Source organism: Phyllobates terribilis, unplaced genomic scaffold (genome assembly GCF_046119375.1).
Source record: "Phyllobates terribilis strain yellow unplaced genomic scaffold, ASM4611937v1 Scaffold_12__6_contigs__length_324123572, whole genome shotgun sequence".
Classification (NCBI taxonomy): Eukaryota; Metazoa; Chordata; class Amphibia; order Anura; family Dendrobatidae; genus Phyllobates; species Phyllobates terribilis.
The window spans coordinates 40,548,159-40,620,247 of record NW_027362772.1 but is presented as its reverse complement, the minus strand read 5'-3'; positions in this window follow the sequence as shown (position 1 = coordinate 40,620,247).

Genomic DNA, 72,089 nt, shown 5'->3' with positions numbered 1-72,089 from the left:
CAGTGTACCGTTTGTGGGTTGTAGAAGTACCCAAGTACCCCTGCCCGCTGGAACCGTTTTCGATTCATGTATGCGTAGACGTATTGCATTATTGGCTATGACTACGTCCTGGTGTAATAAGCCTCCACTGGTGTTAATTTTGGATTGAGGGACTAATTTGATTATACATAGCGCCCCGAAGAAGGCGATCACAAATGCAGTAGACATTAGTGTTGCTTCAAATTGTGAGTGTCATGTTAATGGTGTTAGGGATATGATGTGAGAAATCAGTTTTAGTGACACGGGACGGGACGTCTACATTCCTGACTTGGCTGACCCCTTTTCCACCCTTTTATGGATTGTCTGATGATGAATCTTTGTCACATCTCCCCAATTCAGTAGTTGGAAGAGAAATGCTACTCCGGTCAGACACCGCTGCGCTGACGCTCCTGATATGCACCTCATCATTAGCTGGTGGAGAAATTCTATGGTGACGTGTGATCTGGCTTGTTCACATTGGTCAACCCGTCTGCCTGCTACTAGTCGTGTCCACTCTTCCCATGCCTTACCGTATGCTTGCCACGTTGACGGGGCAACTGACGCTCTGATTAATGGCATCAACTATTCGCCACTAGATCCCATAGGGAGGGTGGGCAACTGTTGCCCGATGGGTGGGCGTTGTGGAAGAGCTCTGTGAAAATCTGCCAATTGAATTGTTATAAAGCGTTAGCAGCAGCTTTATACCCCTCAGCATAGTGGCTAGCGCGGACCCATACATTGTGTTTTAGGCACAGGAATGCTAGCCTGCGTAGTAGGCCTAGCACTGGGAGAGACGATGATGCCATCTTATTAATGCAGTGCGCTAGGCTGGTGTTTTGTGTTATGAAGCGTATATTTTTGTTAGCCAGGCGCGCGCCCCATATTTCTATTGCTAACACTATTGGGAAAAATTATTTTCAGGGCTAGATGCAGCTACAAATTATTATTAATTTCAAAGCTGGTGGAGCTTGGTATAGATGGCCTAATACAATGAGTCCCACACACTGCTAGAAGCCCAAATATTTTTTCAGAGCTAGATGCAGATAAAAATTATATTCAATTTGCAACCTGATGGAGGTCAGTATAGATGAACTAATAGACCCAGTCCCACATACTGCTAGAAGCCCAAATATTTTTTCAGAGCTAGATGCAGATAAAAATTATTTTTAATTTGCAGCCTGATGGAGATCAGTATAGATGGACTAATAGACCAAGTCCCACACACTGCTAGAAGCCCAAACATTTTTTCATAAGTAGATGCATTAAAAAATTACATTCAATTTGCAACCTGATGGAGGTCAGTATAGATGGACTAATAGAACAAGTCCCACACACTGCTAGAAGGCCAAATATTTTTTCAGAGGTAGATGCAGATAAAAATTATTTTCTATTTGCAGCCTGATGGAGGTCAGTATAGATGGACTAATAGAGAAAGTCCCACACACTGCTAGAAGGCCAAATATTTTTTCAGAGGTAGATGCAGATAAAAATTATTTTTAATTTGAAAACTGATGGAGGTCAGTTTAGATGGACTAATAGAGAAAGTCCCACACACTGCTAGAAGGCCAAATATTTTTGCAGAGCTAGATGCAGAAAAAAATTATATTCAATTTGCAACCTGATGGAGGTCAGTATAGATGGACTAATAGAATGATGCTATGCCCAAAAGATTTTACTTCACTAGGTGCAGTAAACAAATTGGTATTCTATACACAGGTGGTATATCTTGCAACACAGATAGGCTACTCCACTGACTAACACACTCTGCAATAGGCCAAAAAGGATTAGCTTTGCTAGATTCAGCCAAATGCTGTGACAAAAACTTGCACAGCACTGGCACAGACCTGCCTGGCAAAATCTGATAGGAACTGATGTAACCTAGTCCTGAAAAGGACTGCAATTACAATTAGTCTTTACTCCCAACCTATCTATTTAAGAGCACAGACCTGCCTGATAAAAGTCGTAGGAAATGCTGTAACCTAGTCCTTAAAAGGACTGCAATCACAACTATTACCTACTCCCAAGCTATCTGTAGATTTGTGCGAAAATTGGCTTGAAATTAACAAGGTATAGCGCACACAGCAACAGAGGTGCCGTCTAACACGCAGCTGCAGCAGTGAGAAAATGGTGGCGACAGGGAAAATGGCTGGGTCTTATAGGGCAAGGACATGTGACATACACTGCCAATGACACATGCCCTTGCTTGGTGAAAAAAAGCACTTCGCTCCGTGTGTGCGCTGCTGATAGGCTGACAGATTGCACCTCCCCACTGTAAATGCGGGAAAGAGAAAAAAAAATGGAGATCTTCATTATTCCTGCAGAGATCCATCCCCTGCCCCTCCCCCCACCCCACTGTACACTCAAACTGCGTATTAACATTAATTTTCATCATTACTGAGAAAAAATCCAGTTATGATTTTGGTGAACGAACAGTTATCGAACATAACCTCGAACAGCCGAATTTTTCTCAAATCGTTCATGTTCGCCGAACGGCTCGAACACCGCCCAAAACAGCTGGAATTTGAGATTGGCGAACAGTTCAAGTAGAACAACGCTCATCTCTACTGAATAGCCTTCAACCCCTCTGGTCGGGGCCACTTCTTGATGGCAGACAGTTTCTCAGGATCCATTCGAAGGCCGGTCTGAGAAATTATGTAGCCCAAAAACGGAAGCGAGGTCTGCTCAAAGAGGCACTTCTCATATTTAGAGTAGAGGTGGTTCTGCCTGAGCCTGAGCAGGACCTGACGAACATCCCTCCGGTGAGTCTGGAGATCCGGAGAGAAGACCAAGATGTCGTCCAGGTACACCACTATGCAGGAGTAGAGAAGGTCCCGGAAGATGTCATTGACCAACTCTTGAAAGACGGCAGGAGCGTTAGAGAGACCAAAGGGCATTACCAGATATTCATAGTGGCCGTCCCGGGTGTTGAATACCGTCTTCCATTCATCCCCCTGATGGATACGGATCAGGTTATACGCCCCACGGAGGTCCAGTTTGGTGAAGATTCTAGCCCCCCTCAGACGGTCAAATAATTCCGGAATGAGCGGAAGGGGGTATTTATTCTTCACCGTGATCTGGTTAAGGCCTCTATAGTCTATACAGGGACGGAGAGAGCCGTCCTTCTTTTTAACGAAGAAGAAGCCTGCTCCTGCCGGGGAGGTAGATTTCTGAATAAATCCCCGGGCCAGATTTTCCTCAATATATTCAGACATAGACCGGGTCTCAGCAGCGGACAATGGGTAAATACGCCCACGGGGAGGAGTAGTACCGGGTAACAGGTTGATTGGGCAGTCGTATGGTCTATGAGGGGGTAATGTTTCTGCCTCCTTTTTATTAAAGACATCAGCATATGACCAAAAAGGAATCGGAAGTCCAGGTAGATTAGCTGGGGTAGGAGAAGGACGGACGGGATGGATGGGAACCAAACAAGTCTTATGGCAGTCCTGTCCCCAGTGAAGGACTTCTCCGGTCTGCCAGTCAAGCACGGGTGCATTTTTCTGGAGCCAAGGTAGGCCTAGCAAGAGGGCGTGAGAAAGTCCAGGCAGAACATGAAAGAAGATGCTCTCAGAGTGCAGCATTCCCACCTGCAGAGTAATGGATTCGGTGATGAGTTGGATGGGATGTGGTAAGAGGCCCCCATCCACGGCAGCGACAGATAAGGGTACAGCCAGAGGTTTGGTGGGAATGTGGTATTTTTCTACTAGGGACTGAGAATTGAGATTCCCGGCAGCTCCAGAGTCAAGTTGGGCTAGTTCAAAATAACGGTTCTCCCCGCAGATGATAGAGACTGACAGCAGCAGAGATGGAGAGGGTTTATTCTTGTCTAGGACGACCTCTCTGAGTGATCCTAGACACAGGCGTTTCCAGACCTCTCCGGGCAGGTACGGATCTGGTGCTCCTTACTGCCACAGTAGAAGCAGCTCCCCTCGGCACGGCGTAAGTCCTGACGGGTTTTGACCATCTTGGTCTGGTCAACCTGCATAGGCTCAGGTGAGTGTGCCTGGGGAGTAAAGGAGGGAGTGACGGGTTTCTGGAAGGTGGGGGCTAGACGTGGAAACCTCCTCTCACGGGTGACCTCTTTGGCGCGCTCCTGGAACCGGATGTCAATCCGGGTGGCAAGGGTTATTAAGTCGTCGAGAGTGGTAGGAATGTTCCGACCGGCGAGTTCATCTTTAATACGGCCGGACAGACCCTCCCAGAAGACAGACACCAGAGCGTCGTTATCCCAGGCCAGCTCCGAAGCAAGGGTACGGAACCGTATGGCATATTGGCCCACGGTGAGATTTCCTTGATGGAGGCGTAGCAGAGACGATGCGGATGAGGTCTTCCATTCGGGTTCGTCGAAGACTTTCCAGAAAGCCGTGAGAAAGGCAAGTCGGACACCAGGGGGTCTCCTCTCTCCCATAGAGGATTTAGCCAAGCCAGAGCCTCCCCCGTGAGGTGGGACATGATAAAGGCCACTTTGGACTGGTCGGAGATAAACTGATGGGACAAGAGTTCAAAGTGCAGGGTGCAATGGTTTATGAAGCCCCGAGCTTGAGCGGAGTCACCTCCGAAGCGAGGAGGTGCATAAAGCCGGGGTCCAGGACAGGATACCATGGTATTGGTGGGCAGCGGCGCTGCTGGGTTGCGAGTCATGACACTAGCGGTGGTTGCTGGTGGAGCAGTCAGAGTGTCCAGGCGAGAGTTGACATTCCGCATGTGACCCAGGATGGACTCCTGTTGGGACCTCTGACCGGACAGTTCATGACATAGGTCCGAGAGCGAGGGAGCTTGGGTGCCACCGGGTCCAATGGCCCATGCAAACTGTAACGGGTCTGGGAGGCGGAACCTCTGAGCATCTATACAAGGGGGCGGTCCTTGTAAGGAAGCAGGTGGCGCCCAGGGAAGACGGGCAGGTGGTCACGGCAAGTGACCGGGACAGTCTCTGGGTAAATGGGCAGGAAGTCACAGCAAGTGACTGGGACAGTCTCTTGACAGGCGGGTGATCACGGCAAGCGACAGCAGAGCCTCCAGGTAGGCTAGCAGGCTGGTAGCGGGTGGACGCTCCCAGGTGAGCGAGCAAGAGTCTCTGGACAGGCAGGTGGTCACAGCACGTGACGGCGGAGCCTCCAGGTAGGCTAGCAGACAGATAGCAGATGAGCGCTCCCAGGTGAGCGGGCAAGAGTCTCTGGACAGGCAGGTGGTCACAGCACGTGACGGCGGAGCCTCCAGGTAGGCTAGCAGACAGATAGCAGATGAGTGCTCCCAGGTGAGCGGGCAAGAGTCTCTGGACAGGCAGGTGGTCACAGCACGTGACGGCGGAGCCTCCAGGTAGGCTAGCAGGCAGGGAGCAGATGTGCGCTTCCTGGTGAGCGGACAGACGGATCCATAGACAGACTGGCAGGGCTGGTAGGCAGACTGTCGGACTGCAGGAATAGTAGTAGGTAGACACGAGACAGGCAGGTATCAGACAGGAAACTGGCAGGTAACTGGCAGGTAACTGGAAACGGGACCTGATGGCTGAAGCAGAGTGATGAACTGTGCTACAACATTGCTCGGGTACCTCCATTTTGGAGGAGGTGCCTTATATATGGTGAAGTCCTCTGGCCATTGGCCGGGGACTCCTTAGGACGGCGCGCGCGGCCCCTTTAAGAGAGGTGGAGCGCGCACGCGTTCGCCCTATGCACCGTCGCCGGGAAGGAGCGCGCACTGCCAGCAGAGCGGGTGGAAGACGCCGGCCACGGAGCGGAGAGGTGAGGGGAACAGCGTCCCTGCCTAGCAGGAGGCAGGGACGCAGACGCTACACACTATTACAGTTTTTTTTATGGCAAAAAATGCCAAAACCAGGATAATACTGAGATTTGACCCATGGAAATGCAAAACCACCGTTCTATTTCTCTGTCCTACACCAGGCTCTTTTAATTAGACATATTGGTATTTGACCAGGCAGCAGATGCTATTACAGTTTTTTTTTTAAGGCAAAAAATGCCAAAAGCAGGATAATACATAGACTTGAAACGTGGATCTGCAAAATCACAGTTTTATTTATCTGGTATACACCAGATTTTTTTAAACAGATACATTGGTGACAGACCCTTCAGGGAGACACTATTACAATTTTTTTACGTCAAAAAATGCCAAAAGCAGGATAATACAGAGATTTGACCGATGGAACTGCAAAACCACAGTTCTATTTCTCTCGCCTACACCAGACTCTTTTAAACAGATACATTGGTGTCTGACCAGTCAGGGAGACACTATTAGTTTTTTTTACAGCAAAAAATGACAAAAGCAGGATAATACAGAGATTTGACACATGGAACAGCAAAATCACAATTCTATTTCTGTGGCCTACACTAGACTCTTTAAAACAGATATATTGGTGTCTCACCAGTCAGGGACTAGTGTTGAGCCACCCCCGTAGTGTTCGGGTTCGGTTCGGTTCGTCGAACACCGGGATGCTCGAGGAACTGTTCGTTGAACTGTTCGTCGAACACCTTAGAACACCGTAGAACACCGTTAAAACCAATGTCAGGCAAACAAAAACACATAGAAACAAAGAGAAAACACCTTCAAAGGTGTCCAAAAGCTGACAAACTACTCAGAAGACGCTCTCTTTAAAAAAGCCGGCCCGCAATTCAGCAGCGGCATACACCGGTACCCGACAATTTAGACAAGAAGGAATAGAGCATCACACATAGATTAGATAGATAGAAACATGTCAGTCACATATATATGAAGTACAGTGACAGTGTTGGTTACTGTACTTGTCATATAGTATTAAAATAAAGGATTTATTAAAAAAAAAAATTGGCGTGGAGTTCCCCGTAATTTTAGTCTCTAGCGGAGGTTAAGCAGACGGCTGGGGCAGATGTTTGAAGCCTGGGAAGGGGGGTAATACCCATGGTGCGTCCCAGGCTACTAATATCAGCCCCCAGCTGAATACCTAGCCTTTACTAGCTATTAAAATGGGGGGACCCCCCCAAGAAAATGACGTGGGGTCCCCCCTATTTTAATAGCTAGCAAAGGCTAGACAGACAGCTGGGGGCTGATATTAATAGCCCAGGAAGCGTACCATGAATATTGGCCCCCTCCCAAGATAGAAACACCAGCCATCAGCTGTCCCAGAAATGGCGCATCCATAGGATGCGCCAATTCTGGCACTTAGACTCGCTCTTCCCACTGCCCTGTAGCGGTGGCAGTGGAGTAATAGGGCTGGGGTTGATGTCAGCTTATAATGCCAGCTGACATCAAGCCCAGGTTAGTAATGGAGAGGCGTCTATAAGACACCCCCATTACTAACCACATAGTCAAAGTTAAAAGAAAACACAAACACCCAGAATAAAGTCCATTAATTGAAATAAAGACACAATTCTTTATGGTTCTAATTTAAACCATACTTACCATCACGCCCATTCCAGCTGAAGCCAACGATCTCCTGTAATAAAAGAAAAATAATAAAGCAACATCATCCTTACCTTTCCATGGTTCCCACGACAGCTTCAGCTCTGCTACATCGAGATGACTGGCTGGACCGCAGCAGAACGCTGCCATCCAGCCTGTCATCCCGCAGACACTGAGAAGCGCAGGCTTGCTTGCGCTCCTCAGTGTCAGGCTGTGACGGCATCCAGATGAGCCGAATTCATGTCCAATGAACTCGGCGCACCTCATGCACGTCACTGACAGTGTGGGAAAATTCTCAAGCTGAAGCGCTGAGTGCAGGAGAATTTTCCCACGCTGTCAGTGACGTGCATGAGGCTGATAATTAAATTTGCCTCACAAATCGGAGATTGGTCGCGGGCAGCGTCCGCGACCAATCAGCACAGTAGTGTTTAACTTTGGCGGCAAGATCAGTGATTGGTCGCGGTCAATACGGCGACCAATCACCGATTTGTGCGGCACATTTAAATAGCGGCCGCGACCGATTGGATGTCAGCGCCGCTCCCCGGTCCTCCCTTCACACCCTAGCCGCTGATGTCCCCACATTATCCGCATGATGTTACAAAGGTCTGGACATTTGTGTAAAAAATCGCTGATTGGTCGCTGGCGCTGCCCGTGACCAATCACCGATTTGGGTGACAAATTTAAAAATCGGCCGCGACCAATCACCCATCTTGGCTCCACATTTAAACACCGCTGTACTGATTGGTCGCGGACGCAATTTAAATGTGGCGCCAAAATCGGTGATTGGTTGCAGCCGATATTTAAATTTGGCACCCAAATCGGTGATTAGTCGCGGGCAGCATCAGCGACCAATCAGCGATTTTTAACACAAATGTCCGGATCTTTGTAACACCATGCGGATACTGTGGGGACATCAGAGGCTAGGGTGTCAAGGGAGGACCGGGGAGCGGCGCTGCGGGTCGGGATACTTCTGCTGCGAGCAGTCGCTCATCTCCCGGCTTCTCGCAGCGGAAGTATCCGACCAGGCAGCGGCGCTCCCCGGTCCTCACCAATACGATTCGCTGATTGGTCGCGTGCGGAGAGCGCGACCAATCAGCGATCTTGGCGCCAAATTTAAACAATGCTCTGCTGAATGGTCGCGGTCGTGACCAATCACCATTATTGGCACCAAATTTAAACACCGCTTTGCTGATTGGTCGCGACCGCAACCAATCAGCATTATTGTCGCAAAATTTAAACACCGCTTTGCTGATTGGTCGCGGTCGCGAACAATCAGCATTATTGGCGAAAAATTGAAACCCGCTCTGCTGATTAGTCGCAACCGCCGGCCGTGACCAATCAGCGGTATAGTCGCCAAATTTCAACACCGCTTTGCTGATTGGTCGCGGTTGCTGGCCGCGACCATTCAGCAATTTTGGCGCCAAATTTAAACACCGCTCTGCTGATAGCGCCGGGTCTGGCGCATACATATTCTAGAATACCCGATGCGCTAGAATCGGGCCACCATCTAGTTTCATGAAATAATTAAAAAAAAAATAATGACGTAGGGCTTCACACTATATTTGTGTCCAGCCAGGTACAGCAGGCAGGAACGGCTGCCCCCAACCACCAGCTGCCTATTTGTACCTGGCCGGACACAACAATATAGGAAAGCCCTTTTTTTCTTAATTATTTCATGAATTTCATGAAATATTTAAAAAAAAAAATACGTTGGGCTTCGCCCTATTTTTGTGTCCAGCCAGGTACAACTAGGCAGCTGGGGGCTGGAATGTGCAGCGCAGGGAGGCCCAAGCTTTCTGGGTCCCCCCCGCTGCAAATTGCAGTCCGCAGCCACCCCGGAAAATGGCGCGGTCATAGAAGCGCCATCTTCTGACGCTGTACCCAACTCATCCAGGGCCCTGGTGCGGTGGCTCACTGGGTAATAAAGGGGTTAGGGCCAGATAGGGCCAGCTGATAATGCCAAAGCCCGAAATTCATGGGGTCACGCCAATATTAGACATGACTGCCATGAATTTCTAGTAAAGTATTTAAAAAAAACACAACACCCAGAAAAATGTCCTTTAATTGAAATAAACACACAATTCTTTATTGTTCAAAATTAAACCATACTTACCGTCACGCCCATTCCAGCTGAAGCCAATGTCTTCTGCAATAAAAGTAAAATAATAAAGCAACCTCATCCTCACCTTTCCATGGTTCCCACGACAGCTTCAGCTCTGCTACATTCACATGACAGGCTGGACGGCAGCAGAAAGCTGCCATCCAGCCTGTCATCCCGCAGACACTGAGAAGCGCAGGCATGCTTGCGCTCCTCAGTGTCTCGCTGTGATGGCATAAAGATGAGACGAGTTCAAGTCCAATGAACTCGGCGCACCTCATACACGTCACTGACAGTGTGGGAAAATTCTCCTGCACTCAGCTCTCCAGCGTGAGAATTCTCCCACGCTGTCAGTGACGTGCATGAGGTGAGCTTAGTTCATTGTCGGCTCATCTGGATGCCGTCACAGCGAGACACTGAGGAGCGCAAGCAAGCCTGCGCTTCTCAGTGTCCGCGGAATGGCAAGCTGGATGGCAGCGTTCTGCTGCAGTCCAACCTGTCATCTCGATGTAGCAGAGCTGAAGCTGTCGTGGGAACCACGGAAAGGTAAGGATGATGTTGCTTTATTATTTTATTTTTATTGCAGGAGATCGTTGGCTTCAGCTGGAATGGGCGTGGTGGTAAGTATGGTTTAATTTAGAACAATAAAGGAATGTGTCTTTATTTCAATTAAAGGACTTTATTCTGGGTGTTTGTGTTTTTTTTAACTTTGACTATGGGGTTAGTAATGGGGGTGTCTTATAGACGCCTCTCCATTACTAACCTGGGCTTGATGTCAGCTGGCATTATAAGCTGACATCAACCCCAACCCTATTACCCCACTGCCACCGCTACAGGGCAGTGGGAAGAGCGAGGCTAAGTGCCGGAATTAGCGCATCCTATGGATGCGCCATTTCTGGGGCGGCTGACGGCTGGTGTTTCTAGCCTGGGAGGGGGCCAATATTCATGGCGCCCTTCCTGGGCTATTAATATCAGCCCCCAGCTGTCTGCCTAGCCTTTGCTAGCTATTAAAAGAGGGGGGACCCCACGTCATTTTTTTTGGGGGGTCCACCATTTTAATAGCTAGTAAAGGATAGGTATTCCGCTAGGGGCTGATATTAGTAGCCTGGGAAGCTCCATGGGTTTTACCCCCTTCCCAGGCTTCAAACATCTGCCCCAGCTGTCTGCTTACCCTCCGCTAGAGCCTAAAATCCTTTATTTTAACATTAAATTAAAAGTACAGTAATCAACACTGTCACTGTACTTCATATATGTGACTGACATGTTTCTATCTATCTAATCTGTGTGTGATTCTCTATTCTTTCTGTTCTAAATTGTCAGGTACCGCTGCTGAATTGCCAGACGGCTTTTTTAAAGAGACGGTGCTTGAAAACACTATTATTTTTTTTGATAAATCCTTTACACTAAATGACAATGTAACGGGTCTGGGAGGCGGAACCTCTGAGCTACTATACAAGGGGGCGGACCTTGTAAGGGAGCGGGTGGCTACCAGGGATGACGGGCAGGCAGTCACAGCAGGTGACCGGGACAGTCTCTGAGAGAACGGGCTGGAGGTCACGGCAAGTGAACGGGCAGGGGGTCACGGCAAGTGATCGGGGCAGTCTCTGGAAGAACGGGCAGGGAGTTACGGCAAGCGACCAGGGCAGTCTCTGTGTAAAGGGTAGGTACGACCTGTGATGGCAGAGCCTCCGGGTAGGCTAGCAGGCAGGTGGTAGATGTGTGCTCCCAGGTGAGCAAGCGAGAGTCTCTGGAATGGTAGGTGGTCACAACACGTGACGGCGAAGCCTCCAGGTAGGCTAGCAGGCAGGTAACAGGTGGGCGCTCCCAGGTGAGCGGGCAGGAGTCTCTGGAAAGGCAAATGGTCACAGCACGTGACGGCGGAGCCTCCAGGTAGGCAACAGGCAGGTAACTGATGTGCGCTCCCAGGTGAGCGGGCAAGCTGGTCCATAGACAGACTGACAGGAGTTGGAAGGCAGACCGTCGGACCTCAGGCTAGCAGGCAGGTAGCAGACGTGCGCTCCCGGGTGAGCGGGCAAGCTGGTCCTTAGACAGACTGACAGGAGTTGGAAGGCAGACCGTCGGACCTCAGGCTGGCAGGCAGGTGACTGGATCTCAGGCAGCACAAAGACAGCAAGCTGGCAGGAATCTGGCAGGTAACTGGCAACGGGACCTGAGGGCTGAAGCACAGGTGAGACACAGTGCAAACAACATTGCTTGGGCACCTCCATTTTGGAGGAGGTGCCTTTTATATGGGAGGTCCTCCGGCAATTGGCCGGGGACTCCTTAGGACGGCGCGCGCGGTCCCTTTAAGAGAGGGGGAGCGCGCGCGCCCCCTAAGCACACTGCCGGGGAAGGAGCGCGCGCCGGAAGCAGCGGGGAGAGCGGCGCTGGAGGACGCCGTGCCAGGAGCGGGGAGGTGAGAGGGACGGCGTCTCTGCCTAGAACGGGGCAGAGACGCCGATGCTACAGACAAGTACAGTGGTTGACATGTTTCTATCTATCTAATCTATGTGTGAAGCTCTATTCTTTCGGTTCTAAATTGTCGAGTACCGGTGTATGCCGCTGCTGAATTGCCGGCTTTTCATGTGTCACTGTTGGCACTGTTCTCATCGATTTGGGCAATCACTGTAATGCCACAACCACCATGGCTGTGGCATTACAGTGAGTGGCAGACAATCCCTACATGATTGGTGCTTAAAATAGCGCCAGACATGCAGGACACGCTTTTGGTGCACGAACAGTTATCGAACATAACCTCGAACAGCCGAATTTTTTGCAAATCGTTCGGGTGCGTCGAACAACTCGAACACCGCCCAAAACAGCTTGAATTTGAGATTGGCGAACAGTTAGAGATGAGCGGTGTTTGACTATATCAGGGACACACTATACCAGATTTTTTTATGGCAAAAAATGCCAAAAGCAGGATAATACAGAGATTTGACCCATGGAACCGCAAAACCACAGTTCTATTACACTGGCCTACAACACACTCATTTAATTAGATATATTGGTATCTGACCAGTCAGGGAGAGACTATTACAATTTTTTTCGGGCAAAAAATGCCAAAAGCAGGATAATACAGAGATTTGACCCGTGGAACTGCAAAACCACAATTCTATTTCTGTGGCCTACACCAGACTCTTTAAAACAGATATATTGGTGTCTCACCAGTCAGGGACTAGTGTTGAGCCACCCCCGTAGTGTTCGGGTTCGGTTCGGTTCGTCGAACACCGGGATGTTCGAGGAACTGTTCGTCGAACACCTTAGAACACCGTCGAACGCCGTTAAAACCAATGGCAGGCAAACAAAAACACATAGAAACACATAGAAAACACCTTAAAAGGTGTCCAAAAGCTGACAAACTGCTCAGAAGACGCGCTCTTTAAAAAAGCCGGCCGACAATTCAGCAGCGGCATACACCGGTACCCGACAATTTAGACAAGAAGGAATAGAGCATTACACATAGATTAGATAGATAGAAACATGTCAGTCACACATATAATAAGCACAGTGACAGTGTTTCTTACTGTACTTGTCATTTAGTGTAAAGGATTTATTAAAAAAAATAATTGTGTTTTCGTGCACCGTCTCTTTAAAAAAGCCGGAAGGCAATTCAGCAACGGTACCCGACAATTTAGAACAGAAAGATAGAGCATCACACATAGATTAGATAGATAGAAACATGTCAGTCACATATATATGAAGTACAGTGACAGTGTTGGTTACTGTACTTGTCATTTAGTATTAAAACAAAGGATTTATTAAAAAAAAAATTGGCGTGGGGTTCCCCGTAATTTTTGTCTCTAGCGGAGGTTAAGCAGACGGCTGGGGCAGATGTTTGTAGACTGGGAAGGGGGTAATACCCATGGAGCGTCCCAGGCTACTAATATAAGCCCCCAGCTGAAAACCTAGCCTTTACTAGCTATTAAAATGGGGTGACCACCCAAAAAAAATAACGTGGGGTCCCCCCTATTTTAATATATAGCAAAGGCTAGGCAGACAGCTGGGGGCTGATATTAATAGCCCAGGAAGGGTACCATGAATATTGGCCCCCTCCCAGGCTAGAAACACCAGCCGTCAGCCGTCCAAGAAATGGCGCATCCGTAGGATGCGCCAATTCTGGCACTTAGCCTCGATCTTCCCACTGCCCTGTAGCGGTGGCAGTGGGGTAATAGGGCTGGAGTTGATGTCAGCTTATAATGCCAGCTGACATCAAGCCCAGGTTAGTAATGGAGAGGCGTCTATAAGACACCCCCATTACTAACCACATAGTCAAAGTTAAAAGAAAACACAAACACCCAGAATAAAGTCCTTGAATTGAAATAAAGACACAATTCTTTATTGTTCTAAATTAAACCATACTTACCATCACGCCCATTCCAGCTGAAGCCAACGATCTCCTGTAATAAAAGAAAAATAATAAAGCAACATCATCCTTACCTGCAGGACACGCTTTTGGTGCACGAACAGTTATCGAACATAACCTCGAACAGCCGAATTTTTTGCAAATCGTTCGGGTTCGTCGAACAACTCGAACACCACCCAAAACAACTTGAATTTGAGATTGGCGAACAGTTATAGTCGAACACCGCTCATCTCTAATGATTAGTAATTTTAAATCTGGTAGAGCTTATTATAGATGGCCTAATAGAATCAGTGCTGCACACTGCTACAAAGCCCAAATTATTTTCTAGCCAAGATACAGATAAACATGATTAGTAATTTGAAAGCTTAAAACTGTTGGTGAGGTGATTTTCACCAATAATCAAGCTTTTACTCTCCCCAGGATGACACAGGGGTAGAAAAGTCGTTTCTTATCCACGATTTGTTCATCTTTATGAACGTGAGTCTGTCTACATTATCAGTGGAGAGCCGCGTGCGCTTATCTGTCAGCACACCACCAGCAGCGCTGAACACACGTTCAGACAGAACGCTGGCTGCAGGGCATGACAAGATCTCCAAGGCATAAGTGGCTAGCTCCGGCCATTTATCCAGATTGGAAGCCCAGAAAGAGCAAGGGTCCAATGACACAGTCATGGCTTCAATGTTTACTTGGAGATACTCCTGTACCATCGTCTCTAGGCGTTGACTATGTGTCAGACTTCTTGTCCCCTGTGGCCTTGCAAAGGATGGGCTAAAAAAGTGGTGAAATGATTCCACAAAATTGATGTTACCAGCAGATACTGTGGTTCTGTTACGGTTTGAGTGCTGAACACTCGATGGTCCCACGGTTGGCATGTTGGAACTGTGAGATTCACTACGTGCACCACTGGTGTTTTGTGGAAAAGCACATGTAAGATTCTGCAACAGTCTCTGCTGATACTCCTGCCTGCATGCATCCCTTTCTATGGCAGGAATAATTTCTGCAAATTTACTTTTTGTATCGGGGATCTAACAGTGTGGCAACCCAGTAGTCAGGATTATTTCTAATTCTCACAATTCGAGAGTCATGTTGCAGGTAGTGCAGCAAGAAGGCACTCATGTGTGTTGCACATCCAGGAGCCCCAAGTCCCTGTTGTGTTGGTGGCGAGGTAACAATCATGCTTCCTTCCTCTGTCCTCTCCCCCCAACCTCTCACAACAGAAATTTGATCAAGGTCTCCCTCATCTGATGAGTCTTCCATCAATTCGTCCTCCACCTTCCTCACTAGTTTGGCTGCTACCATGCGCCCTGGTAAAACGATCTCTCCCACCCTCACATGCCTGCCGCCTTGGTGCTGCCGACCGTCTGGACCTTGCAGATGTTAGCCCTTCCGCATACAACTCCTCCTCCTCTACTTCGTCCACCTCCTCTTGTGCCACCACCTGACTCCGAATTCTGTTTAACATGTGCTACAGCAGGTAAATCACCGGAATAGTCATGCTGATAATGGCATCGTCAGCACTAAACATCTTCATTGCCATTTCAAAACTGTGCAGAAAAGTGCATAGGTCCCTGATCTGAGACCACTCCTCCAGCGTGATTTGCCCCACCTCTGGATCTCATTGGCCGAGGCTATACGTCAGAACGTATTGCACCAGGGCTTGTCGGTGCTGCCACAGTCGCTGCAACATGTGCAGAGTTGAATTCCACCGGGTAGGCACATCGCATTTTAGCCAGTGAAGTGGCAGGCCCAACGACTTCTGTAGAGATGTAAGTCGCTGAGCTGCGGGATGCGAACGGCGGAAGTGAGCACACAGCGACCGTGCCCTCTGCAGAAGGCCATCTAGTCCGGGATAGTGGGCTAAAAATTGCTGGACAACCAGGTTCAACACGTGAGCCATACAAGGCAAGTGTGTGACATTGCCCCGGTGAAGGGCCGCACCCAGGTTTGCAGCATTGTCGCACACGGCCTTCCCTGGTTTCAGGTCCAGTGGAGACAACCATTCATGCAATTGATTCTCCAGAGTTGACCACAACTCCTCAGCTGTGTGACTCACATTTCCCAGACATTTCAAAGTAAAAACCGCCTGATGACGTTGAGCCCTACTGCCAGCATAGTAAGGAGGTGTACAGGATCCCTTCTGCGCAGTTAGAAAGCTTGTGGCATGACCAGACAGGCTTTGGGTGCAGGTGGAGGACCGAGAGGAGGTTGAGGAGGCAGAAGTAGTGGAAGAACTTTGAGATAAAGAGGATTGACGCACAACTTGTGGGGATGGCAAGACTTGGACAGCAGCCCCTTGTCCTGCTGTCACCATAGTTACCCAGTGCCCAGTCAGCGACATGTACCTCCCCTGTCCATGCCTACTCGTCCAAGTGTCTGTGGTGAAATGCACCCTGTCACACACAGAGTTTCTCAAAGAAGCGGTGATGTTGTGTGCGACATGCTGGTGGAGAGCAGGCACATCTATCTTTGAGAAGTAGTGCCGACTGGGGCTGGGGCACTGCGACGGACATAAGGTCTCGAAAATCCTCTGTGTCCACCAGGCGGAAAGGCAGCATTTCTGTAGCCAAGAGCTTGCAGATGGTGAAATTCAACCTCTTTGCTTTCTCATGGCTAGGAGCAAATGGTCTTTTACTTGTCCACATCTGAGGGACCGAGGGCTGGCTATTGTGCTTAGACGGGGTTGATAAGGGTGTCCCCGGCAAACTGCCGGTCTGTGAGGAAGATGCAGGCGGACATGTTAGGTTGCCTTGATCCAAAGGTGGTGCTATCGATGTCGGACAGTGCTCAACACCAGCTGGTGTAACCACCTCCCAAGAAAATGATGACCTGCCAATCACGCTGGCTGTTGCAGGTAAAGAGGTGGCAGGTCTGCGCCCCAAAACAGGTATGACTGCTGTCCCCCCAGTCACAGAGGATGAAGAGGCCGCGGGTGCACAAAATATGGCAGACGGTGATTGGCCCGGCCGGCTAGGCTGCATTGTAGCACAGTGAGCTTCCCACTGCAACTTATGCTTCATGTCCATGTGCCGGTTTATGCATGAAGTACTCAAACTATGTATTTTTTGGCCTCTACTTAGCTTTTGCTGACAAATGTTACAGATAACACGAGTTGGGTCATCTTTATCGATCTGAAAAAATGCCCAGGCTATGCAAGGCTTAGCACCCATGCGACCTGAAGAGCCACCACGACTTGTGGTGAGAGGCAGAGTTGTGTTTGATGATGCAGTTGTTGACGTGCTTCCAGTACTACGTCTTTGTCCAGGAAGGCGCAACCTGACCTCGTCGTCACTTGCATCCTCCTCCACCTCCTCTGCTGACCTCATCTCTTGGCTGACTGTGGGTTGACAGTAAGTGGGATCTCCAACCTCATCATCATCACGCTGTGCGTTATCACACCCGTAGTCCTCAGAGCCAATCTGTTCCTGCCCTGACAAAAAACTAAAGTTGTCGCTCCAATCAGGTATTTGAGTCTCATCATCGTCTTTCTCATTTTCTCCACCAACAGTAGTTACAGTTTGGGAATGAGGGTCTACATTATGGTCAGAACCTTCTGCGTCTGGTCCTGGATCCGACTCAAAGATTCTGTGCATCAGTGCAGATCATTTCCTCGTCTGGATTCACAGAAGCGCTGGAGTCGACCTCTGATTCACAGGCCATAGTATGAGTAAACAGCTCTGCAGACTCAACCATCTGTTCTACCTCATACTCAGACGGGCAGCTGGAGATTTGGGAGCTGTGAGGAAGCAAGTGCGATTGGGGTGACACCTTTGAGGACTGGAGTATTTGTGATGTTGAAGTTGATGTGGAGGAGAGCCCACTTAAAGGAACACTTGATATCCGTTGAAGCACCTGCTGTTTATGTGCCTCATCTGTAATTTGTAGCGATTGGCATGGCCGTAAGAAAGGGATCTTATCACATTGTCCGCTAAAAGAAGTAGACATTTTAGTTTGGCTGGAAGATGGTCTTTCTTCTGCACCTACCCCACGGACACAACCTTTTTTCCCCTTCCCAACACGCCTATTCCCCTTTCCACCAGCAGCAGGCCTTTTTCCTCTCATTTTGGTGGTTAAATAATTCACAACTCTGGAGTTGTTTGCACAAAAAAACAATGGATGTGAACCGAGCAGAGCTGAGTGGCCAAACTGTGGTATTAGGCCAAAACTATTGGCTGGGTTAGATGCAGAAAAAAAATATATTCAGTTTGCAACCTGATGGAGGTCAGTATAGATGGATTAATAGAACAAGTCCCACACACAGCTAGAAGCCCAAATATTTTTTCAGAGCTAGATACAGAAAAAATATATATTCAATTTGCAACCTGATGGAGGTCAGTATAGATGGACTAATAGAATGATGCTATGCCCAAAAGATTTTACTTCACTAGGTGCAGTAAAAAAATTGGTATTCTATACACAGGTGGTATATCATGCAACACAGATAGGCTACTCCACTGACTAACACACTCTGCAATAGGCCAAAAAGGATTAGCTTTGCTAGATTCAGCCAAATGCTGTGAAAAAAACTTGTACAGCACTGGCACAGACCTGCCTGGCAAAAACTGATAGGAACTGATGTAACCTAGTCCTGAAAAGGACTGCAATTACAATTAGTCTTTACTCCCACAACCTATCTATTTAAGAGCACAGACCTGCCTGATAAAAGTCGTAGGAAATGCTGTAACCTAGTCCTTAAAAGGACTGCAATCACAACTATTCCCTACTCCCAAGCTATCTGTAGATTTGTGCGAAAATTGGCTTGAAATTAACAAGGTATAGCGCACACAGCAACAGCGGTGCCGTCTAACACGCAGCTGCAGCAGTGAGAAAATGGTGGCGACGGGGAAAATGGCTTGGTCTTATAGGGCAAGGACATGTGACATACACTGCCAATGACACATGCCCTTGCTTGTGTGAAAAAAAGCAGTTCACTCCGTGTGTGCTCTGCTGATAGGCTGACAGATTGCACCTCCCCACTGTAAATGAGGGAAAGAGAAAAAAAAATGGAGATCTTTATTCCTGCAGAGATCCATCCCCTGCCCCTCCCCCCGCCCCGCTGTACACTCAAACTGCGTATTACATTAATTTTCATCATTACTGAGAAAAAATCCAGTTATGATTTTGGTGCACGAACAGTTATCGAACATAACCTCGAACAGCCGAATTTTTCTCAAATCGTTCGTGCTCGCCGAACGGCTCGAACACAGCCCAAAACAGCTCGAATTTGAGATTGGCAAACAGTTTGAGTCGAACAATGCTCTTCTCTAGTCAATACGCAGGACATAAACGTCCCTGACGCGTGTTTCGCCGGGGGTACCGGCTTTTTCTAAGGGCGGGATCGGCCGCCTTCTCAATTTATTTATACATCCTGCCATGACTGACAGGTATAGTAGCCAATTGAATCACAAATACGGATTTGTTAAGATCAATTGATACAAGGTGCAACAAACAAAATTGTGAACCAAATGAACATTTCATTATAGATTCTAAGCATCAAGGACCTAGAAAATTTCTTAATCAATTTAGTAGATATATAAAAATAGTTCATTTGATTGTTTGTATAGGGAAAGAATAAATAATCTCAGGGTAGATTATATATGAGGAAGAGATGTAAAAAGGGATATGTAATAGCTGTTAAATATATATCGAAGGAAAGGACAAGTTGCAGCAAAATCATGAGGTAGGCTATAAATTCTACAAGGATTCAAATGGAATTATCAGAAAATAGATTCCTAATTCAAGGGGAATATTCTCCAAAGTACATGCAATACATATCATACATATATGGTTTGATTATACTCTCAAAGTAAAACTGCCAAAATAATCACATATCAAAGAGATGGCAAATAATCTAAAGATATGTCATAAAAGAATATATCATAAAGAGATATGTGATGTATATTAATATATATTTATATAGTGGACAGATAAAATCAAAACCAGTCATATCCACAAAATACCCTGATCTCATGAACGAGATCAGAGAAAGCAACCAAAATTAAAGTTCTCATTAAGTCCGTGGGGTCGGACCGTATTCAATCTGAAAATCCATTCACTTTCCTTCTTTAGAAGGATTGAATCCAAATTGCCCACTCTGATATCCATTTTCTGTTGGAAAATAGCCCACCCTTTCAGTTCTTTCCACCATAGGGCATGTACATCCTTGAAATGTCTGGCAATCGGGGTGGGTGCAAAAACTTTCCGTTGTTCTTGATTTGTGTGTTCATCCTTATCATAATTGATGATGCTTCTAATATGTTCTCTCACCCAGGTTTTCAAGTCTCTCGTGGTTTTCCCCACATATTGTAGTCCACATGTACATTCTAAACAATAAACCACTCCAGCAGAGGAACAGTTAAGATGTTGACGAAAGGTAAAGGTTTTTCCAAAGGCATCTTTAAGAGACCTCTTGGGAACTAGAATTTGGCAAGCCTTCCATGTCTTAGAAGGAAAAAAGCCCGGATATCGAACAGTCACGGGTTTATTATTCCGTTTGGAATGACTGCTCACCAACAGACTCGAGATAGAGGTGGTTTTGCGATAACCTGCAGATGCCTGTGGTGTAAGGCAACAATTGAGATCTCGATCCGATTTCAGGATACCCCAATGTCTATTGAGAATATTGAAAAAAGAGGAAAGTAGATTCAGCTCACCTGATTGCTGTAGGCTTTGGAAGGAAGCACGGGTACGTGTGGCCTCACGTGTTTGCATGAAAAAAAAAAAGTTGAAGAAACCAGCTTCCAAAAGTGCAAATATTTATTGAAGCAAATCCACGCAGTTTAAAAATTTCCAAATTCCATCGGGGAATCTCACATGGAAAAAACGCAACGCGTTTTGAACACAGAGCTGTGTTCTTTGTCAAAGCTAACATGCATATGACACTCTATAGTATTATATCCAATAACAACCAATCAGATCGATATGCTTGGTCACATGAGAGTGTGAATAGGGTGCATAATTAGTGTGAGCCAATCACATAAAATGGAAAAAACAATAAAACCATTATGGAGAGAAAGAACAAAAAAAAGAGATAAAATTCATTTTAACATAGAATGTTACATGAAATAAATAAAATAAACTGACAGAAACATGAAGTAGAATCAATAATGAAACATGATTTCACGGCGTGCATTGAGTCCGTCTGGACAGGACTAATGAAGATAATAAATATTGTGGAATCATTTGCTTAAGGCTATATACTTAGATTTTTTGGTGCATAAAAATCAGATGGCACACTCTCAATCTGAATGCCTACGTAAGGCGGAGAGTGTTTTCTGTGGACTCTATTAACCCCTCAGATGTGAATGACATGAGCGCTTTATTTAAGCAATTGGAAAAACTCATGCTAAATGAAACCAAAGTCTGGTGGGATCAGACTACTCTGTCGAATTACATGCACAAAAATATGATCCCTAGAGGTTTAAGAATCAAAAAAATACCCACAACTATTTACTCTGAGGAATTTGTTGTGAACTGGAATCAGCTCCTTTCAGACTGCTCCTTGAATCTGATGAGGCTCATTATCAAACATGAGGAGTCAAAACTCTCTGAATTGCAAAAAGAGATTGAAGCCACACACAATAAATTGGAGCAATACAAAATTAACCCTGATTATCAGACTTATAATGATCGCATACAGCAAGCAGTTTCCAGATTAGAAACCACTATTATGACACGGAAAAAGTCTAAATTCCAAAGGGATCAAATGGATTATTCACAACAACAGGTGTATGATTGGGGTAGGTGGGCTCGCACCTCCCAATCACCTAAGTCCATTCTAAAAAAGAAAAATAATCAGTCTAATACGCGATCTGATTTCCACGTCAGTTTTAGTTCCTCTGACCAAGAGTCAATAGACAGTAATGTCACAGACACAGAAACTCGGGAGAATCTCACTTATTATCACAAGCCCAAATATTACAAGAGCCACAAACAGACAAAAAACGGAAAAGGAGGGGAGGACGCAAACACAGCAAACCCCCCAGGCATGACAACTCGCCGAAAGAAATATTTCTAACATCACATAAATCCAATGTTCTGAATTTGTCAAAACAAGTTTTAACTCAGAAACAAGATGAAGTTCTTTCACTTGGCTTGAATTTTGTACCAGACCGTAATTTCAACCTTTTCTCCACTCTATTGGATCTGAATAGATTCATACGGAATCTTACTATAAAAAAACACTTTACAACAGAGGATAATGAGCAACCTGAACTCCCTCAAATTACTGTCAATGAATACAGAGACTTGAATTTCAAGGAACAGATGTCTTTATTGCATTTGCAGGATCTTCAGAATCCTTTGGAACCGGCTTCTATTCAAACCTCGATGTCTACTTCGTTCAAAACCAGAAATCCTTCTTTTTATCCCTTACAAACACGGGTGGACTGTATGGATCGCTTCCAGGACACAATGGAAAGAGAGCTCAAATCGCTGGCACAGGATTTCAAGCATCATGGTTCCCACCATAACTTATCATCTTTACACTATCAAGCATTGCAGGAATTGAGAAATATGCCACATATTGTTATACGTATGGCTGATAAGGGGGGCTTAGTAGTTGTGCTGGACACTGACACATATAGATCCCAGGTTGCATCTTTATTGGAGGACTCATCCACATATCGTAAATTAAGGTGTGATCCGATTGTAGATATTAAAAAACAAACCTATGAAATTGTAAGTGACAGTTATATGTTGGGTGTATTATCTAAAAACCAAAGAGATTACCTTTTGGTAGATTTTCCAATCACCCCTATTATGCATGCATTGCCCAAAGTACATAAGGGAGTCAGCCCACCCCATATGAGGCCCATCATCTCGGGCATAGGATCAGTCACTGAACGATTAAGTGAGTGGGTTGACTCGCTTTTGCAACCATTATCACAACGAACAGCTGGTTTTCTCAAAGATACTGGAGATGTATTGGGACAACTTTCTAATATAGTTTGGAGACAAGATTTTGCATGGATTGCTTGTGACGTAACGGCATTATATACCTCAATCCCCCGAGAAATTGCAGTGGAAGCACTCTCATATCTAGAGATGAGCGGTGTTCGACTAGAACTGTTCGCCAATCTCAAATTCGAGCTGTTTTGGGCGGTGTTCGAGTTGTTCGACGAACCCGAACGATTTGCAAAAAATTCGGCTGTTCGAGGTTATGTTCGATAACTGTTCGTGCACCAAAAGCGTGTCCTGCATGTCTGGCGCTATTTAGAGCACCAATCATGCAGGGATTGTCTGCCACTCACTGTAATGCCACAGCCATGGTGGTTGTGGCATTACAGTGATTGCCCAAATCGATGGGAACAGTGCCAACAGTGAAACATGAAAAGCCGGCAATTCAGCAGCGGCATACACCTGTACCCGACAATTTAGAACCGAAAGAATAGAGCTTCACACATAGATTAGATAGATATAAACATGTCAGTCACATATATACGAAGTACAGTGACAGTGTTGCTTACTGTACTTGTCATTTAGCGTAAAGGATTTATCAAAAAAAATAATAGTGTTTTCATGCACCGTCTCTTTAAAAAAGCCGGCCGGCAATTCAGCATCTGTACCCGACAATTTAGAACAGACAGAATAGAGCTTCACACATAGATTAGATAGATAGAAACATGTCAGCCACATATATACGAAGTACAGTGACAGTGTTGCTTACTGTACTTGTCATTTAGCGTAAAGGATTTATCAAAAAAAATAATAGTGTTTTCATGCACCGTCTCTTTAAAAAAGCCGGCCGGCAATTCAGCAGCGGTACCCGACAATTTAGAACAGACAGAATAGAGCTTCACACATAGATTAGATAGATAGAAACATGTCAGTCACATATATATGAAGTACAGTGATAGTGTTGGTTACTGTACTTGTCATTTAGTATTAAAATAAAGGATTTATTATTAAAAAAATTGGCGTGGGGTTCCCCTTAATTTTAGGCTCTAGCGGAGGTTAAGCAGATGGCTGGGGCAGATGTTTGAGACCTGGGAAGGGGGTAATACCCACGGAGCTTCCCAGGCTACTAATATCAGCCCCCAGCTGAATACATAGCCTTTGCTAGCTATTAAAATGGGGGACCCCCCAAAAAAAATGACGTGGGGTCCCCCCTAATTTAATAGCTAGCAAAGGCTAGGCAGACAGCTGGGGGCTGATATTAATAGCCCAGGAAGGGAGCCATGAATATTGGCCCCCTCCCAGGCTAGAAACACCAGCCGTCAGCCGCCCCAGAAATGGCGCATTCATAGGATGCGCCAATTCTGGCACTTAGCCTCGCTCTTCCACGCTGCCCTGGTGCGGTGGCAGGGGGTAATAGGGTTGGGGTTGATGTCAGCTTATAATGCCAGCTGACATCAAGCCCAGGTTAGTAATGGAGAGGCGTCTATAAGACACCCCCATTACTAACCCCATAGTCAAAGTTAAAAAAAACACAAACACCCAGAATAAAGTCCTTTAATTGAAATAAAGACACAATCCTTTATTGTTCTAAATTAAACCATACTTACCGTCACGCCCATTCCAGCTGAAGCCAACGATCTCCTGCAATAAAAGAAAAATAATAAAGCAACCTCATCCTTACCTTTCCATGGTTCCCACGACAGCTTCAGCTCTGCTACATCGAGATGACAGGCTGGACCGCAGCAGAACGCTGCCATCCAGCCTCTCATCCCGCAGACACTGAGAAGCGCAGGCTTGCTTGCGCTGCTCAGCGTCTCTCTGTGACGACATCCAGATGAGCCGAGTTCATGTCCAATGAACTCGGCTCACCTCATGCACGTCACTGACAGCGTGGGAAAATTCTCACGCTGAAGCGGTGAGTGCAGGAGAATTCTCCCACGCTGTCAGTGACGTGCATAAGGTGAGCTCATGTCCAATGAACTCAGCTCACCTCCTGCACGTCACTGACAGCGTGGGAGAATTCTCCTGCACTCAGCGCTTCAGTGTGAGAATTCTCCCACGCTGAAGCGCTGAGTGCAGGAGAATTTTCCCACGCTGTCAGTAACGTGCATGAGGTGAGCCGAGTTCATTGGACATTAACTCGGCTCATCTGGATGCCCTCACAGAGAGACACTGTGGAGCGCAAGCAAGCCTGCGCTTCTCAGTGTCTGCGGGATGACAGGCTGGATGGCAGCGTTCTGCTGCGGTCCAGCCTGTCATCTCGATGTAGCAGAGCTGAAGCTGTCATGGGAACCATGGAAAGGTAAGGATGATGTTGCTTTATTATTTTTCTTTTATTTCAGGAGATCGTTGGCTTCAGCTGGAATGGGCGTGATGGTAAGTATGGTTTAATTTAGAACAATAAAGAATTGTGTGTTTATTTCAATTAAAGGACTTTTTCTGGGTGTTGTGTTTTTTTTAAATACTTTACTAGAAATTCATGGTGGTCATGTCTAATATTGGCGTGACCCCATGAATTTCGGGCTTAGGGCCAGCTGATAATGCCAAGCTGGCCCTAACCCCTTTATTACCCAGTGAGCCACCGCATCAGGGCCCTGGATGAGTTGGGTACAGCGCCAGAAGATGGCGCTTCTATGAACGCGCCATTTTCCGGGGTGACTGCGGACTGCAATTTGCAGCGGCGGTGGCCCAGAAAGCTTGGGCCTCCCTGCGCTGCGGATTCCAGCCCCCAGCTGCCTAGTTGTACCTGGCTGGACACAAAAACAGGGCGAAGCCCCACGTCAATTTTCTTTAAATTATTTCATGAAATAATTAAGAAAAAAAGGGCTTCCCTATATTGTTGTGTCCGGCCAGGTACAAATAGGTAGCTGGTGGATGGGGGCAGCCCGTTCCTGCCTGCTGTACCTGGCTGGACACAAATATAGGGCGAAGCCCCACGTCAATTTTTTTTAAATTATTTCATGAATTTCCTGAAATAATTTAAAAAAATTGAAGTGGGGCTTCGCACTATATTTGTGTCCAGCCAGGTACAGCAGGCAGGAACGGGCTGCCCCCATCCACCAGCTGCCTATTTGTACCTGGCCAGACACAACAATATAGGGAAGCCCTTTTTTTCTTAATTATTTCATGAATTTCATGAAATAATTAAAAAAAATTGAAGTGGGGCTTCGCACTATATTTGTGTCCAGCCAGGTACAGCAGGCAGGAACGGGCTGCCCCCAACCACCAGCTGCCTATTTGTACCTGGCCGGACACAACAATATAGGGAAGGCCTTTTTTTCTTAATTATTTCATGAATTTCATGAAATAATTAAAAAAAAAGTACGTGGGGCTTCGCCCTATTTTTGTGTCCAGCCAGGTACAACTAGGCAGCTGGGGGCTGGAATCTGCAGCGCAGGGAGGCCCAAGCTTTCTGGGCCCCCCCCGCTACAAATTGCAGTCCGCAGCCACCCCGGAAAATGGCGCGTTCATAGAAGCGCCATCTTCTGGCGCTGTACCCAACTCATCCAGGGCCCTGGTGCGGTGGCTCACTGGGTAATAAAGGGGTTAGGGCCAGCTTGGTATTATCAGCTGGCCCCAAGCCCAAAATTCATGGGGTCACGCCAGTATTAGACATGACCGCCATGAATTTCTAGTAAAGTATTTAAAAAAAACACAACACCCAGAATAAAGTCCTTTAATTGAAATAAAGACACAATTCTTTATTGTTCTAAATTAAACCATACTTACCATCACACCCATTCCAGCTGAAGCCAATGATCTCCTGCAATAAAAGAAAAATAATAAACCAACCTCATCCTTACCTTTCCATGGTTCCCACGACAGCTTCAGCTCTGCTACATCGAGATGACTGGCTGGACCGCAGCAGAACGCTGCCATCCAGTCTGTCATCCCGCAGACACTGAGAAGCGCAGGCATGCTTGCGCTCCTCACTGTCTCGCTGTGACGGCATCCAGATGAGCCGAGGTCATGTCCAATGAACTCGGCTCACCTCATGCACGTCACTGACAGCGTGGGAAAATTCTCACGCTGAAGTGCTGAGTGCAGGAGAATTCTCCCACGCTGTCAGTGATGTGCATGAGGTGAGCTCATGTCCAATGAACTCAGCTCACCTCCTGCACGTCACTGACAGCGTGGGAAAATTCTCCTGCAATCAGCGCTTCAGCGTGAGAATTTTCCCACGCTGTCAGTGATGTGCATGAGGTGAGCCGAGTTCATTGGACATGAACTCGGCTCATCTGGATGTCGTCACAGAGAGACGCTGAGCAGCGCAAGCAAGCCTGCGCTTCTCAGTGTCTGCGGGATGACAGGCTGGATGGCAGCGTTCTGCTGCGGTCCAGCCTGTCATCTCGATGTAGCAGAGCTGAAGCTGTCCTGGGAACCATGGAAAGGTAAGGATGAGGTTGCTTTATTATTTTTCTTTTATTGCAGGAGATCGTTGGCTTCAGCTGGAATGGGCGTGATGGTAAGTATGGTTTAATTTAGAACAATAAAGGATTGTGTCTTTATTTCAATTAAAGGACTTTATTCTGGGTGTTTGTGTTTTTTTTAACTTTGACTATGGGGTTAGTAATGGGGGTGTCTTATAGACGCCTCTCCATTACTAACCTGGGCTTGATGTCAGCTGGCATTATAAGCTGACATCAACCCCAACCCTATTACCCCCTGCCACCGCACCAGGGCAGCGTGGAAGAGCGAGGCTAAGTGCCAGAATTGGCGCATCCTATGAATGCGCCATTTCTGGGGCGGCTGACGGCTGGTGTTTCTAGCCTGGGAGGGGGCCAATATTCATGGCTCCCTTCCTGGGCTATTAATATCAGCCCCCAGCTGTCTACCTAGCCTTTGCTAGCTATTAAATTAGGGGGGACCCCACGTCATTTTTTTGGGGGGGTCCCCCATTTTAATAGCTAGTAAAGGCTATGTATTCAGCTGGGGGCTGATATTAGTAGCCTGGGAAGCTCCGTGGGTATTATCCCCTTCCCAGGCTTCAAACATCTGCCCCAGCCGTCTGCTTAACCTCCGCTAGAGCCTAAAATTAAGGGGAACCCCACGCCAATTTTTTTAATAATAAATCCTTTATTTTAATACTAAATGACAAGTACAGTAACCAACACTATCACTGTACTTCATATATATGTGACTGACATGTTTCTATCTATCTAATCTATGTGTGATGCTCTATCTTTCTGTTCTAAATTGTCGGGTACCGCTGCTGAATTGCCGGTTGGCTTTTTTAAAGAGACAGTGCATGAAAACACTATTATTTTTTTAAATAAATCCTTTACACTAAATGACAAGTATAGTAAGCAACACTATCACTGTACTTATTATATATGTGACTGACATGTTTCTATCTATCTAATCTATGTGTGAAGCTCTATTCTTTCTGTTCTAAATTGTCGGGTACAGATGCTGAATTGCCGGCCGGCTTTTTTAAAGAGACGGTGCACGAAAACACTAATATTTTTTTTAATAAATCCTTTACACTAAATGACAAGTGCAGTAACCAACACTGTCACTGTGCTTCTTATATGTGTGACTGACATGTTTCTATCTATCTAATCTATGTGTGATGCTCTATTCCTTCTTGTCTAAATTGTCGGGTACCGGTGTATGCCGCTGCTGAATTTGCCGGCCGGCTTTTTTAAAGAGAGTGTCTTCTGAGCAGTTTGTCAGCTTTTGGACACCTTTGCAGGTGTTTTCTATGTGTTTCTATGTGTTTTTGTTTACCTGCCATTGGTTTTAACGGTGTTCGACGGTGTTCTAAGGTGTTCGACGAACAGTTCGACGAACAGTTCCTCGAACATCCCGGTGTTCGACGAACCGAACCCGAACACTACGGGGGTGGCTCAACACTACTCATATCATCTGAAAAAATATAGTGATTATACGGAAGACCTATGTACATTTATTATACAAGTGGTCAATTTTCTTATGACATGTAATTATTTTTCTTTTGATGGCCAATATTATTTACAATCGAGAGGCGTGTCAATGGGTGCTAAACACTCTCCATCATTAGCCAATCTAGTTATGGCCTATTGGGAGGAAGGTTATCTTTACAGTACTGATAATCCTTTTACCAAACACCTGGTTTGGTATGGCAGGTACATAGATGACCTACTGTTCGTTTGGTCGGGCGATGTGTCTGCCATACCCGACTTTGTGCAATATTTTTAGATGTCAATCATTGCAATCTGACATTTACGCATAGGGTTGAAATTTCTGCCATTTCATTTTTGGATTTGAATTTGCGGGGCATCCCAGATCGACACATATTGACTAGTACTTACTGTAAACCACAGTCTGGAAATACTATTTTGCATGCAAGTAGTAGTCATCCGCCCCATACTATCAAAGCATTACCTGTGGGTGAATTTACACGTGTTGCAAGGAACTGCAATGATGAAAACACTCTATCTACAGAACTTACACATACATGGTCCAAACTTTCAGAAAGGGGGTATCCTAAATGGACTCTGAGTAGAGCCAAACATATAATAAAACACAAGAGACACCAAAATTTGGGACCACGTATTGTTCACAATAATTCTAATAGACTAGTCCTGTCATTGCAGTATAGCCCTCAGTTTAATATAATCAAATCTATTTTTTTCAAACACATATCCATTTTGTATGAGGATGCAACTTTATCTAAAACTTTACAATCCAATTGCTCTGTAGTAGCAAGGAGAGGTGTCACTATTGGCAACATCGTTTCACCGTCTTTTTTCTCCTCTAATAATTTAAAAAGTAATACTTGGCTAAATTACTCTGGTTTCTATAAGTGCGGCCAAAATAGATGTCGGACATGCAAATATACATCAGCTACTAAAGAATTTTTCAATTATAACCACACAGAAACTTTCAAAATCAAAGGACACATAAATTGTAACAGCACGAATGTGGTTTACATAATTCTATGCAAAATTTGTGATCTCATATATGTTGGTTGCACAACAAGAAATCTTAAAGTTCGCATTTCAGAACATTTAACTGATATATCTTCTCTTTCTAGTACCAACCGTAATATTTCACATGCCTCTAGGCATTTTATTCAATTTCACCAGAGATCGTGCAGTTCTCTACAGGTCATTGGTAGTGTTGAGCCACCCCCGTAGTGTTCGAGTTCGGTTCGGTTCGTCGAACACCCGTGTGTTCGCCGAACTGTTCGTCGAACTGTTCGTCGAACACCTTTAAAACCAATGGCAGGCAAACAAAAACACATAGAAACACATAGAAAACACCTTCAAAGGTGTCCAAAAGCTGACAAACTGCTCAGAAGACATAACTAACACATGGAAAAGTGACAAGTACATATAGTCATGCGAAAATAAAAGAGGTGGAGGAGTAAAAGGAGGGGGAGACACAGATATAGGCATGTCATGCCCTTCTAAAATCCAAAAAGTGAGAAGCTGACACGGCCAGACCGCTCCTGCCCGTGCCACCTCCGTGTCGCCAGGTTTGTGCCAGAGCCGCGGTGAACCCCGACGGCCAGCCTCCCTCTCCCAATACTGGTGTCTGTCCGCTGGTGGGTCGAGCGAGCCCCCCTGTGGTGGAGGCAGCTCTAAGCTTTTTAATTTAAATTGTCTCTCTAATTTGAATGAATACACTTTAAATCCATTTACAAGGATCTATTGGAGGGCAAGTCTCATGCCAGCAGCCGCGGTAATTCCAGCTCCAGTAGCGTCCACTAAAGCTGCTGCAGTTAAAAAGCTTTTATAAGGATCAAGCTCGGCTGTCCACCGCAAGGCATCCTACTGCCAGTCCCAGCCCCTATGCCTTGGGGTGCCTCCTGATGCTCTTCACTAAGTATCCCATGGTCCCGAAGCATTTCCTTTGAAAAAATTAAGTGTCTAAACTACAGGTGGTGTAGCATGCTTAACAGCCGGGATAATCCGCTGACTAGCAGACACTGCTACTAGGCACAAAGTATTTCCTGGGCTAGATGCAGTTTAAAATTTGTAAGTAGATACTCTCGTTGGATGCTGAGAAAGCATTCCATAGAGTCTCCTGGCACGCCATATATGATTCTCTTAAAAAGCTTGGGGTAGGGGTCTAGGGGACCCTTTTATAGCCAAAATCATGGCCCTGTATCGCAATACGTCACCTAGGCTGAAGATAAATGGAACTGTAGCACCCTGAGGGCTCGGTTGCTACAGACGTATTGCACCTCACCCAGAGGTGTGATATCTCACTCTCAGGTAAGGATGGAGTGTGGATCAGGACCCGACACCTGCATGCATTACACCACATTGCCGTGGGGCAGGGCGACCAATATGCCTCTGAGATGGGCACGACAGTCCCTGTCCCTGGCTGGAGTGGGGGGAGGGAACACTGAGGAAGGGGAACCCTGTAGTGCAGGAGCAGGGAGGAAGCAGTTCCTGGGTGCATTGAGAAGGGAGTATAAAAGGTGGGCACCATCTTCGTTCAGTGCAGAGAAGTCTGAGCAGAAGTGGCAGGGAGCAGGGGCTCTGCATGAGTTCTGCTCCGGAGGCGGTCCTAGTAACGGAGGCCCAGGCCTGCAAGAGGGAGAAGGAAGGAAGAGGAGCGGAGAAGGCTCCAGGAACGAGGAATGAAGGGATCCCAGGGGTGCGGACGGGCGAGTCGCCACTGCAAGCCCGAATCCACCTGCGTGGAGGGGTCAGGCCAAAGGGGGAGACCGGTCCCCGAACTAGTGGAGGCAGGAAACGACCCTCAGCTAGAAACTGGAGGCTCTGACATTTTATGTGGCGCAGCCCCTCGCTACACCCGCTAGGAAGGCACCACATAGGGTCAGGGAAACTGGCGCCAAGTTTACCAAGAGGAGGCCCGAGGCAGCCGGACAGAAGTGTTGGTAAGAAAGGCCAGTCAAAGGACACACAAAGGGGGTCCTGTGAAGTGCTCCAAAGTTATCTGGGAGTTGTCTGAGCCCCTCACCTGGTGAGCACAGTACGACGTGGGCAGCCGTTACCTGCAGACGTGGTCTGGATAATAAGAACTGTGAGTAAAGGCCCTGGACTGCATCACTGACTCCGTGTCGTTACTGCTGCTGCCATGCACCATCACCCCCATCCTCCGCATACACTGCCCTGAGGCTATACTCCTCCCGTGGGGAGTTATGCTACGCTCTGCTGCACCCACAACACCAGCCTCAGCGGTCTGCCCTGTAGCGGCGGTTCACTCTGACCGCAATCCACGGGTGGCGTAGTCGGATATTTAAACATCAAAACCACAAATAGTTCCGCCACTGGTTTGACCGCCCTGAGCCACGGAACCGGGTCGCCGCCACGAAGACTACAACCACCAGCATCCACCAAAAAGGGTCCGGCTCCGGGTGTCCCAAGGCCCAGGGGGTGCGTCAGAACATTTTCATCACCTTTCACAATCACCAATGGGACAAGGCAGGGATGTCCTCTGTCCCCTCTCTTATACATCCTAGTGACGGAGCACCTGCTCTCATCAATTCGCCATAACCCCAATATTAGGTGGATTGAGGTGGGAGGCACCGAGTACAAGTGCTCTCTATTTGCTGATGATGTCCTAGTATATATCACTCAATCACATATATCCATCCCTGCTGTTATGGCTGAAATAGATCACTTTGTTACATGGTAAAATTTTAAAAACAATGCAGCGAAGTCTGAGGCCCTCGATGTCTCCCTCCCCAAATCCATATAGGATTCCATCCAGTCCAACTTTCCCTTTGCCTGGCCCTCACAGGGTATCAAATACTTAGGAATTCCTATTCATAGAGACCTCTCCCATCTATGTTATCTTAATTTTGGGCCCTTTATTGAACAATTCCATACAGTCCACGGTTGGCAAATTAGAACTGTAAGATTCACTACGTGAACCACTGGTGTTTTGTGGAAAAGCACATGTACACTGCGTTCCAAATTATTATGCAAAAAGTGTTTAGGAGTGATAAGGGAAGAATTTGTTTGTTAGTTAAACTCATTGATGGTGATGTGTGTCAGGGCTCTTTATATCACTGTAAGCAATTGCAGACACCTGTGCTAATTAGTTTGGCAGGTGTGTCCAATGAAAGGCAAGACTACTTAAGAAGGCTCTCTCACATTATTAAGCAGCCTACATTTTCTGCCAAAATGGGAAAGAAAAAGGATGTGTCGGCTGCTGAGAAGCAACAAATTGTGGAGTGTTTAGGTCAAGGCATGACTACAATCAACATTGTGCGATGATCAGGATGAAGTGTCTTGGCAATCAAGAAGTATGTAGCTGATTCACAGTACACACGTGTGCGTGCTGATAAGGGCAAATTGAGGACTCTTTCCTACAGGCAATTACGTCAGGTTGAAAGAGCAGCGGCAAAAAAGCCTTGTCATAGCAGCAGACAAGTTTTTGAAGCTGCTTGTGCCTCCAACGTCCCCCGAACAACAAGATGCAGGGTCCTTCAGAGGTTTGCAGCTGTGCATGCGCCATCCTGTCGACCTCCTCTATCCACTTCACACAAGCAGAAACGGCTCCAGTGGGCCAAACATTACATGAAGACTGATTTCAAAACTGTTTTGTTCACGGATGAGTGCCGTGCAGTGCTCGATGGTCCAGATGGATGGAGTGGAGGATGGCTGGTTGATGGACACCCCACGCAAACACGGCTACAGCGCCAACAAGGAGGAGGTGGAGTAATGTTTTGGGCTGGAATCATGGGGAGAGAGATTGTCGGCCCCTTTAGGATCCCTGAAGGCGCTAAAGATGAACTCCATAATGTATGTGGATTTTCTCAAACAGCACTTCCTGCCATGGTTCAAGAAGAAGAACCGTGTATTTCACAGCAAGATCATTTTTCTGCATGATAATGCACCATCTCATGCTGCACATAAAACATCTGCATCTCTGGCTGATATGGGCATAAAAGGGGACAAACTTATGGTGTGACCCCCATGCTCCACTGACCTCTACCCCATTCAGAACCTTTGGAGCATCATTAAAACGAGTGTCTATGATGGCGGGAGGCAGTTCACATCTAAGCAACAGCTCTGGGAGGGTATTCTGTCCTCATGCAAAACAATTGAAGCAGAAACCATCCAAAACCTGACAAATTCAATGGACGAGAGAGTTCAGAAGCTCCTTTCGAACAAGGGGTCCTATGTGAAAATGTAACATCACCTAGAATAAAGTTTTGAGTTGAAAACTGTTTGATTTCAGTTTCTAACAACCTGCTAATGCTTATAATTTCAAAAATGACCATTTTTTTGGTCTTTATTAAAATGAAAAGGTTGATCGAAAAGTTTGGAGGATCTAAGAGTGTGGCAACCCAGTAGTCATGATTACTTCGAATTCTGACAATATGAGGGTCATGCTGCAGGTAGTGCAGCAAGAAGGCACTTATGTGCCTTGCGCATCTCGGAGGCCCAAAATTATTTTCCGGGCTAGATGCAGCTAAAAATTATTTTTAATTTTAAATCTGGTGAAGCTTTAGTATAGATGACCTAATAGGATCAGTGCTGCACACTGCTACAAAGCCCAAATTATTTTCCAGTCAAGATACAGATAAACATGATTAGTAATTTGAAAGCTTAAAACGGTTGGTAGGGTGATTTTAACCAATCATCAAGCTTTTACTCTCCCCAGGATGACACAGGGGTAGAAAAGTCGTTTCGGATCCATGATTTGTTCATCTTTATGAACGTGAGTCTGTCTACATTATCAGTGGAGAGCCGCGTGCGCTTATCTGTCAGCACACCACCAGCAGCGCTGAACACACGTTCAGACAGAACGCTGGCTGCGGAGCATGACAAGATCTCCAAGGCGTAAGTGGCTAGCTCCGGCCATTTATCCAGATTGGAAGCCCAAAAAGAGCAAGGGTCCAGTGACACAGTCGTGGCTTCAATGTTTACTTGGAGATACTCCTGTACCATCGTCTCTAGGCGTTGACTATGTGTCAGACTTCTTGTCTCCTGTGGCCTTGCAAAGGATGGGCTAAAAAAGTGGTGAAATGATTCCGCAAAATTGATGTTACCAGCAGATACTGTGGTTCTGTTACGGTTTGAGTGCTGAACACTTGACGGTCCCACGGTTGGCAAGTTGGAACTGTGAGATTCACTACGTGCACCACTGGTATTTTGTGGAAAAGCACATGTAAGATTCTGCAACAGTCTCTGCTGATACTCCTGCATGCGTGCATCCCTTTCTATGGCAGGAATAATTTCTGCAAATTTACTTTTGTACCGGGGATCTAACAGTGTGGCAACCCAGTAGTCAGGATTATTTCTAATTCTCACAATTCGAGGGTCATGTTGCAGGTAGTGCAGCAAGAAGGCACTCATGTGTGTTGCGCATCCAGGAGCACCAAGTCCCTGTTGTGTTGGTGGCGAGGTAACAATCATGCTTCCTTCCTCTGTCCTCTCCCCCCAACCTCGCACAACAGAAATGTGATCAAGGTCTCCCTCATCTGATGAGTCTTCCATCAGTTCGTCCTCCACTTCTTCTTGGGCTCCTGCACCTTCCTCACTAGTTTGGCTGCTACCATGCGCCCTGGTAAAACCATCTCCCCCACCCTCACATGCCTGCCGCCTTGGTGCTGCCGACCGTCTGGACCTTGCAGATGTTAGCCCTTCCGCATACAACTCCTCCTCCTCTACTTCCTCCACCTCCTCTTGTGCCACCACCTGACTCCGAATTCTGTTTAACATGTGCTCCAGCATGTAAATCACCGGATAGTCATGCTGATAATGGCATCATCAGCACTAAACATCTTCGTCGCCATTTCAAAACTGTGCAGAAGGGTGCATAGGTCCCTGATCTGAGACCACTCCTCCAGCGTGATTTGCCCCACCTCTGGATCTCGTTGGCCCAGGCTATACGTCAGAACGTATTGCACCAGGGCTTGTCGGTGCTGCCACAGTCGCTGCAACATGTGCAGAGTTGAATTCCACCGGGTAGGCACATCGCATTTTAGCCGGTGAAGTGGCAGGCCCAACGACTTCTGTAGAGATGTAAGTCGCTGAGCTGCGGGATGCGAACGGCGGAAGTGAGCACACAGCGACCGTGCCCTCTGCAGAAGGCCATCTAGTCTGGGATAGTGGGCTAAAAATTGCTGGACAACCAGGTTCAACACGTGAGCCATACAAGGCACGTGTGTGACATTGCCCCGGCGAAGGGCCGCACCCAGGTTTGCAGCATTGTCGCACACGGCCTTCCCTGGTTTCAGGTCCAGTGGAGACAACCATTCATGAAATTGGTTCTCCAGAGCTGACCACAACTCCTCAGCTGTGTGACTCACATTTCCCAGACATTTCAAAGTAAAAACCGCCTGATGACGTTGAGCCCTACTGCCAGCATAGTAAGGAGGTGTGCAGGATCCCTTCTGCACAGTTAGAAAGCTTGTGGCATGACCAGACAGGCTTTGGGTGCAGGTGGAAGACCGAGAGGAGGTTGAGGAGGCAGAAGCAGTGGAGGAACTTTGACATAAAGAGGATTGACGCACAACTCGTGGGGACGGCAAGACTTGGACAGCAGCCCCTTGTCCTGCTATCACCATAGTTACCCAGTGCCCAGTCAGCGACATGTAACTAGAGATGAGCGTTGTTCTACTCGAACTGTTCGCCAATCTCAAATTCGAGCTGTTTTGGGCGGTGTTCGAGCCGGTCGGCGAACACGAACAATTTGAGAAAAATTCGGCTGTTCGAGGTTATGTTCGATAACTGTTCGTGCACCAAAATCATAACTGGATTTTTTCTCAGTAATGATGAAAATTAATGTTAATACGCAGTTTGAGTGTACAGCGGGGCGGGGGGAGGGGCAGGGGATGGATCTCTGCAGGAACAATGAAGATCTCCATTTTTTTTTCTCTTTCCCGCATTTACAGTGGGGAGGTGCAATCTGTCAGCCTATCAGCAGCGCACACACGGAGCGAAGTGCTTTTTTTCACACAAGCAAGGGCATGTGTGATTGGCAGTGTATGTCACATGTCCTTGCCCTATAAGACCAAGCCATTTTCCCCGTCGCCACCATTTTCTCACTGCTGCAGCTGCGTGTTAGACGGCACCGCTGTTGCTGTGTGCGCTATACCTTGTTAATTTCAAGCCAATTTTCGCACAAATATACAGATAGCTTGGGAGTAGGGAATAGTTGTGATTGCAGTCCTTTTAAGGACTAGGTTACAGCATTTCCTACGACTTTTATCAGGCAGGTCTGTGCTCTTAAATAGATAGATTGTGGGAGTAAAGACTAATTGTAATTGGAGTCCTTTTCAGGACTAGGTTACATCAGTTCCTATCAGTTTTTGCCAGGCAGGTCTGTGCCAGTGCTGTGCAAGTTTTTTTCACAGCATTTGGCTGAATCTAGCAAAGCTAATCCTTTTTGGCCTATTGCAGAGTGTGTTAGTCAGTGGAGTAGCCTATCTGTGTTGCAAGATATACCACCTGTGTATAGAATACCAATTTTTTTACTGCACCTAGTGAAGTAAAATCTTTTGGGCATAGCATCATTCTATTAGTCCATCTATACTGACCTCCATCAGGTTGCAAACTGAATATAATTTTTTTCTGCATCTAGCTCTGAAAAAATATTTGGGCTTCTAGCAGTGTGTGGGACTTGGTCTATTAGTCCATCTATACTGACCTCCATCAGGTTGCAAATTAAAAATATTTTTTTTCTGCATCTAGCTCTGAAAAAATATTTGGGCTTCTAGCAGTGTGTGGGACTTGGTCTATTAGTCCATCTATACTGACCTCCATCAGGTTGCAAATTGAATAAAAAAATTTTCTGCATCTAGCTCTGAAAAAATATTTGGGCTTCTAGCGGTGTGTGGGACTTGGTCTATTAGTCCATCTATACTGACCTCCATCAGGTTGCAAATTAAAAATAATTTTTTTCTGCATCTAGCTCTGAAAAAATATTTGGGCTTCTAGCGGTGTGTGGGACTTGGTCTATTAGTCCATCTATACTGACCTCCATCAGGTTGCAAATTAAAAATAACTTTTTTCTGCATCTAACCCAGCCAATAGTTTTGGCCTAATACCACAGTTTGGCCACTCAGCTCTGCTCGGTTACCATCCATTGTTTTTTTGTGCAAACAACTCCAGAGTTGTGAATTAGTTAACCACCAAAATGAGTGGAAAAAGGCCTGCTGCTGGTGGAAAGGGGAATAGGCGTGTTGGGAAGGGGAAAAAAGGTTGTGTCCGTGGGGTAGGTGCATCTTCCAGCCAAACTAAAATGTCTACTTCTTTTAGCGGACAATGTGATAAGATCCCTTTCTTACGGCCACGCCAATCGCTACAAATTCCAGATGAGGCACAAAAACAGCAGGTGCTTCAACGGATATCAAGTGCTCCTTTAAGTGGGCTCTCCTCCACATCAACTTCAACATCACAAATACTCCAGTCCTCAAAGTTGTCACCCAAATCGCACTTGCTTCCTCACAGCTCCCAAATCTCCAGCTGCCCGTCTGAGTATGAGGTAGAACAGATGGTTGAGTCTGCAGAGCTGTTTACTCATACTATAGCCTGGGAATCAGAGGTCGACTCCAGCGCTTCTGTGAATCCAGACGAGGAAATGATCTGCACTGATGCCCAGAATCTTTATGAGTCGGATCCAGGACCAGACGCAGAAGGTTCTGACCATAATGTAGACCCTCATTCCCAAACTGTAACTCCTGTTGGTGGAGACAATGAGGTAGACGATGATGAGACTCAAATACCTGATTGGAGCGACAACTTTAGTTTTTTGTCAGGGCAGGAACAGGTTGGCTCTGAGGACGACGGGTGTGATAACGCACAGGGTGATGATGATGAGGTCGGAGATCCCACTTACTGTCAACCCACAGTCAGCCAAGAGATGAGGTCAGCAGAGGTGGTGGAGGAAGATGCTAGTGACGACGAGGTCAGGTTGCGCCTTCCTGGACAGAGACGTAGTACTGGAAGCACGTCAACAACTGCATCCTCAAACACAACTCTGCCTCTCACCACAAGTCGTGGTGGCTCTTCAGGTCGCATGGGTGCTAAGCCTTGCATAGCCTGGGCATTTTTTCAGATCGATAAAGATGACCCAACTCGTGTTATCTGTAACATTTGTCAGCAAAAGCTAAGTAGAGGCCAAAAAATACATAGTTTGAGTACTTCATGCATGAACCGGCACATGGACATGAAGCATAAGTTGCAGTGGGAAGCTCAGTGTGCTACAATGCGGTCTAGCCGGCCGGGCCAACCACCGTCTGCCATATCTTGTGCATCCGCGGCCTCTTCATCCTCTGTGACTGGGGGGACAGCAGTCACACCTGTTTTGGGGCGCAGACCTGCCACCTCTTTACCCGCAACAGCCAGCGTGATTGGCAGGTCATCATTTTCTTTGGAGGTGGTAACACCAGCTGGTCTTGAGCGCTGTCCGACATCGATAGCACCACCTTTGGATCAAGGCAACCTAACATGTCCGCCTGCATCTTCCTCACAGACCGGCAGTTTGCCGGGGACACCCTTATCAACCCCGTCTAAGCACAATAGCCAGCCCTCAGTCCCTCAGATGTGGACAAGTAAAAAACCATTTCCTCCTAGCCATGAGAAAGCTAAGAGGTTGAATTTCACCATCTGCAAGCTCTTGGCTACAGAAATGCTGCCTTTCCGCCTGGTGGACACAGAGGATTTTCGAGACCTTATGTCCGTCGCAGTGCCCCAGTACCAGATGCCCAGTCGGCACTACTTCTCAAAGAAAGGTGTGCCTGCGCTCCACCAGCATGTCGCACACAACATCACCGCTTCTTTGAGAAACTCTGTGTGTGACAGGGTGCATTTCACCACAGACACTTGGACGAGTAGGCATGGACAGGGGCGTTACATGTCGCTGACTGGGCACTGGGTAACTATGGTGACAGCAGGACAAGGGGCTGCTGTCCAAGTCTTGCCGTCCCCACGAGTTGTGCGTCAATCCTCTTTATGTCATTTTTCCTCCACTGCTTCTGCCTCCTCAACCTCCTCTCGGTCTTCCACCTGCACCCAAAGCCTGTCTGGTCATGCCACAAGCTTTCTAACTGCGCAGAAGGGATCCTGCACACCTCCTTACTATGCTGGCAGTAGGGCTCAACGTCATCAGGCGGTTTTTACATTGAAATGTCTGGGAAATGTGAGTCACACAGTTGAGGAGTTGTGGTCAGCTCTGGAGAACCAATTTCATGAATGGTTGTCTCCACTGGACCTGAAACCAGGGAAGGCCGTGTGCGACAATGCTGCAAACCTGGGTGCGGCCCTTCGCCGGGGCAATGTCACACACGTGCCTTGTATGGCTCACGTGTTGAACCTGGTTGTCCAGCAATTTTTAGCCCACTATCCCAGACTAGATGGCCTTCTGCAGAGGGCACGGTCGCTGTGTGCTCACTTCCGCCGTTCGCATCCCGCAGCTCAGCGACTTACATCTCTACAGAAGTCGTTGGGCCTGCCACTTCACCGGCTAAAATGCGATGTGCCTACCCGGTGGAATTCAACTCTGCACATGTTGCAGCGACTGTGGCAGCACCGACAAGCCCTGGTGCAATACGTTCTGACGTATAGCCTGGGCCAACGAGATTCAGAGGCGGGGCAAATCACGCTGGAGGAGTGGTCTCAGATCAGGGACCTATGCACCCTTCTGCACAGTTTTGAAATGGCGACGAAGATGTTTAGTGCTGACGATGCCATTATCAGCATGACTATTCCAGTGATTTACATGCTGGAGCACATGTTAAACAGAATTCGGAGTCAGGTGGTGGCACAAGAGGAGGTGGAGGAAGTAGAGGAGGAGGAGTTGTATGCGGAAGGGCTAACATCTGCAAGGTCCAGACGGTCGGCAGCACCAAGGCGGCAGGCATGTGAGGGTGGGGGAGATGGTTTAACCAGGGCGCATGGTAGCAGCCAAACTAGTGAGGAAGGTGCAGGAGCCCAGGAAGAAGTGGAGGACGAACTGATGGAAGACTCATCAGATGAGGGAGACCTTGATCACATTTCTGTTGTGCGAGGTTGGGGGGAGAGGACAGAGGAAGGAAGCATGATTGTTACCTCGCCACCAACACAACAGGGACTTGGTGCTCCTGGATGCGCAACACACATGAGTGCCTTCTTGCTGCACTACCTGCAACATGACCCACAAATTGTGAGAATTAGAAATAATCCTGACTACTGGGTTGCCACACTGTTAGATCCCCGGTACAAAAGTAAATTTGCAGAAATTATTCCTGCCATAGAAAGGGATGCACGCATGCAGGAGTATCAGCAGAGACTGTTGCAGAATCTTACATGTGCTTTTCCACAAAATACCAGTGGTGCACGTAGTGAATCTCACAGTTCCAACTTGCCAACCGTGGGACCGTCAAGTGTTCAGCACTCAAACCGTAACAGAACCACAGTATCTGCTGGTAACATCAATTTTGCGGAATCATTTCACCACTTTTTTAGCCCATCCTTTGCAAGGCCACAGGAGACAAGAAGTCTGACACATAGTCAACGCCTAGAGACGATGGTACAGGAGTATCTCCAAGTAAACATTGAAGCCACGACTGTGTCACTGGACCCTTGCTCTTTTTGGGCTTCCAATCTGGATAAATGGCCGGAGCTAGCCACTTACGCCTTGGAGATCTTGTCATGCCCCGCAGCCAGCGTTCTGTCTGAACGTGTGTTCAGCGCTGCTGGTGGTGTGCTGACAGATAAGCGCACGCGGCTCTCCACTGATAATGTAGACAGACTCACGTTCATAAAGATGAACAAATCATGGATCCGAAACGACTTTTCTACCCCTGTGTCATCCTGGGGAGAGTAAAAGCTTGATGATTGGTTAAAATCACCCTACCAACCGTTTTAAGCTTTCAAATTACTAATCATATTTATCTGTATCTTGACTCGAAAATAATTTGGGCTTTGTAGCAGTGTGCAGCACTGATCCTATTAGGCCACCTATAACAAGCTTCACCAGATTTAAAATTAAAAATAATTTTTAGCTGCATCTAGCCCGGAAAATAATTTTGGGGCTCCGAGATGCGCAAGACACATAAGTGCCTTCTTGCTGCACTACCTGCAGCATGACCCTCATATTGTCAGAATTCGAAGTAATCATGACTACTGGGTTGCCACACTCTTAGATCCCCCAAACTTTTCGATCAACCTTTTCATTTTAATAAAGACCAAAAAAATGGTCATTTTTGAAATTATAAGCATTAGCAGGTTGTTAGAAACTGAAATCAAACAGTTTTCAACTCAAAACTTTATTCTAGGTGATGTTACATTTTCACATAGGACCCCTTGTTCGAAAAGGAGCTTCTGAACTCTCTCGTCCATTGAATTTGTCAGGTTTTGGATGGTTTCTGCTTCAATTGTTTTGCATGAGGACAGAATACCCTCCCAGAGCTGTTGCTTAGATGTGAACTGCCTCCCGCCATCATAGACACTCCTTTTAATGATGCTCCAAAGGTTCTGAATGGGGTAGAGGTCAGGGGAGCATGGGGGTCACACCATAAGTTTGTCCCCTTTTATGCCCATATCAGCCAGAGATGCAGATGTTTTATGTGCAGCATGAGATGGTGCATTATCATGCAGAAAAATGATCTTGCTGTGAAATACACGGTTCTTCTTCTTGAACCATGGCAGGAAGTGCTGTTTGAGAAAATCCACATACATTATGGAGTTCATCTTTAGCGCCTTCAGGGATCCTAAAGGGGCCGACAATCTCTCTCCCCATGATTCCAGCCCAAAACATTACTCCACCTCCTCCTTGTTGGCGCTGTAGCCGTGTTTGCGTGGGGTGTCCATCAACCAGCCATCCTCCACTCCATTCATCTGGACCATCGAGCGCTGCACGGCACTCATCCGTGAACAAAACAGTTTTGAAATCAGTCTTCATGTAATGTTTGGCCCACTGGAGCCGTTTCTGCTTGTGTGAAGTGGATAGAGGAGGTCGACAGGATGGCGTATGCACAGCTGCAAACCTCTGAAGGACCCTGCATCTTGTTGTTCGGGGGACGTTGGAGGCACAAGCAGCTTCAAAAACTTGTCTGCTGCTATGACAAGGCTTTTTTGCCGCTGCTCTTTCAACCTGACGTAATTGCCTGTAGGAAAGAGTCCTCAATTTGCCCTTATCAGCACGCACACGTGTGTACTGTGAATCAGCTACATACTTCTTGATTGCCAAGACACTTCATCCTGATCATCGCATAATGTTGATTGTAGTCATGCCTTGACCTAAACACTCCACAATTTGTTGCTTCTCAGCAGCCGACACATCCTTTTTCTTTCCCATTTTGGCAGAAAATGTAGGCTGCTTAATAATGTGAGAGAGCCTTCTTAAGTAGTCTTGCCTTTATTATACACACCTGCCAAACTAATTAGCACAGGTGTCTGCAATTGCTTACAGTGATATAAAGAGCCCTGACACACATCACCATCAATGAGTTTAACTGACAAACAAACAAATTCTTCCCTTATCACTCCTAAACACTTTTTGCATAATAATTTGGAACGCGGTGTACATGTGCTTTTCCACAAAACACCAGTGGTTCACGTAGTGAATCTTACAGTTCTAACTTGCCAACCGTGGTCTGTATGGAATTGTTCAATAAAGGGCCCAAAATTAAGATAACATAGATGGGAGAGGTCTCTATGAATAGGAATTCCTAAGTATTTGATACCCTGTGAGGGCCAGGCAAAGGGAAAGTTGGACTGGATGGAATCCTATAAGGATTTAGGGAGGGAGACATCGAGGGCCTCAGACTTCGCTGCATTGATTTTAAAATTTTCCCATGTAACAAAGTGATCTATTTCAGCCATAACAGCAGGGATGGATATATGTGATTGAGTGATATATACTAGGACATCATCAGCAAATAGAGAGCACTTGTACTCGGTGCCTCCCACCTCAATCCACCTAATATTGGGGTTATGGCGAATTGATGACAGCAGGTGCTCCGTCACTAGGATGTATAAGAGAGGGGACAGAGGACATCCCTGCCTTGTCCCATTGGTGATTGTGAAAGGTGATGAAAATGTTCTGACGCACCCCCTGGGCCTTGGGACACCCGGAGCCGGACCCTTTTTGGTGGATGCTGGTGGTTGTAGTCTTCGTGGCGGCGATCCGGTTCCGTGGCTCAGGGCGGTCAAACCAGTGGCGGAACTATTTATGTGGTTTTGAGGTTTAAATGTCCGACTACGCCACCCGTGGATTGCGGTCAGAATGAACCGCCGCTACAGGGCAGACCACTAAGGCTGGTGTTGTGGGTGCAGCAGAGCGTAGCATAACTCCCCACGGGAGGAGTATAGCCTCAGGGCAGTGTATGCGGAGGATGGGGGTGATGGTGCAGGGCAGCAGCAGTAACGACACGGAGTCAGTGATGCAGTTCAGGGCCTTTACTCACAGTTCTTATTATCCAGACCACGTCTGCAGGTAACGGCTGCCCACGTCGTACTGTGCTCACCAGGTGAGGGGCTCAGACAACTCCCAGATAACTTTGGAGCGCTTCACAGGACCCCCTTTGTGTGTCCTTTGTCTGGCCTTTCTTACCAACACTTCTGTCCGGCTGCCTCGGGCCTCCTCTTGGTAAACTTGGCGCCAGTTTCCCTGACCCTATGTGGTGCCTTCCTAGCGGGTGGAGCAAGGGGCTGCGCCACATAAAATGTCAGAGCCTCCGGTTTCTAGCTGAGGGTCGTTTCCTGCCTCCACTAGTTCGGGGACCGGTCTCCCCCTTTGGCCTGACCCCTCCACGCAGGTGGATTCGGGCGTGCGGTGGCGACTCGCCCGTCCGCACCCCTGGGATCCCTTCATTCCTCATTCCTGGAGCCTTCTCCGCTCCTCTTCCTTCCTTCTCCCTCTTGCAGGCCTGGGCCTCTGTTACTAGGCCCGCCTCCGGAGCAGAGCTCATGCAGAGCCCCTGCTCCCTGCCACTTCTGCTCAGACTTCTCTGCACTGAACTAAGATGGTGCCCACCTTTTATACTCCCTTCTCAATGCACCCAGGAACTGCTTCCTCCCTGCTCCTGCACTGCAGGGTTCCCCTTCCTCAGTGTTCCCTCCCCCCACTCCAGCCAGGGACAGGGACTGTCGTGCCCATCTCAGGGGCATATTGGTCGCCCTGCCCCACGGCAATGTGGTGTAATGCATGCAGGTGTCGGGTCCTGATCCACACTCCATCCTTACCTGAGAGTGAGATATCACACCTCTGGGTGAGGTGCAATACGTCTGTAGCAACCGAGCCCTCGGTGCTACAGTTCCATTTATCTTCAGCCTAGGTGACGTATTGTGATACAGGGCCGTGATTTTGGCTATAAAAGGGTCCCCTAGACCCCTACCCCAAGCTTTTAAGAGAATCATATATGGCGTGCCAGGAGACTCTATGGAATGCTTTCTCAGCATCCAACGAGAGTATCTACTTACAAATTTTTAACTGCATCTAGCCCAGGAAATACTTTGTGCCTAGTAGCAGTGTCTGCTAGTCAGCGGATTATCCCGGCTGTTAAGCAAGCTACACCACCTGTAGTTTGGACACTTAATTTTTTCAAAGGAAATGCTTCGGGACCACGGGATACTTAGTGAAGAGCATCAGGAGGCACCCCAAGGCATAGGGGCTGGGACTGGCACTAGGATGCCTTGCGGTGGACAGCCGAGCTCGATCCTTATAAAAGCTTTTTAACTGCAGCAGCTTTAGTGGACGCTACTGGAGCTGGAATTACGCGGCTGCTGGCATGAGACTTGCCCTCCAATAGATCCTTGTAAATGGATTTAAAGTGTATTCATTCAAATTAGAGGGACAATTTAAATTAAAAAGCTTAGAGCTGCCTCCACCACAGGGGGGCTCTCTCGACCCACCAGCGGACAGGCACCATTATTGGGAGAGGGGGGCTGGCCGTCAGGGTTCACCGCGGCTCTGGCACAAACCCGGCGACACGGAGGTGGCACGGGCAGGAGCGGACTGGCCGTCTCGGCTTCTCACTTTTTGGATTTTAGAAGGGCATGACATGCCTATATCTGTGTCTCCCCCTCCTTTTACTCCTCCACCTCTTTTCTTTTCGCATGACTATATGTACTTGTCACTTTTCCATGTGTTAGTTGTGTCTTCTGAGCAGTTTGTCAGCTTTTGGACACCTTTGAAGGTGTTTTCTATGTGTTTCTATGTGTTTTTGTTTGCCTGCCATTGGTTTTAACGGTGTTCGAAGGTGTTCGACGAACAGTTCGAAGAACTGTTCGGCGAACACACGGGTGTTCGACGAACCGAACCGAACTCGAACACTACGGGGGTGGCTCAACACCACATGTAACGCCCCTGTCCATGCCTACTCGTCCAAGTGTCTGTGGTGAAGTGCACCCTGTCACACACAGAGTTTCTCAAAGAAGCGGTGATGTTGTGTGAGACATGCTGGTGGAGCGCAGGCACACCTTTCTTTGAGAAGTAGTGCCGACTGGGCATCTGGTACTGGGGCACTGCGACGGACATAAGGTCTCGAAAATCCTCTGTGTCCACCAGGCGGAAAGGCAGCATTTCTGTAGCCAAGAGCTTGCAGATGGTGAAATTCAACCTCTTAGCTTTCTCATGGCTAGGAGGAAATGGTCTTTTACTTGTCCACATCTGAGGGACCGAGGGCTGGCTATTGTGCTTAGACGGGGTTGATAAGGGTTTCCCCGGCAAACTGCCAGTCTGTGAGGAAGATGCAGGCGGACATGTTAGGTTGCCTTGATCCAAAGGTGGTTCTATCGATGTCGGACAGCGCTCAACACCAGCTGGTGTTCCCAACTCCAAAGAAAATGATGACCTGCCAATCACGCTGGCTGTTGCGGGTAAAGAGGTGGCAGGTCTGCGCCCCAAAACAGGTGTGACTGCTGTCCCCCCAGTCACAGAGGATGAAGAGGCCGCGGATGCACAAGATATGGCAGACGGTGGTTGGCCCGGCCGGCTAGGCCGCATTGTAGCACACTGAGCTTCCCACTGCAACTTATGCTTCATGTCCATGTGCCGGTTCATGCATGAAGTACTCAAACTATGTATTTTTTGGCCTCTACTTAGCTTTTGCTGACAAATGTTACAGATAACACGAGTTGGGTCATCTTTATCGATCTGAAAAAATGCCCAGGCTATGCAAGGCTTAGCACCCATGCGACCTGAAGAGCCACCACGACTTGTGGTGAGAGGCAGAGTTGTGTTTCAGGATGCAGTTGTTGACGTGCTTCCAGTACTACGTCTCTGTCCAGGAAGGCGCAACCTGACCTCGTTGTCACTAGCATCTTCCTCCACCTCCTCTGCTGACCTCATCTCTTGGCTGACTGTGGGTTGACAGTAAGTGGGATCTCTAACCTCATCATCATCACCCTGTGTGTTATCACACCCGTCGTCCTCAGAGCCAACCTGTTCCTGCCCTGACAAAAAACTAAAGTTGTCGCTCCAATCAGGTATTTGATTCTCATCATCGTCTTCCTCATTGTCTCCACCAACAGGAGTTACAGTTTGGGAATGAGGGTCTACATTATGGTCAGAACCTTCTGCGTCTGGTCCTGGATCCGACTCATAAAGATTCTGGGCATCAGTGCAGATCATTTCCTCGTCTGGATTCACAGAAGCGCTGGAGTCGACCTCTGATTCCCAGGCTATAGTATGAGTAAACAGCTCTGCAGACTCAACCATCTGTTCTACCTCATACTCAGACGGGCAGCTGGAGATTTGGGAGCTGTGAGGAAGCAAGTGCGATTTGGGTGACACCTTTGAGGACTGGAGTATTTGTGAAGTTGAAGTTGATGTGGAGGAGAGCCCACTTAAAGGAGCACTTGATATCCGTTGAAGCACCTGCTGTTTTTGTGCCTCATCTGGAATTTGTAGCGATTGGCGTGGCCGTAAGAAAGGGATCTTATCACATTGTCTGCTAAAAGAAGTAGACATTTTAGTTTGGCTGGAAGACGATCTTTCTTCTGCAGATGTTACTGTTGCTTTAACACCTACCCCACGGACACAACCTTTTTTCCCCTTCCCAACACGCCTATTCCCCTTTCCACCAGCAGCAGGCCTTTTTCCACTCATTTTGGTGGTTAACTAATTCACAACTCTGGAGTTGTTTGCACAAAAAAACAATGGATGGTAACCGAGCAGAGCTGAGTGTCCAAACTGTGGTATTAGGCCAAAACTATTGGCTGGGTTAGATGCAGAAAAAAATTATATTCAATTTGCAACCTGATGGAGGTCAGTATAGATGGACTAATAGACCAAGTCCCACACACTGCTAGAAGGCCAAATATTTTTTCAGAGGTAGATGCAGAAAAAAATATATTCAGTTTGCAACCTGATGGAGGTCAGTATAGATGGACTAACAGAGAAAGTCCCACACACTGCTAGAAGGCCAAATATTTTTTCAGCGCTAGATGCATACAAAAAATTATTTTGAATTTGCAACCTGATGGAGGTCAGTATAGATGGACTAATAGAATGATGCTATGCCCAAAAGATTTTACTTCACTAGGTGCAGTAAAAAAATTGGTATTCTATACACAGGTGGTATATCTTGCAACACAGATAGGCTACTCCACTGACTAACACACTCTGCAATAGGCCAAAAAGGAATAGCTTTGCTAGATTCAGCCAAATGCTGTGAAAAAAACTTGCACAGCACTGGCACAGACCTGCCTGGCAAAAACTGATAGGAACTGATGTAACCTAGTCCTGAAAAGGACTCCAATTACAATTAGTCTTTACTCCCACAACCTATCTATTTAAGAGCACAGACCTGCCTGATAATAGTCGTAGGAAATGCTGTAACCTAGTCCTTAAAAGGACTGCAATCACAACTATTCCCTACTCCCAAGCTATCTGTATATTTGTGCGAAAATTGGCTTGAAATTAACAAGATATAGCGCACACAGCAACAGCGGTGCCGTCTAACACGCAGCTGCAGCAGTGAGAAAATGGTGGCGACGGGGAAAATGGCTTGGTCTTATAGGGCAAGGACATGTGACATACACTGCCAATGACACATGCCCTTGCTTGTGTGAAAAAAAGCACTTCGCTCCGTGTGTGCGCTGCTGATAGGCCGACAGATTGCACCTCCCCACTGTAAATGCGGGAAAGAGAAAAAAAAATGGAGATCTTCATTGTTCCTGCAGAGATCCATCCCCTGCCCCTCCCCCCACCCCGCTGTACACTCAAACTGCGTATTAACATTAATTTTCATCATTACTGAGAAAAAATCCAGTTATGATTTTGGTGCACGAACAGTTATCGAACATAACCTCGAACAGCCGAATTTTTCTCAAATTGTTCGTGTTCGCCGAACGGCTCGAACACCGCCCAAAACAGCTCGAATTTGAGATTGGCGAACAGTTCGAGTAGAACAACGCTCATCTCTAGTCATTGGTATAGAGAGGGTTAAACCTGCACATCGAGGAGGAGATTCCAGACACCGTTTACTCACCAGAGAATCATTCTGGATTTACAACCTTGGATCCCGTTTCCCAGACGGACTCAATGCACGCCGTGAAATCATGTTTCATTATTGATTCTACTTCATGTTTCTGTCAGTTTATTTTATTTATTTCATGTAACATTCTATGTTAAAATGAATTTTATCTCTTTTTTTGTTCTCTCTCTCCATAATGGTTTTATTGTTTTTTCCATTTTATGTGATTTGCTCACACTAATTATGCACCCTATTCACACTCTCATGTGACCAAGCATATCGATCTGATTGGTTGTTATTGGATATAATACTATAGAGTGTCATATGCATGTTAGCTTTGACAAAGAACACAGCTCTGTGTTCAAAACGCGTTGCGTTTTTTCCATGTGAGATTCCCCGATGGAATTTGGAAATTTTTAAACTGCGTGGATTTGCTTCAATAAATATTTGCACTTTTGGAAGCTGGTTTCTTCACCTTTTTTTTTTTATTGAGAATATTCATCATCTCGGACCAGTCCTCGTGATATTCAGTGATCAATCTCACATTGTCATTACCCAGTTCTTTCCGTTTCTTTGGGGTCAAAAAGTCACTCCTTTCGGTTCTCAAGGCAATATTGTACGCTCTTTTAATATTGCTCTTAGAATAATTCCTTTCCAACAGTCTTTCTTTGAGGTCATCAGCTCTTACTTTAAATCCCTCAAATGTGAAACAGTTGCGGCGTAACCGCAAAAATTCCCCCTTGGGAATGGCTCTGATGGTTGTTATGGAATGGGCACTTCTGGCGTCCAAAATGCTATTGGTAGCAGTATCTTTTCTATAGAGATCAGTTTGAATCACGTTATCTGCAACTCTCTTGATCATAATATCCAAAAAAAGGATATTATCTTGATGATATAGAAGTGTAAGCTTCAAATTGTACTGATTATCATTAAGGACGTCAATAAAGTTTTGTAAAGTTTCTCCTGTGCCTTTCCAGATGATCAGGACATAATCTATATAGCGTTTCCATGTTACGATCTGATCCACATAGATAGACATGTCCTCCGCAAACACAATTTCCTCTTCCCACCATCCTAGGTAAAGGTTGGCAAATCTCGGTGCCACTGCTGCCCCCATCGCGACGCCCCGCGTTTGGAGGTAAAAATCGACCATCAAACACAAAATAATTCCTCTTCAAAATGAACCTAAGACGGCCAAGAAGGAATTGTTTTGTAGTTGGATTGCAATTTTGATCCTTTGAGAGGAAAAAAATCTACCGCCTTACATCCCATGTCTTGGTCTATACTGGTATATAGACTTTCGACATCACATGTCGCTAAAAGTTCGTGCTCATCCAGTCTGCTACCTTGTAATTCTTGAAGAACATGCATAGTGTCCCTGGTATAGGAGGGAAGATCGTATACATATCCCCTTAATTCCTGGTCAATCCCCTGGTTGGCCTTTTCAGTTAAATTTCCTATAGCAGAGACAATGGGTCTCCCTGGTGGTTTATTGATGTCTTTATGAACTTTGGGTAGCATATAAAATGTGGCTATCCTGGGATTCTTCACCTCAAGAAAGTCTCTCTCATTTTTAGTGATTGCCCCGTTTTCCCAACCCTGGAATATGATATCTTTATACCCATTCAGGAATTTGTCCGTGGGATCACTCCAAAGGGACTTGTAACAGTCCTTGTTATTGAGTTGCCTCTTAGCTTCTTGAATATATTTATCTTGTGGCCAAACAACGATATTACCACCTTTGTCACTGGGCTTGAAAACGACATCATCCAGTCGTTTCAGTTCATTTATTGCCCGTCTATCTTCAAAATCCAAATGTGGTCCTGAGGTTTTATCAGGTAAAGCTAATATATCCCTTGTAACCATATCTATGAAGACTTTAACAGCTGGACAAGTGTGTAATGACGTCATGTTAGTGGACTTAGGCTTCAAAAGTTTTTTATGCCAAGTCGACCCTGTTCCTTCCTCAGATTCAATCTTCTCCATTCCATTATCCATGTCAAGTTCCTCAAGTATTTTCAAAATCTGCAGATCTTGGCTAGAGAAGTTAGGAATTATGTCCATTCCTGAAGATAAGATTTCGTTTGTAGACTCCTTTGAAAACATCTTTTTAAATATCAATTTTCTCCCAAAAAGATGTAAATCTTTAACAATGTTGAATTTATTAAGATGGTTGGGAGACAGAAATTCAAACCCTTCTTTAAGACATTTGAGACCCAGTAATAGTGTGTTTTGGTATTAAATCTAACTCTTTCAGAATTATTAATTTATCTAATGACTCCGTCAGTTTCTTTTGTTCCTGCTCTTGGTAGAGCCCCTGAACCCCCGTCTTCCTCGGTCCCTTAAAAAAGGCAAAGTGGGGTTATGATTATTATCCATGTCCTTCCTTCTAGTACTATGGGAAGGTTGTTCGGAGTCAGACTCTGACAGATTGCTACTTTCTGCGTCAGTCCCAGAAAATTCACGTTTTTGGTAGTCTTGTCTACTCGAGGTTTGTTTCCTAACAATTTGGGATAATTTTTTCCCCAATTATAAACATCACCTTTGGAATGATCCATTTTATCCCTTAAATATTTCTTTCTCTTGCGCATCTTAATTTTAGTTTCAACCTTGTTAATATATTGCAACGTCTGCTTAAAGCCTTCTTCAAATTCAGGTTTACCCTCCAATTTGTCCATATTGGGGGAAATTTCCTCCAATTCCTTCTCCAACTTCTCTAAAATATATACCTCATCCTCAACAAGAAGTTTCATTAATTCACGAGAGCATTCAGTGAGGGTTGCTTCCCATCTATCCTTCAAGTTTGGTTTAGTAAGGTCATAGGAGGGAAATATAGATACCCGCAGCCCTCTAGAAATTAATCCTTGTTCCAAGTACTGTTCTACGCTCATCTTAGTCCATGTTGTCTGCATATGCTTAATTTGGATATCCCTAAATCTTTTTAAGAGATCATCCACTTCTAAGCTCTCTGTGAATACTTCTCTCTCATTTGGAGATTTTTAATTAAAAATGGTTCTCATATCATCTTTTTGACGTGCTAGTCTAGATTGCAATTGGCTGGAAATTTTTGATGTAGCCATATAGGAGGGTTAATGCACAAATCCCTATACAAACTGTCATAAAGGTTAATTACACCCAAAATAGGGTCCAAAAAGCGGACACAGAGATGTCCTAGCAGGACACAAAGTCAGTTAAACTCAATAAAGTCCGATTTATTGGACAATATCCCCACTGGTGAACATCACCAAAATAGATCATAAATCATTAGGAAGGGGAAAAGAGTGTGAATAGATATAAAATATAACTTTTAATATTAATTCAATTAAAATACTAATATTTTTATATGGTATAAAATCATATTCTTACATACATCCAAATGGATGCATATGGGGTCGATATTAAATTGTAAGCTCAGACCCTATAAGTCCTGTATTGTGTGTCACAGCCAATAAATTTATACAGATCCACAACCCATGTCCCTCAAAGCTAGAGGTGGGGAATTATATTGTGTTGTCCCTATTAGGTGTATATTTCCCTATTAACTCCACATAAATAATTGTAAGAAATAATTGTGGGTCACCGCTAAATTCTAATTGAGATGAATATAAATGAATTTACAGTTTGAACACTGTGGATTACCGTGGATGTGACAGCTGTAACTGTTATAAGAATATCCACTGTCACATATTAATAGGGGTCACTCTTATATTACAAGTGACTCCACAGATGAATGAAGCGGGATCCCCGCAAAAATCAACCCAAAAGATATTACGGGGGTGTATTGTCCCCGTTAATAATGGTGTACAGCACCCTTATTATCAAACCCCGCAGCGGTGTGAGGAGTGGACAGAGATCTGTCAAGGCAGCTGTGTGCAAAGCTGCACTGTCACTCCTCAATCCCCGCAACGATGTTAGGAGCAAGCAATGATCTATCAGCAGCAGCTATGATCGTAGCTGCATTCTCGCCCCTAACACAGGCAAGCAGTCTCGCACGCTGACCGTGTACACGTGGTATGCACGCTGTCAGTGTAATCATCTGACTCAATGAGACGCTATGCTATGTTACCAGACGGGGACAAAGTGGGTGGATAGGGAAAGGAACAGAGGATTTCAGGCTGGCATGTCAATACGCAGGACATAAACGTCCCTGACGCGTGTTTCACAGGGGGCACCGGCTTTTTCTAAGGGCGGGATCAGCCGCCTTCTCAAGTTATTTATACATACTGCCATGACTGACAGGTATAGCAGCCAATTGAATCACAAATACGGATTTGTTAAGACCAATTGATACAAGGTGCAACAAACAAAATTGTGAACCAAATGAACATTTCATTATAGATTCTAAGCATCAAGGACCTAGAAAAATTATTAATCAATTTAGTAGATATATAAAAATAGTTCATTTGATTGTTTGTATAGGGAAAGAATAAATAATCTCAGGATAGATAATATATGAGGAAGAGATGTAAAAAGGGATATGTAATAGCTGTTAAATATATATCGAAGGAAAGGACAAGTTGTAGCAAAATCATGAGGTAGGCTATAAATTCTACAAGGATTCAAATGGAATTATCAGAAAATAGATTCCTAATTCAAGGGGAATATTCTCCAAAGTACATGCAATACATATCATACATATATGGTTTGATTATACTCTCAAAGTAAAACTGCCAAAATAATCACATATCAAAGAGATGTCGAATAATCTAAAGATATGTCATAAAAGAATATATCATAAAGAGATATGTGATGTATATTAATATATATTTATATAGTGGACAGATAAAATCAAAACCAGTCATATCCACAAAATACCCTGATCTCATGAACGAGATCAGAGAAAGCAACCAAAATTAAAGTTCTCATTAAGTCCGTGGGGGCGGACCGTATTCAATCTGAAAATCCATTCACTTTCCTTCTTTAGAAGGATTGAATCCAAATTGCCCCCTCTGATATCCATTTTCTGTTGGAAAATAACTGAAAGGGTGGGCTCTTTCCACCTTAGGGCATGTACATCCTTGAAATGTCTGGCAATCGGGGTGGGTGCAAAAACTTTCCGTTGTTCTTGATTTGTGTGTTCATCCTTATCATAATTGACGATGCTTCTAATATGTTCTCTCACCCGGGTTTTCAAATCTCTCGTGGTTTTCCCCACATATTGTAGTCCACATGTACATTCCAAACAATTAAGATGTTGATGCAAGGTAAAGGTTTTTCCAAAGGCATCTTTAAGAGACCTCTTGGGAACTAGAATTTGGCAAGCCTTGCATGTCTTACAAGGAAAAAAGCCCGGATCTCGAACTGTCACGGGTTTATTATTCCGTTTGAAATGACTGCTCACCAACAGACTCGAGATAGAGGTGGTTTTGCGATAACCTGCAGATGCCTGTGGTGTAAGGCAACAATTGAGATCTCGATCCGATTTCAGGATACCCCAATGTCTATTGAGGATATTCATCATCTCGGACCAGTCCTCGTGATATTCAGTGATGAATCTCACATTGTCATTACCCAGTTCTTTCCGTTTCTTCAGGGTCAAAAGGTCACTCCTTTCGATTCTCAAGGCAATATTGTACGCTCTTTTAATATTGCTCTTAGAATAATTCCTTTCCAACAGTCTTTCTTTGAGGTCATCAGCTCTTACTTTAAATCCCTCAAATGTGGAACAGTTGTGGCGTAACCGCAAAAATTCCCCATTGGGAATGGCTCTGATGGTTGTTATGGAATGGGAACTTCTGGTGTCCAAATTGCTAAAGGTAGCAGTATCTTTACTATAGAGATCAGTTTGAATCATGTTATCTGCATCTCTCTTGATCATAATATCCAAAAAAGGGATATTATCTTGATGATATAGAAGTGTAAGCTTCAAATTGTACTGATTATCATTAAGGACGTCAATAAAATTTTGTAAAGTTTCTCCTGTGCCTTTCCAGATGATCAGGACATCTATATAGCGTTTCCATGTTACGATCTGATCCACATAGATAGACATGTCCTCCGCAAACACAATTTCCTCTTCCCACCATCCTAGGTAAAGGTTGGCAAATGTCGGTGCCACTGCCGCCCCCATCGCAGCGCCCCGCGTTTGGAGGTAAAATCGACCATCAAACAAAATAATTCCTCTTCAAAATGAACCTAAGAAGGCCAAGAAGGAATCCTCTGTTCCTTTCCCTATCCACCCACTTTGTCCCCGTCTGGTAACATATCATAGCGTCTCATTGAGTCAGATGATTACACTGACCGCGTGCATACCACGTGTACGCGGTCAGCGTGCGAGACTGCTTGCCGGTGTTAGGGGCGAGAATGCAACTACGATCATAGCTGCTGCTGATAGATCATTGCTTGCTCCTAACATCGTTGCGGGGATTGAGGAGTGACAGTGCAGCTTTTCACACAGCTGCCTTGACAGATCTCTGTCCACTCCTCACACCGCTGCGGGGTTTGATAATAAGGGTGCTGTACACAGTTATTAACGGGGACAATACACCCCCGTAATATCTTTTGGGTTGATTTTTGCGGGGATCCCGCTTCATTCATCTGTGGAGTCACTTGTAATATAAGAGTGACCCCTATTAATATGTGACAGTGGATATTCTTATAACAGTTACAGCTGTCACATCCACGGTAATCCACAGTGTTCAAACTGTATATTTATTTATATTCATCTCAATTAGAATTTAGCGGTGACCCACAATTATTTCTTACAATTATTTATGTGGAGTTAATAGGGAAATATACACCTAATAGGGACAACACAATATAATTCCCCACCTCTAGCTTTGAGGGACATGGGTTGTGGATCTGTATAAATTTATTGGCTGTGACACACAATACAGGACTTATAGGGTCTGAGCTTACAATTTAATATCGACCCCATATGCATCCATTTGGATGTATGTAAGAATATGATTTTATACCATATAAAAATATTAGTATTTTAATTGAATTAATATTAAAAGTTATATTTTATATCTATTCACACTCTTTTCCCCCTTTTTCCACTTCCTTATGATTTATGATCTATTTTGGTGATGTTCACCAGTGTGGATATTGTCCAATAAATCGGACTTTATTCAGTTTAACTGACTTTGTGTCCTGCTAGGACATCTGTGTCCGCTTTTTGGACCCTATTTTGGGTGTAATTAACCTTTATGACAGTTTGTATAGGGATTTGTGCATTAACCCTCCTATATGGCTACATCAAAAATTTCCAGCCAATTGCAGTCTAGACAAGCACTTCAAAAAGATATGAGAACCATTATTAATGAAAAATCTCCAAGTGAGAGAGAAGTGTTCACAGAGAGCTTAGAAGTGGATGATCTCTTAAAAAGATTTAGGGATATCCAAATTAAGCATATGCAGGCAACATGGACTAAGATGAGCCTAGAACAGTACTTGGAACAAGGATTAATTACTAGAGGGCTGCGGGTATCTATATTTCCCTCCTATGACCTTACTAAACCAAACTTGATGGATAGATGGGAAGCAACCCTCACTGAATGCTCTCGTGAATTAATGAAACTTCTTGTTGAGGATGAGGTATATATTTTAGAGAAGTTGGAGAAGGAATTGGAGGAAATTTCCCCCAATATGGACAAATTGGAGGGCAAACCTGACTTTGAAGAAGGCTTTAAGCAGACGTTGCAATATATTGACAAGGTTGAAACTAAAATTAAGATGCGCAAGAGAAAGAAATATTTAAGGGATAAAATGGATCATTCCAAAGGTGAGGTTTATAATTGGGGAAAAAAATTATCCCAACGTGTTAGGAAACAAACCTTGAGTAGACAAGACTACCAAAAACGTGAATTTTCTGGGACTGACGCAGAAAGTAGCAATCTGTCAGAGTCTGACTCCGAACAACCTTCCCATAGTACTAGAAGGAAGGACATGGATAATAATCATAACCCCAATGGGCCTTTTTTAAGGGACCGAGGCAGATGGGGGTTCAGGGGCTCTACCAAGAGCAGGAACAAAATAAACTGACGGAGTCATTTGGTATTAAATCTAACTCTTTCAGAATTATTAATTTATCTAAACACACTATTACTGGGTCTCAAGCAAATGTCTTAAAGAAGGGTTTGAATTTGCCTCCCAACCCATCTTAATAAATTCAACATTGTTAAAGATTTACATCTTTTTGGGAGAAAATTGATATTTAAAAAGATGTTTTCAAAGGAGTCTACAAACGAAATCTTATCTTCAGGAATGGACATAATTCCTAACTTCTCTAGCCAAGATCTGCAGATTTTGAAAATACTTGAGGAACTTGACATGGATAATGGAATGGAGAAGATTGAATCTGAGGAAGGAACAGGGTTGACTTGGCATAAAAAACTTTTGAAGCCTAAGTCCACTAACATGACGTCATTACACACTTGTCCAGCTGTTAAAGTCTTCATAGATATGGTTACAAGGGATATATTAGCTTTACCTGATAAAACCTCAGGACCACATTTGGATTTTGAAGATAGACGGGCAATAAATGAACTGAAACGACTGGATGATGTCGTTTTCAAGCCCAGTGACAAAGGTGGTAATATCGTTGTTTGGCCACAAGATAAATATATTCAGGAAGCTAAGAGGCAACTCAATAACAAGGACTGTTACAAGTCCCTTTGGAGTGATCCCGCGGAGCAATTCCTGAATGAGTATAAAGATATCGTATTCCAGGGTTGGGAAAACGGGGCAATCACTAAAAATGAGAGAGACTTTCTTGAGGTGAAGAATCCCAGGATAGCCACATTTTATATGCTACCCAAAATTCATAAAGACATCAATAATCCACCAGGGAGACCCATTGTCTCTGGTATAGAAAATTTAACTGAAAAGGCCAACCAGTGGATTGAGCAGGAATTAAGGGGATATGTATACGATCTTCCCTCCTATACCAGGGACACTATGCATGTTCTTCAAGAATTACAAGGTAGCAGACTGGATGAGCACGAACTTTTAGCGACATGTGATGTCGAAAGTCTATATACCAGTATAGACCAAGACATGGGATGTAAGGCGGTTGATTTTTTTCCTCTCCAAGGATCAAAATTACAATCCAACTACAAAACAATTCCTTCTTGGCCGTCTTAGGTTCATTTTGAAAAGGAATTATTTTGTGTTTGATGGTCGATTTTTACCTCCAAACGCGGGGCGCCGCGATGGGGGCGGCAGTGGCACCGACATTTGCCAATCTTTACCTAGGATGGTGGGAAGCGGAAATTGTGTTTGCGGAGGACATGTCTATCTATGTGAATCAGATCGTAACATGGAAACGCTATATAGATGATGCCCTGATCATCTGGAAAGGCACAGGAGAAACTTTACAAAATTTTATTGACGTCCTTAATGATAATCAGTACAATTTGAAGCTTACACTTCTATATCATCAAGATAATATCCCTTTTTTGGATATTATGATCAAGAGAGTTGCAGATAACATGATTCAAACTGATCTCTATAGAAAAGATACTGCTACCAATAGCATTTTGGACGCCAGAAGTGCCCATTCCATAACAAACATCAGAGCCATTCCCAAGGGGGAATTTTTGCGGTTACGCCACCACTGTTCCACATTTGAGGAATTTAAAGTAAGAGATGATGACCTCAAAGAAAGACTGTTGGAAAGGAATTATTCTAAGATCAATATTAAAAGAGCGTACAATATTGCCTTGAGAACCGAAAGGAGTGACCTTTTGACCCCGAAGAAAAGGAAAGAACTGGGTAATGACAATGTGAGATTCATCACTGAATATCACGAGGACTGGTCCGAGATGATGAATATCCTCAATAGACATTGGGGTATCCTGAAATCGGATCGAGATCTCAATTGCTGCCTTACACCCCATGCATCTGTAGGTTATCACAAAACCACCTCTATCTCGAGTCTGTTGGTGAGCAGTCATTTCAAACGGAATAACCCCTGACAGTTCGAGATCCAGGCTTTTTTCCTTGTAAGACATGCAAAGCTTGCCAAATTCTAGTTCCCAAGAGGTCTCTTAAAGATGCCTTTGGAAAAACCTTTACCTTGCATCAACATCTTAATTGTTTGGAATGTACATGTGGACTACAATATGTGGGGAAAACCACGAGAGATTTGAAAACCCGGGTGAGAGAACATATTAGAAGCATAGTCAATTATGATAAGGATGAACACACAAATCAAGAACAACGGAAAGTTTTTGCACCCATCCCGATTGCCAGACATTTCAAGGATGTACATGCCCTAAGGTGGAAAGAACTGAAAGGGTGGGCTATTTTCCAACATAAAATGGATATCAGAGGGGGCAATTTGGATTCAATCCTTCTAAAGAAGGAAAGTGAATGGATTTTCAGATTGAATACGGTCCGCCCCCACGGACTTAATGAGAACTTTAATTTTGGTTGCTTTCTCTGATCTCGTTCATGAGATCAGGGTATTTTGTGGATATGACTGGTTTTGATTTTATCTGTCCACTATATAAATATGTATTAATATACATCACATATCTCTTTATGATATATTCTTTTATGACATATCTTTAGATTATTCGCCATCTCTTTGATATGTGATTATTTTGGCAGTTTTACTTTGAGAGTATAATCAAAGCATATATGTATGATATGTATTGCATGTACTTTGGAGAATATTCCCCTTGAATTAGGAATCTATTTGCTGATAATTCCATTTGAATCCTTGTAGAATTTATAGCCTACCTCATGATTTTGCTACAACTTGTCCTTTCCTTCGATATATATTTAGCAGCTATTACATATCCCTTTTTACATCTCTTCCTCATTTATAATCTATCCTGAGATTATTTATTCTTTCCCTATACAAGCAATCAAATGAACTATTTTTATATATCTACTAAATTGATTAATAATTTTTCTAGGTCCTGGATGCTTAGAATCTATAATGAAATGCTCATTTGGTTCACAATTTTGTTTGTTGCACCTTGTATCAATTGGTCTTAACAAATCCGTATTTGTGATTCAATTGGCTGCTATACCTGTCAGTCATGGCAGGATGTATAAATAACTTGAGAAGGTGGCCGATCCCGCCCTTAGAAAAAGCCGGTTCCCCCCGCGAAACGCGCGTCAGGGTCATTCATGTCCTGCGTATTGACATACCAGCCTGAAAACCTCTGTTCCTTTCCCTATCCACCCACTTTGTCCCCATCTGGTAACATAGCATAGCGTCTCATTGAGTCAGATGATTACACTGACCGCGTGCATACCACGTGTACGCTGTCAGCGTGCGAGACTGCTTGCCGGTGTTAGGGGCGAGAATGCTGCTACGATCATAGCTGCTGCTGATAGATCATTGCTTGCGCCTAACATCGTTGCGGAGATTGAGGAGTGACAGTGGAGCTTTGCACACAGCTGCCTTGACAGATCTCTGTCCACTCCTCACACCGCTGCGGGGTTTGATAATAAGGGTGCTGTACACCGTTATTAACGGGGACAATACACCCCCGTAATATCTTTTGGGTTGATTTTTGCGGGGATCCCGCTTCATTCATCTGTGGAGTCACTTGTAATATAAGAGTGACCCTTATTAATATGTGAGAGTGGATATTCTTATAACAGTTACAGCTGTCACATCCATGGTAATCCACAGTGTTCAAACTGTATATTCATTTATATTCATCTCAATTAGAATTTAGCGGTGACCCACAATTATTTCTTCCAATTATTTATGTGGAGTTAATAGGGAAATATACACCTAATAGGGACAACACAATATAATTCCCCACCTCTAACTTTGAGGGACATGGGTGGTGGATCTGCATAAATTTATTGGCTGTGACACACAATAAAGGACTTATAGGGTCTGAGCTTACAATTTAATATGGACCCCATATGCATCCATTTGGATGCATGTAAGAATATGATTTTATACCTTATAAAAATATTGGTATTTTAATTGATTTAATATTAAAAGTTATATTTTATATCTATTCACACTCTTTTCCCCTTTTTCCCCTTCCTTATAATTTATTATCTATTTTGGTGATGTTCACCAGTGTGGATATTGTCCAATAAATCGGACTTTATTGAGTTTAAATCTCTGTATTATCCTGTTTTTTGCATTTTTTGCTATAAAAAAAAAAACTGTAATAGTGTCTCCCTGACTAGTCAGACACCAATATATCTGATTAATAGAGTCTGGTGTAGGCCATAAAAATAGAACTGTGGTTTTGGAGTTTCACAGGTCAAATCTCTGTATTATCCTGTTTTAGCCTTTTTTGGCGTAAAAAAACCACTGTAATAGTGTCTCCCTCACTGGTCAGACACCAATATATCTGTTTTAAAGAGTCTGGTTTAGGCCGGAGAAATAGAACTGTGGTTTCGCAGTTCCATGGTCCAAATCTAGGTATTATCCAGCTTTTGGTAGTTTTTCCGTAAAGAAATACAGTAATAGTGTATCCCTGCTTGCTCAGACACAAATATATCTGTTTGAAAGATTCCGTTGTACGCAACATAACTATAACTGTGGTTTTGCATTTCCACGGTCCAAATCTCTGTATTATCCTGTTTTTTGCATTTTTTGCCATAAAAAAACCCTGTAATAGTGTCTCCCTGTCTGGTCAGACACCAATATATCTGTTTAAAGAGTCTGGTGTAGGCCAGAAAAATAGAACTGTGGTTTTGCAGTTCCACGGGTCAAATCTCTGTATTATCCTGTTTTTGGTATTTTTTGCCATAAAAAAACCCTGTAATAGTGTCTCCCTGTCTGGTCAGACACCAATATATCTGTTTAAAGAGTCTGGTGTAGGCCAGAAAAATAGAACTGTGGTTTTGCAGTTTCATAGGTCAAATCTCTGTATTATTCTGTTTTGGGCATTTTTTACCCTAAAAAAAAAAAACTGACCAACCCAAGAAGCCTCACCAATAAGGCGGATGAGCTGCGGGCACTTATATCGGAGGAGAGGTATGACATCGTAGGTATAACAGAGACTTGGCTAGGCGATAGCTACGACTGGGTGGTAAATTTAATAGATTATAGTTTATTTAGAAGGGACCGGAAACAGGGAAAGGGCGGAGGAGTCTGCTTATATGTAAAGTCACGTCTAAAGCCCAGACTAAGGGAAGATATAGGAGAGGGAGAAGAGGGGGTCGAGTCCATATGGGTAGAGATAGAGGGGGCAAAAAATAATAATAAAATATTACTGGGGGTCTGCTATAAGCCACCCAATATAACAGAGGAGAATGAGAAACTGCTATTAGGACAAATAGACAAAGTAGCAAAACATAATGAGGTGATTGTAATGGGGGACTTCAACTACCCGGATATTGACTGGGAAACAGAAACCTGTAGATCTCAGAAAGGAAAAAGGTTCTTGACAAATATCAAGGATAATTATCTCTCCCAACTAGTGCAGGAACCAACGAGAGGGAAGGCAGTGTTGGACTTAATATTGACTAATAGGCCTGATAGAATAGCTGAGGTACAGATAGGGGGGCACCTAGGTAATAGCGATCATAATATTATCAATTTCAAAAATGCCCTTCAGTAGTGTTATCAATAAGGGAACAACTAAAACATTAAACTTTAGGAGGGCGAAGTTTGATCAGCTGATAGAAAACCTTCAACTTATAGACTGGGACAAAGTACTTAATCAAGGAAATACGAATAGTAAATGGGAAACCTTCAAAATAATTCTGAATACTCAGTGCGAGAGGTATATACCGTATGGGAATAAAAGGGCCAGAAATAAGAGGAAACCAATATGGTTGAATAAGAAAGTAAAAGGGGCGTTAAATAGCAAAAAGGAGGCATTCAAGAGATTAAAACAGGAAAACAGCAAGGAGGCACTAATGTGTTACAAGGAAAAAACGAGAACCTGCAAAAAACAAAAAAATAGCGAAGGAGGAAACAGAGAGACGTATTGCTAGGTAAAGTAGATCAAATCCCAAACTGTTCTTTATGTATATAAATAGTAAAAGGATTAAATCGGATAAAATGGGACCGATAAAAAGTGATGAAGGCAAAATGATAGAGAAAGATGAGGATAAAGCTAATCTATTAAATACATTTTTTTCGTCAACTTTCACAAAGGAAAAAGAACTAACAGGCAAAATGAGAAGTGATAAGCTTAATCCTCCACTTAGTATGACTAATCTAACCCAAGTTGAGGTACAGAAACGCCTCAGTAACATTAAAATAAACAAATCACCAGGACCTGATGGCATACACCCACGGGTACTAAGGGAACTAAGTAATGTGATAGACCGTTATATCTTATATTTAAGGACTCTGTTGAGACTGGGTCTGTACCACTTGATTGGCAACAGGCGAATGTAGTGCCAATATTCAAAAAGGGAGCAAAAAGTGACGCCGGAAACTATCGGCCGGTGAGTCTGACGTCCGTTGTGGGCAAAATTTTTGAAGGCTTTATTAATGAGGCAATTAAGGAGCATCTTGATGCTAATAATCTATTAACCCCGAACCAACATGGATTCATGAGGAATCGCTCCTGCCAAACAAACCTGATTGACTTCTACGAGGAGGTTAGCTCTCGAGTAGATCAGGGGGAACCAGTGGATGTCGTGTATCTTGACTTCTCAAAAGCGTTCGATAGCGTGCCACATAATAGGTTGCTATACAAAATGAGAATTTTGGGGCTGGGGGAAAATGTCTGCAAGTGTGTAGCTAACTGGCTAAAGGATAGAAGGCAGAGGGTGGTTCTAAATGGAATATACTCAGATTGGGTAAGCGTCACTAGTGGGGTACCACAGGGGTCTGTACTAGGCCCAATGTTATTTAATATCTTTATTAACGACATAGTCAACGGGTTAAATAGTAAAATATCAATATTTGCAGATGACACAAAGTTATGTAAAACAATTAATACAAAAGAGGACAGTGCAGACCTACAGAGGGATTTGGATAAGCTGGGTAGGTGGAGCATTAAATGGCAAATGAGGTTTAATGAGGAGAAATGTAAGGTCATACATATGGGAAGGAAAAATGGATGTCAACAGTACTCACTGAATGGGAAATCATTGGGGAATTCAGAGATGGAGAAGGACTTGGGCATCTTAATTGATAGCAAACTAAATTGGAGTGCCCAAAGTCAGGCCGCTGCTGTAAGGGCAAACAGGGTAATGGGATGTATCAGAAGAGGTATAGCTGCAAAGGATGAGAACATTGTTCTTCCACTGTACAAAGCACTGGTCAGACCACACTTGGAATACAGTGCTCAGTTATGGGCCCCAATATATAGAAAGGATATAAATGAGCTTGAAAAGGTACAAAGGAGGGCAACAAAATTAATAAGGGGAATGGAGGGACTGCAATACCCAGAGAGGTTGGCAAAACTAAGACTATTCAGCCTGGAAAAGAGAAGGTTGAGGGGGGACATAATAAATGTGTACAAATATGTTAGGGGACAGTATAGAGACCTTGCCCGGGATTTGTTCAAAAGGAGGGATATTACGGTAACAAGAGGGCATTCACTAAGACTGGAAGAGAAAAGGTTTCAGCACCAGCATAGGAAGGGGTTCTTTACGGTAAGAGCAGTGAGAATATGGAATTCACTGAGTGAGGAGACGGTAATGTCGGATTCACTACACCAGTTCAAGCGGGGACTGGATGCTTTTCTAGATACCAGGCAGATTTCGGAATATACTTAAAAATAGAATAAAATAGTAGGTTGATACAGGGATTTATTCTGACTGCTGGTTTCAGAGTCGGGAGGGAATTTTTCCTCAGGTGAAGATTGGCCAAATCATTTGGGGTTTTTGCCCTCCTCTGGATCAACTTTAGCAATTACAGTACTTACAGGTCGAACTTGATGGACGCAAGTCTTTATTCGGCTTTACTAACTATGTAACTATGTAATAGTGTCTCCCTGACTGGTCAGACACCAATATATCTGTTTAAAAGAGTATAGTGTAGGCCAGAAAAATATAACTGTGGTTTTGCAGTTCCACGGTTCAAATCTATATATTATCCAGCTTTTGGTATTTTTTCTGTAAAGAAATACAGTAATAGTGTCTCCCTGATTGCTCAGACACAAATATATCTGTTTGAAAGATTCTGTTGTACGCCACAACTATAACTGTAATTTTGCATTTCCACGGTTCAAATCTCTGTATTATCCAGCTTTTGGCCTGTTTTACATAAAAAAAACAGTAATAGTGTCTCCCTGTCTGATCAGTCACAAATATATCTGTTTAAAGATTATGGTATAGGCCAGAGAAATAGAACTGTGGTTTTCCTCTTCCACGGTACTAATCTCCTTTTTATTACCCTTTTTCCATTGATAGTGCGAGTGTAAGCTATTTTACTTAATTTACAATGGGCAAGGCGCGTGGCAAGGGACGTGGAACTGGACCTTCTGGTGATGGTGCGTGTATAGGACGGGGCCGTGGCCAAGGTGAAAATGTGCCACAACCAACAGCCACATCTTCTCGCTCCCACTTCTTGACCGAATTACTAGGGAAGCACACTACAACACCAGTATTGCGAACTGATCAGTGCGAACAGGTTATTAATTGGATAGCAGATAATACTTTCAGTTACCTGGGCACCATCCCGTCCGGTCTGTCTTCCACACGGTCAAGTTTTAGTAGCCGCGAGTCTCGACCGCATACTCCTCCTCACCCTGATGCTCCTTCCTCCCACCATGCTTAGTGTTGTCAGACAGCAACTGATCCCACAATTGGACACTCTGAAGAGCTGTTCACTGGTCCATTTCCATATTTGTGCCCCTAGCCTGCACCACTTCAAGTGGTGGAAGAGCAGATCCCATGTAGCGAAGCCCAAATATTTGAACAGCCACGGCCACAGGAAGTCGATGCTGGCAATTTGTCACAAGAGGTGGACGATGACGAGACACAATTGCTAGGAAGTGAGGAGGAGGATCGTGGTGCGCAATGGAAGAGGAGGAGGTGGTGTATTATCTAGTGACTGACACAACGTGGCAGGAGGACATGCAGAGCGAGGCCAGCAGCACATTGGGTACTCTGCCTCCCTCACCCTAACAGGCAAGAAGAAGCAGTGTGGTGGCCGCACACAGAAGGCGGGCAACAGTTCCCTGTAACACCAACACGAGGAACATTGCCAGTACAACCGGTAGGTGTTCCAGAGTCTGGAATTTTTTTAAAGACTCTGCTATTAACCCCAAAAAGGCCATTTGTACCACCTGCCATGCCAGCATCAGCAAGGGTGACAAAACTACCAGCCTGACCACCACCAGAATGATCAGGCACATGGCAGCAAAGCACCCGGCTTTGTGGGACGTACCACAGGGTCCACGACCAGTGTCAGGGGGTGCCACCACTGCTTCTTCAGCTGTTGTGCGTGTAATAAAACCCCCTGTTGTGCGTGCAAGGCAATCCCCTGTCCATACTGCATGCAAAGATGCTCCCTCCTCTCATTCTTCACTTGTTATGGCAGTTTCTCAAGAAACAGCATCAAAGTCCACGTACCACCACAGCATACAATTGTCCATATCCCAGAGCTTTGAACGAAAGCGCAAATTCGCAGCCAACGCCCCACAGGCCACAGTCCTAAATTCGCACATTTCACGACTGCTTGCGTTGGAAATGCTGCCTTTTAGGCTGGTGGAGATGGAATACTTCCGCAACCTTATTGCGGTGGCCATCCCGCGGTACTCGGTCCCCAGCCGAGACTATTTTGCCCGGTGTGACATCCCCGCACTACACGAGCACGTGTCCCAAAACATCTGCCGTGCCCTCAACAACGCAGTTACTGGGAGAGTCCACCTGCCAACGGACACGTGGACAAGTGCTTGTGGCCAGGGATGGTACATCTCCCTGACGGCACACTGGGTAAACATAGTGGAAGCCGGGACCCAGTCGGACCTTGGCACAGACCACATCCTCCCCATACTGATGATTGCGGGCCCTATGTCAGTCAGAGTTGCCCCCACAGTGTACAGCTCCTGCGCATCATCCTCCTTCTCATGTTCAGCCTCCATCTCAGATATCACCACATCATTTACAAGCTGGAAACACTGCAGTACTGCCTCAGCCAAGCGGCAACAGGGTATGCTGAAACACATAAGCTTAGGTGATAAACCTCACTCTGCTTGTGAGTTGTGGACAGCTGTGAAAGAGCAGGCAGATCTGTGGCTGAGACCGCTGAACCTACATCCAGGCATGGTCATGTGTGACAATGGCCGTAACCTGGTGGCGGCTCTGAGGTGAGGCGAGATCACACACCTACCATGCTTGGCTCATGTGCCTAACCTCGTGGTTCAGAGGTTTCTTAAATCGTATCCCAAGTTGCCAGATATGCTCGTCAAAGTACGCCGCCTGTCAGCTCATTTTCACAAGTCGGCTACAGCTTCCGCCGCCCTTGCTGTGTTGCACAGTGTTTGCAGCTTCCGGCACACTGACTGGTGTGTGATGTCCCCACACATTGGAACTCTACCCTCCACATGTTGCAAATGATTTGTGAGCAGAAGAGAGCAGTTGTTGAGTACCAGCTGCAACAAGGCCGTCGATATTCAAGTCAGACTCCACACATAAGACCTCAGGAGTGGACCTGGATATCTGACATATGTACCATCTTGACAAAATTTGAGGAGTACACCAAGATGGTGAGTGTCGATGACGCCATCATTAGCGTCAGCATCCCACTTGTCTTTTGCAACGCTCTCTGCAGAGAATTAAAGAGGAGGCATTTGTGCCAGAGTATGATGAGATGGATCAAGAAGCCGTAGCGGGCGATTACACACAGCCCAGCCTCATCTCATGCCAATGTGCATTGGGGGACAATGAGGGAGAGGAGGAGGGGAGGAGGAGGAAAAACAGGAGCTGGTATCATGCGCTGTACTTCTTAGTACCTGTACAACCTGTCATACTGTCGGTTCAGCGTGGGTGGCCTGAGGATAGGGGGGAGGAGGAGGAGGAGGAGAGCATGGCCAGTTGTCATTTTGGTGAGGACATGGAAGTCTTGCCCGTTACCAGTCTGGCATGCATGGCTGACTTTGTTATGCTGCCTTAACCGTGACCCTCGCGTTGTCAAAATGTTGGGTGACCGTCATTACTGGTTGGTGACACTTTTAGACCCCTGCTAAAAGGAGACCTTTCACTCTCTTATTCCTGAGATGGAGAGGTCTACAAAAATGGGGCAGTACCAGAAGGCCCTTGCTGCAGAACTGTTAAAAAAATTCACATCTGAAGACGCTAGCGGCAGAGGTCACAGTTCGTTGCCCAACCAAGGCGTACAGAAAAGAGAGACGCAACTCCAATCCAGCAGAGGCAGAGGAACACTGTCAATGTTCTGGGACAGTTTTCTGAGACCCACCCAGCTTACAGGCCCTGAGGCGCGGGGTACTCTCACAAGGAGTGGAAAGTTTCAAAAGATGCTGAGGGAGTACCTTGCCGACCATACCAGCGTGCTCCGTGATTCCTCTGTGCCTTTTAATTTTTGGGTATCCAAGCTGGACACTTGGAATGAACTTGTTCTGTACGCTTTGGAGGTCCGGGCCTACCCTGCTGCTATAGTGCTATCGGAGCGTGTTTTTAGTGCCGCTGGGGGAATTATAACTGATAAGCTCACTCGCCTGTAAACTGACAATGCTGACAAGCTGACCCATATCAAAATGAACAAGGGCTGGATTGGGCCAGACTACTCATCACCACCAAATGACAGCAAAGTAACATAAAGTCAAATCCACTGTGTTATTTCGGGAGGTGTATTACCATGCACCGCTGCACACAAACATGTTTATACGCTTACTCAATTCGGCTTTTTTTTTGCTCTTCTTCTTATACTCAGCCTCCACCACCACTATACCACCAGGGTGACCGTGGTCTGTGTTGCCAGCATTGCAAGTTTCTCCGTCCTAAATTTTGGCAGCTTTTGATTGGAAGGCATAGGCAAAGACTATGGGAGACCCACTCCCCAATAATGGGAATAATGTTTTTAATATGCTGTACTGCATGGATCTCGTAAGGGGCATTAAAACCGTCTTGTTAAGCTAGTGTGACCTCCACCACATTTCCAAGGGGCATTAAAACCATCTTGTTAAGCTACTGCAACCTCCACGTCTCTTCCAAGGGGTATTAAAACCATATTGTTAAGCTAATGCGACCTCCACCACTTTTCCCAGGGGCATTGATATTGTATTTTTATTCCACTGCGAACTCCACCATTCTTTCAAATGGCATTGCATTTCCTCCTAATTTTAGTCAGCTTTTGCTTTTCAATGCATAGGCGAACAATAAGTGAGACCCACTCCCCAATAATGGGTTGAAGGTTTTTAGTATGCTGGAATCCACATCTGTTTCAAGGGGCATTGCAGTTCCTCATAATTTTTGGAAAGCCTTCCATTCACTGCTTAGGCCAACAGTGCACAGGAGACCCAGTTGCTATAAATGGAAAAAATGGTTTAGTTAAGGCCCTCTGACCTCCATGTCACTTCCAAGGGGCATTGGAGTGCCTCGAAAATTTTGGTAGGCATTGCAATCACTGCATGCCCTATAACTGTGTAGCCGAACCTCTCCTTTTGGTACAGAAACATATCCTACTAGACATTTGTGGTTGACTAGCCTGATATTGATGTGAATGGTTCCTGTTCCTCCTGACAGGAGAAATAGGGGCGGCTGGGGACCGTGTGTGGACACCCTGCCGCTGGGCGGCTGGGGACCGAGTATGGACACCCAGCCACCCCCTGGCGGCTGGGGACCGAGCGTGGCCACCCGGCCGCCGGGCGGCTGGGGACTAAGTATGGATAACAGGCCTCCGACGCAGCTATGACATGGTGGCCGGCTTCTGCCTCTACATGCCTAAAAGGCCCAATTTCAAGTGCAAGCAAGCTAGCAGTATGGTATTGCAGCCTGTGGGTGGGTGAGTGGCAGGTTGCACACTTACGCTTGCATTCCAAGAAAACAAAACAGATGCTAACTTCTATCATCATCATTATCATCATGCTCCTCACCTTGGCACGCTCAACTCCCCTGATTGAGAAGCCAGGGCCCACCGGAGGAGTCTGGTTCTCTGGTGGGCTTGTCCAATGCTGCCCTAAAACAGGCCAGGCTAAGAAAAGTGTGTGGGGGATGTTCCAAGGAGAAATAGGGGCGGCTGGGGACCGTTTATGGACACCAGGCCGCCCCCAGGTGGCTGGGGACCGTGTGTGGACACCCGGCCACAGAGCGGCTGGGGACCGAGTATGGACAGTCGGCCGCCCCCTGGCGGCTGGGAACCGAACATGGGACACCCAGCCACCGGGCGGCTGGGGACTGAGTATCGATACCTCACTGCCAAAGCAGCCATGAGGTAGTGGCCAGTTTCGGCCTCCTCCAAACTAAAAGGCCCCATTTCAAGTGCAGGCAAGCTAGCAGTATGGTATTGCAGCCTGGGGGTGGGTGGGTGGCAGGCTGCATACTTGCGCTTGCATTGCAAGGAATGGGGGTGGTACAATTGAACACTGCCCTGGAACAAGGACTTGCACGGGTTAGTTGCAAGTCTGCATCTTCTGTTGCGGCAAGGATCACTTCTGATGGGCACACTTTTAGGCAGTGACCTGGGTGTCAGAGATGCTTCCAGGGGTCTTCCCCATGCTGTTCCCATGTCTTTTCAGCACTGTATGCATGTGTCACACAGCACATGGCCAGATAAGATTGTAAAATGTTAAAATGACATTTCCCGGTGAATGCATTTGTCACGGTTGAAAGCAATACAAACGTGCAAAAACGCATAAAAAAATGCTACTTGTGTATACAGCCCAAGGTGTGGAGGAGTATTTTTGTTTTTGGTTATTTATTTTACCTTATACACAAGCCTTTACCCGGGAAAGGAAGTTCCTTAACATATTTCACAGAAAAAAAGTTTGTTTCATTTTTGAACATTTTATTGTGAGCCCGTAAAAGTGGCTTAATACCTCTGACCACGTTGTTGACCGCAGTGACCTGAGGGTCAGAAATGCTTCCTGGTGCGATGCCCATGCTGTCCCCATGTCTTTTGAGCACTTTCACTATCGTTTTGGGCACTTATTAGGCTTTCTACAGACTTCCGGGGGTGCCGACGCAAAAATGCTCTTGTCTCCCATAGAATAACATTGGACTCGTTGCTCTGGTCGAGCACCCGAGTTTCACGGCGAAATCGGCCCGAGCTTCGAGCACCCAAGCATTTTAGTGCTCGCTCAACACTAGTGATCAAGCTTCAAAAGTTTGGAAATTTCAAGACTGCTGCATCCCTCTGCAAGACATCTCACAATTTTGGACTTTTCAGAGTCCGTCAAATCTCCCTTCTGACCCATTTTGCCAAAGGAAAGGAAGTTGCCTAACAATTAAGCACACCTTATATAGGGTGTTGATGTGATTAGTCAACACCCCTCCTCATTACAGAGTTGCACATCACCAGATTTACTTAATTGGTAGTTGGCTCTCAAGCCTATGCAGCTTGAAGTAGGACAACATGTATAAAAATTATCATGTGATCAAAACACTCATTTGCCTAATAATTCTAATAATTCTGCACACAGAGTATATATATATATATATATATATATATATATATATATATATATATATATATATATATATATATATATATATATATATATATATATATATATATATATATATATATATATATATATATATATATATATATTTATTTATATATTAGGTTAACAGCAGCTCAGATTAGAGACCAGGTCAATGCCACACAGAGTTCTAGCAGAAGACACATCTCTACAACAACTGTTAAGAGGAGACTTTGTGCAGCAGGCCTTCATGGTAAAATAGCTGCTAGGAAACCACTGCTAAGGACAGGCAACAAGCAGAAGAGACTTGTTTGGGCTAAAGAACACAAGGAATGGACATTAGACTATTGGAAATCTGTGCTTTGGTCTGATGAGTCCAAATTTGAGCTCTTTGGTTCCAACCACCGTGTCTTTGTGCGACGCAGAAAAGGTAAACGGATGGACTCTACATGCCTGGTTCCCACTGTGAAGCATGGAGGAAGAGGTGTGATGGTGTGGGGGTGCTTTGCTGGTGACACTGTTGGGGATTTATTCAAAATTGAAGGCATACTGAACCAGCAT